The following is a 60948-nucleotide window of genomic DNA, read 5'->3' as shown; positions in this document are numbered from 1 at the left end:
ATTTTTTTCTCAGCAAAGCTGTACTACATTCCAGCAGAACGTTCTGGGAGTCTGGAGAAAGATACATGGCATTCTTTGGCATAACGTTTTGAAATGTTACACTAAAATCAGTATCAAACTTCCCTAATGTCTTCAGAATTTCACGCATATTTCCTTGATTGAAATTTCTTCACTTTCATCATGGCCTCTTTGTGCTATGTACTGCCTACCTGTGAGCAATAACACTTCAACAACGCGATGAAGATAAGAACGGCGTTTTTTTTATTTCATTCACACTGGCATTTGTCAAACGATTAACTACTGTCCCCAACGAAACGATTCTTTCCCAGAATATGTATCTAGAGGTATGTTCCTGTATTAACAATTGTTCAAATATGTTTTCTCGAAATACTGAATGCAATAATAGCTAAAAATGGGGGGGGGGGCTTATCGAGGGATTGGGGGTCTGAAGCCCCCCCCAAAAAGGGCCTAGCGACGCCACTGGATGAGCCTGTCGTAGTGCCTCGCACCAGAAATGCAACAGGGGGTCCAAAGATCCACGGATGTGATAGACCCGCACGGATAACCGTAATCGGTCTTCAAATTGGAGGCCTAGTCCCATCAGCAGCATTAATTTGCTTCGTCAAACACGTACATTTTGTGCTACGTCAAAAGTTCTTTACATGCTATCAATCCAGTTTCGGAACGAGGACATCGTCTTCAGAATTTATTTTGTAGTTCCATCCCTCGAGCGAGTTGTTGGTTCTGTGGCGCCGCTGGTAACAACTCCACACATCTATCGGCACAAATTGGTTTTCGAGCCACTGCTCCACGAAGTAATTGAAAAATTTCATTAATTTTTCGTCTGCTGGAGCCTGTCCGTAGACATGAAGCCACCCTTCCTCTACGTCGGCCGGTTTCAGAAAAGCGAGTGCTGCGCACATAAGGACAGAAAGTCTGATGCCCTCGCTTTCTTTGTACAGAGAGCTCAGACCAACTTCCTGTACCTTCCGCCAGAGGCTTTGCGACATGTGGAAGAAACAACCATGTAACTTCACCGCCGGAAACACCTCCCTCAAAGCTGCAATAGCAGACGCTTTGGAGTCTATGGTCACATTCTGAGGGTTCCAACCTTGTACCGCAGGTAGGATTGTCCGAAACAAACGTATACATATGTTTCCTTCTTCTTGTCTTTCAGTAAAGCAAAGACTACCGGCGCTATGTTGGACTCTGCTTCCGTGCTCCCCAAGTCCGCGTGTATCGTGTATAGCTGTGCAAACTGCTTGCTACAGCTTTTAAAAGTTCCGTCTATGAAAAGGGTCTTTTGCTGTTCCAAACTCTCCTTCCCTTTGGCTCCTGCGAAAATCAACATTCTGTCATGCCGATCTTCATCACACAAAAGAAAGCTGCTTCCGTCCGACATCTTCATCAATTCTTCATAAAGAACAATTTCCAGTTCTTTCTGAACTCTTTGCGCCTTATTTCTATTTGCGTACAGGGAACTCTTCACGTCAGAAAATTTTGGAACACGTGTGACAAAATTCGTAAATTGTATCATCCTTGGTCTTCATCGTACCTTTGCATTTCGTCTATTTCTCATTGACACAAAGCCACCTTACAACAGCAGATTTGTTTGCGCGAAATTTCCGGTACGAGTATCCGTTAAACATTGTACACGGTTTTTCTTTCCTGGTCTCTACGATCTCCACATTCTTAAATTTCGGAACTTACTTAACAGGAACGAACAGCTAGGTTAATCGCAAAAAAATGAAATAAGCTCACAGGAGACAGGACAGGACGTGTGAAGCTTCCCGGGGGGCAGGGTAGGTCAATGAACACGTGTCCGCTCCATGAACTGGTTGCTGCCTGCCAGCAGCGCGTCGGGGCGGCAGGTTTAGATTTTCTAACTGATTAGTTCGCTACATAACATGCCAATCAAGTTGGTGTCCGCTCCATGCCCTGTTCGCTCCATGAACTGTTCGCTAACAGGAGGACACGGTATCTAGGCGTGTATCTAGGAAACAGAGGTATTTGAAAACAAGTGTCTTCCAACCACCACCCCCAAATGCCCTCAATGAACTTAAGGTTCAAATAAATTCCTGTGGCATGCTGCGTAATGTGATGTGTAACCTACCCCCAAAAGACTGAGAGAGAGTTGGGAACGAAATGGAGGTCATCGTAGTAATCAAAATTTAAGATTTGTATTTTATTTTCGTATTCTTCTTCAATTAATAAAATAAGTTAATTTTGTCTTAATCATGTAGGTTTTTCCTGTATTTATCATTGTGTGTGTTAAGTGTGGAGTACATAAAATCATCCGATTCATTGCTGCACTCTGTATGTTGCTGCCTCAATAAATCCTCGGATACAGGACTTTACATATTATGGGATAACAGTTGCTGTAATTGCATTCATTTTTATAAATTTGAGAGTTTGGGCATAAGTTATTAACTCCCTACAAAAATGATATTGAATAAATTGAAAAAATCTGCATAAATGTACACGAAAATGCTATTAAAAATTTCTTATCGATATGATGTGAACATAAGATATATTGGTAAAATGAGAAATTGCAAAGAAGCTGATCAAAAACGTGAAAAATTACAAAGTTGATGGAAAACATATTTCCTACAATTAAACTTCCCCTACTCAAATAAAACAACTCCAAAAATTTGCTCTTCTTGAATCAAATGTACGTAAGACATTCATTCTGCCATCTGCTGACCTAAAGTAAAACTAAGCCTCTGTCAAACACGAGCGGCTAGCGACTGCCTAAGCAACTTAGAAATACATGCACCTGACCTACCTAAACTATCAACGTATGCATATGATAGCTTAATTAAATAAAATAAAACTTAACTTGCCTAACCTATTTACATACTTATTTCTGTTATTACTCGTACATGCCTAAGTGGCTAGATTAGGGAGGTCAGGTTTCGTGCTGCTAGCATGTATTACTAAGTTGCTAAGGCTGTCGCTAGCCGCTCGTCTGCTAAACTCACAGGTTCATGGAAAGTTTCCTAATTGATAAAGTAGCCACTTTTGGTAAATATATCCGTGTCCTATGTAATTGCATTCCTCACTGACGTATGCTGAGGGGAACTGATGGTGCTACGGCCCCTCCCGAAATTTTGATAATATCCAGGTTTTCAAGTGAAAGCAGGAAAGAACTCGGAAAAAGGCAAAGTGGTAAATGCAAAATCCCTTTAAATGACCCCTGATTATCATTTTTGAATTTGAACAACTTTTAGAACGAAGGTGAAAAATGGTAATTTACGAAATCTTTTATTGCAGCTATGTAATATCTAACTTCGTAATACCACCACCTCCGATTAAAAATCCTGGATACACTAATGGTGTTCATTATTTCTAAGTACACAATTCTTCCTTTTTCGTTTGCGTTGTACCTTATGTTATGTCCACTGTGCAAATTACTTTAAGCTTTTTGCTTTGGAGGGGTGGGGGATGCTCACTCAGTGGCGTATTTGTGATTTCATTTCGGGAGTTAGGTTTTTTTGGATATGCAAATTTGTGTACCATGTTACCAGTCAGTAAACTAACTATTGCCTTGCGGTTCTAAGTACCCTAGAACATTGATTCTAACCTAGATCATTAAACCTTATGATAATAATTACAGGCAACTTAGAAACAGTGTATTTATATTCTAAGAAAACCCAAGCTCATACACAAAAAGAGCTATCGATTTAGGAACACCGAAGACTTTACCAAATTTATATTGTCAAGTTCAAACTTAACGTTACCTAACCTACCTAAAAGTCTCTTGTGAACACTTTAATGCCTGTAAAATATAAGCACAGTGCCATGTGGAAAACGGCCTGTTGTCTCTGCTAAGTGAGGTAGGTCAGTTGCACAAAGATGTCCTTTTATTCAAAAGTGATATATACTACTATAAAATGCATTGTTGTACATGGTAAACTGGCAGCTATGGCCAATGTAATAGTCTGTGCATAGTGACTATGATGCACCTTGTTTATGTATCCTGATGTATTTTTGAAGTGTTTAAAAAATGTATTCCACCTTGTTATAAGTTTGAACATACTTATTCATCAAGGTACCTTTATTAGGTATGCCATTCCCGAGGTTCCGAGATTTATTCCCATGATTCTGTGCGCGCTATGATGTCATTAAGAGGACAGATTCGAACTTACTTCGTTAGCGTTTACGGAAGCTTGCCATAAATGGATCCATTTTTATGTGTACGTGCCTTTTCTTGAAGTGCCCGTATAATGAGTACAAATCACCTTGTCTGTTCTGTTGCCACGTGCAAAAATAATGGAAGGAAATCGTCTGGAATAAAATACCATTGCTTCCCAAAAACTAAGTTGCTGCAGCAGGAATGAGTGAATCGTTGCAAACGAAGAGAGAAGTTTAATGTTAACAATTCACGTGTATGTTCGGTTCACTTTTTACCTGAAGATTACAAAAGAGACCTGAAAAATGAATTATTAGGATTGCCTTTGAAAAAAGAACTTCGAGCCGAAGCAGTTCCAAGTGCTAGTGTCGTAGAGGCTTGAGCATTTTACATTATACTCAGTAAATAACTGTTCTACTTCACAGCAAATTATGAAATAACAATAATGTATATAGTTCAAAATCACAACACTGTTCTCTGATGAGTATACTTATTATTTGCACTGAATAAATACATTAATTATGCACCAATTACTATGATTCGAACTATATGCAAAAACGTTCTTGTTATCTCTTTCAATTGTTTCTTACAACTGGTTGCTACGCAACAAAACAGTATGCTATGACATTTCTTTCTTTTTCTTTTACACAAGAAGTGATTATATATTTTACAATTTGCAAACAGTCACAACATTCTCCCTCCTTCGGAGAAAAATTTTAGAACATCGGTTTTAAAATTTTTAGATAACATGAAAAACTACAAAGAAAACAAACTTTCTCATGACATACATATTGTCATTAATTAACACAGAAAATATTTAAAACATATCATAATTATTTAAAACATATTAACATTTCTTATTAAAAGGTTGTTGAGATCTTTTGAAATTACTTAAGTTTACATAATTCGTCCTTTCTTTCCTGACTACAATTAAATTTCTTTAAATTGGATACATTATGTGTTTGTACAGTTCTCTTTCCATCCAACGATAACAATTCACAACAGTTACCATTAATTTCTTTAACTAAATATGGACCAAGCCACAAGTCCATAAATTTGTGTATTCGTTTACACTCAGCACTGCTTTGTCCATGGTTTTTGACTAATACTATATCATTTGTCTCTATCCTTGTGTATCTATCACTAGTTTCCTTAGGCTTGATTTTATATTTTTCCTTCAAACGAGATTTGGCAATTAAACATTTATATTTCCAAGGAACTGCTTTCAATGTCTCAGGCCAATCAATTTGATTTAAAACAGGATCTCTTATTTCATGATGCAAGAATAATTCATTTGGAGTGTATCCCGTTACTTCAGATACGGAGTTATTTAATAGTCCTAAAACAAAACTTAAATATTTTGACCAATGTTCATGATTTTTGCTTATGTAGAGTCTTAATAATCTAATTAACTCCTTGTTGTATCGTTCAATAGGATTGGCAAACGGAGAATAAACTGAAGTTGTGATATGCCTTATTTTAAATTCTTCCACAAAGTTTTCCATTCTTGTGACTTGAATTGCGAACCATTATCAGACAGTAGACTATTACATACAGGATAATGATAAAAATATTGCAGTTTAAATTTATTAATTACTTCTCTAGATGTTGCTTTCCTTAAAGGATATGCCATAAGAAACTTAGACATTACATCTATTACAGTCAATATAAATGTGTAACCTTGAGATTTTGGAAGTGGTCCTATCAAATCAACTGAAATCAAATAATGTGGACTGGTAGAATAAACGTGTAAATCATCCTTTTCATTTTTCAAAACGGCTTGTTTAGTTCTGGCGCAAGTTAAACAATTATTCAAATACTGTTTAATACTGCAGTTCATCTTTGGCCAATAATATAATTTCTTACATTTACTGAAAACCTTTCTATATCCAAAATGTCCTTGCATATGATGAAGTTTATGTAAGATTTTCGGTATTAATGAAACTGGCACAACTAATCTCCAATTATCTTCAGAAACACATTTTAAAAATAAAATGCTATCTTGGAAAGCATACTGAGTCTTACAAGACTTGGAAAGATTTCCGTTCTCTATCTTCTGAATTAAAGCACTACAATATGCGTCACGATGTTGAGACTCCTTCCAGAATTCCAAAGTATCTTCTTCAATAATATCCCATTTTAAGTTATTAATAAACAACTCAGATAAAGAAATATTTCCTGTAGTAGTATCGGGATATCGACTTAATGTGTCAGCCGCTTGATTGTTTACTCCAGAAACATGGTGGATATCATAATCAAAACCTTGCAGTTTTAAACACCATCTATTTAAACGTGGATTTAAAGTTCTTGCTGACTCCAGCCAAGAAAGAGATTTATGATCTGTGAACAAATTAATTTTAGTTCCGGCTACATAAATATAAAATTTCTCAAAAGCAAAAATAATTGCTAAACATTCGATTTCATGTGTACTGTAAGACAACTCATTACCACGAAGAACTCTACTTGCATATTGAATAATCCTGGGATTATCTTCTGGTGTCTCTCCATTTTGCCATAAAACACCTCCAATACCTTTCTTTGAACCATCTACATTTATGTTAAAAGGTTTAGAAAAATTTGGCTGTGCTAAAGCTTCTGGAGATATAACCAAATCACGTAACCTTTCAAAAGCTTCTACATGCACTTCCTTCCACGTCCAGAGAATATTCGACTTTAGAAGTTCATAAAGCGGATGGGCAACTTCTGCAAATTTATTCACGAATTTTCTTCTCCAGTTAACTAAACCCAAGAATTTGCGAAGTGACCTTTTGTTATTTGGTGTTGGAAAATTTATTATAGCAGAATTCTTGCTACTATCTACCTTAATTTAATTTCCAGAAACAATATGTCCAAGGAAAGCAATTTCTTTAGAAGCAAATTTGCACTTTGAAAACTTGATGGACATATTAACATCTTTCAATTTTTGCAGAACAGCTTCCAGGTGTGTTAAATGCTCCTGCCAAGTTTTACTAAAGATCAAGAGATCATCTAAATAGCAAAGTACAAAGTTGTTGAATTCTCTCGTGAAAATTTTGTTCATCCTGTCTTGAAAAATGGACACAGCAGATCGTATGCCGAAGGGAAGATATCGAAATAAATATTGTCTACCACGATATGAGAAAGCAGTATAAAGATGTGATTCTGGAGTTAATGGGATCTGGAAATAGCCACACGATAAATCAATAGAAGAGAAATATTTTGATCCCAAAAATCGTTGTAACATTTCATGAATTGGTTCAACTCTAACTTGAGGACTGATGACATGCTTATTCAAATTTCTAAAATCCACTACTGGTCTCCATAAACCACCTTGTTTTGGCACAATGTGTAGAGGATTTAAATATGGGGAAGATTCTTGATATATGATACCCCAACTTTCCCATTTGGCGAGTTCTTCTTCTAAATTCTTTCTCCTAGAAATTGGTATAGGATAAGGTGCCGTGGCAATAGGTACGTCACTGTCTAACTGTATATTATATGGTTCTACCTTGGCATGTCTTGGTTTGTCAGAAAATTGTTCGTGATAATTCCATAAGAGTGAAAATAAATCACGTTTCTGTGAGTCACCGATATCTTCAATTGCAAATACTTTCTCGTGAATATCCCTCTGTGAAGGCATATAATTTGTTTCAATATCTAACATATGTACATATTTCAACATTCTACATGACTGGAATTTATTCTCAGTTATGTCAGTATCGTGCTTGACATCAGATACAAGCTTGTCAGATTCAACACTTATCGTACTAGAATTCTTATTATCTAATGTTGTACACACTTGCTTTCCTGATGAAGTTATTAAACTTATATTCTGATTCCTAAAATCCACAATTGCCTTGTACTTTCGTAAGAAAGGAACACCTAAAATAATGTCTGCATTAAGTTCTTTTAAAATGAAAAATTCCATTGGAAAGTATTCGCAGTCAATCTGAATATTTATCGTCTTACAACCGACAATTTTGCACTTTTTATTTCCAGCAAATCCACATAATCTAATGTCATCCACCTTGTCCAACGTAAGATTACCAATACATGATGATATCTTGCACCAAACCTCATAATTCATAACATTTGCTTGGCTACCACAATCTATTATACAAATGATAGGCAATTGACATATAATTCCATGTACAATTGGAACTTCTGTTAAAGGTACAGGAATATCTTCATCGTTAATAACCCAGTCTGGTTCTTCCTCAAACCATTCTAACAAAAAATTAATTTTCAAGTTACTTAATGCATTTTCATTGGAAAATTGCATAGCATCACAAACATTATATAAATCATTTGACTCTTCCTTGTGCCTCTTGTAGGTGGTGCAGAGGGAAAGAGGCTCTTCCGACTGCCACTTTAATTTAAAGTAGATTGCCTTTCCAACTGCTGTTGCCTAGCATCATTAAATTGTAAAGACTGAACACCAGAAGTTGGATTTTGAGTCAAATTAGGATTTACACCAGTATTAGATGTACTCGTCATTATATTACTTTGCATATTGCTGGGCTGATTCCTCATTGTATCACTCACCACTGGCACATCTCGATTTTGTGGTGGACAATTTTCATAAACAGAGGGAAACAAAGATCTGTTATTATTATAGTAACCATTCCTAGAAAATCTGTAATTAGGCTGCCTAAAATGAAGACCATTATCTTGTCTGGAATTCTCATTCGGGATATTTCTATTATTATTACGGTAAAACCTGCCAGTATTGTAAAAATTCCGAGGAAACATCTGATTTCTATTCCGTCGGAAATTTCCAAAATTAGTAGCATTACTTTCATTATATCTTGAACTCATAGATTGGTTTACATTGTCTGAACTATTTCCAACAGAGGCACCCAAATTATCAGAAGGCAGAGTTTGAGTAGAAGAAGAACTAGTACTTCTTGCTTGTCGAATATTTACTTGTCGTACATTTAATCTTTGATGTTCATTCTTCTTAAGACCTTTGTTAGACTTGTCGCAATCTAAATCTTCAGGTAAATGCATAAGTCCTTTCCTACTAGTTCTAATAACATCTAATTTACAAAGCATATTTGTAAGCTGATCCATCGTCTGAACACTATGACACGCGATATTGTTAGCAACATTATCAGGCAACTGGCTCATTATCAATTGTATAACATCAACATCATTCGGATTGTTCACTAAATTACAATATGTGGAATGTGTTTTTAGTGCAAAGGTTTCTAAACTACCATGTGCATTTTGGTCGTATTTTTGATTCCTTAAAACAGCTAACTGTGACTGTAACATTTCAGGCGAAGCAAACTGTTGAATAAACTTACTTTCGAAATCAGTGTAAGAACAGAAATATCTTTTGTGTGTTCTAAACCAATAAGCTGCTCGATTTGTAAAACAATTCTGAATGCTCTGCAATCGTTTATCAGCAGGCACTCCTATCAGATCTAATGTTGAGTTTAATTGTTCCAAGTATTCTCTTGCAGATTGCTTTTCAACTCGATCTGAGAACTTTGGTAATAAAGACAATTCATTTAACTTCAAATGTCTATCTTTCCTCATGTACAAGGGCAAAGAATCAGAGTTCGGTCTTGCATTACAATCTTCTTGAAAATTATATGCACCATTACAATTTTCTATTCCATTCACAAATGCACTATCATGAATGTTTGGTGACTGTTGATTACCAGCAAAATATGTGCAAGGGTAAGAACGATTAAACAGTTTCCTTCTAGACTCATCGTTATCATTATGAGAATTAAATGCTCTCTGTGTATTATTCATTCTTGAAGCTGTGTTATCAGACCTGTCTGGATGAATTTGAGTATAATTAGTAGAACCGGAACACCAAGTGCAAGGATAGTTTGTGTAATTCAAATTACAATATCCTCCATAACTGCGGAAGTCCTCTGGCCTACCTAACATATTTGATGTTGTTTCAGGAAATGCGTTATTCGAGGAAACATCAATGTTATTCTCAGTTTCTACTCTGTGTTTAAAATACAGCTAGATCTATTCATACAAGAGCAATTAGAATTTTCTTGCGTCTTTCTAGCATTATGTAAACTAGATTGTTTGCGATTTTGCTTGCAACTTACATGCTTAAGATGTGGTTCCCTTACATAAAACGTCTTTACTTTAGTAGTATCCGCAGAGTTAATAGAACTTCCATCTGAATCACTCAAACCAGAATCATGATTATGACCAGTTCCAGAATGATGCCTTACATTTAATCTTCTCGATTGGCGATTTGCAACATTATCAATACCATGAACTTGAGTGTTCGTATTAGAATATTTGTTATGAGAAGTACCTGTAACAGTACAATCAGCACCACCATAATTTACATTAACTGGTTTCTGCATATTATTCTCAATGACATCAACACGCAATGCAAGCTGTTTCAAATTATTATCGTACTGATTAACAATTTCGAAACACTGTGAAACCTTGGAATCGAATGTTTCAACTTGCGAACAACAATCATCAAATCCACATTTGAGTTTACCTATATCGTCTTTTGCACCTTGCAAAGAACCTTCAATTTCATTTATTTGTTTCTCACGAAGATCTTGTATACTAAGAATGTCTGATATTTTACAGTCATAATTTCGCAAGCTTTCTTGCAACTTCTGGTTTAATTCTGCATTTGAACTTACACATGTTTCTGCTAAAGATTCGATTCTTATTGCTACATCAGAAGCCAACACGTCTATACGGTTATTAACCTGCTTAAAATCAAAATTCATAGATTCAATTTTAGACTGTAACTCGACATTGGAAGCTTCAATTTTGGATTTCAACTCTTCGTTGGAAGCTTCAAGCTGAGATTTTAAATCTTTGTTGGAATCTTCAAGCTGAGCTTTTAATTCTTCGCTGGAAGATTTCAATTCTCTATTGGAGGCTTCAAGCTGAGATTTTAATTCTTTGTTTGAATCCTCAAGCTGAGATTTTAATTCTTTGTTTGAATCCTCAAGCTGAGATTTTAATTCTTTGCTTGAATCCTCAAGCTGAGATTTTAATTCTTTGTTTGAATCCTCAAGCTGAGATTTTAATTCTTTACTAGAATTAACTACCACAAACTGAATGCTCTTGATTGTTTCTAGCAGATCGTTAAAATTAGGACTAATACTCTCTTTGTAAGCTGACAATTCATATGGATTATAGCTAGGTTCACAAGATTTACAAAAGTAATTCTCTACCGTAGTAGAATAAATAGACCAATGAACAAGTGACAACTTAAGACAAGAAAAGTGAAACCATGAAAGACATTTATAGCACTGAACAAATCTGATGTCAGCTTTCGTATCACCACAACATTCCACCTTGCGAGTACTGGTATCAGTCTTATCATCAGAATTAACTTCTTGACCTTCAACGTTTGTAAACGTTGCTAGATGTGTGCCCTCGTATTGCATAGCAGTTTTCTTTCTGCTACGAGATTTAGATGAATCTCTGGAAGACATTTTTCATTAACGAAAATAAACTTACACACACTTAAATACTTGAATATCAATCAAATGTAGTTAGAATTCGCTTCAATCCCAGACCTACTGAGATTATATTTCACATCATTTATCCGAAGAACTACTTAACTTCAGAGTCCTGTTTCTTACAACTGGTTGCTACGCAACAAAACAGTATGCTATGACATTTCTTTCTTTTTCTTTTACACAAGAAGTGATTATATATTTTACAATTTGCAAACAGTCACACAAGTCAGCACGTTCCTAATTGGCACGGAACGTCAAGCACATCACAAGAATCGGTAAGTAATGCATTTCTGTAAATCAACTCAATGTAAAGTTAAGTTTAGATTGTGTAATGGTTCTTTGCCCTTACCCTTGTGAGATAGGTCAAGAATGGTGCTCGTGTCATTACAATTTTATTGTTAATATACTTAGTATTGGTCTTAATACTGGGTTGGAAATGTTACGTTTAACAGCCTTATTATTATCCACGCTTTTAAAATGCCTTAGACAGTAGCAACTTACGAGTTGCACAACTAACTTTTCACGACATAATTTTTCATAAATTATTGAAATTAAAGAGGTTCAATTTGTTTCTCCAAACTTCAGACTTACTTACACATTACTCTAAACGCCCTCCACATCATCACATGTGTAACTTTTAAAAACCACTACACGATCAAAACTCAGTTTCTAGTTATTTCTTTACTAAATATTGAGAGTAATATAGACCCTTTCAGCTTTGAAGCTCAAACATCACCGAGAAATAAATACTTTGAATATCCCGTGGATAGCCAACACTAATTTTAATTTACACTTGTATTCACTTCGTGTTCGTTTGTAGACAAATTTGTATTAGACAAATAGTTGAGAAAATGTAATATACGACTTATGAAACAGACGTTTTGCCCTTGCACATCCTTTAAACATTGTCATCAAACATTGAGGTTGGGTAGATAATAGCTAAAGAAGCGAATCATTGTAATGCATACGTATCAAAAAGAATAAAATTCTATCAATGATATTTTTATTATAATATTATAACACAATTTATTGTCATGGGAAGGCGAAGAAGCACCAAAAGCTTAAAGAGTCAGTCATATTACAATATATATTTATCATAGCATAAATGAATATCTAATTTAAAGACACCATACAAAATCTAATACTTTGTGTTGCTGGATTTAATTTAATTTATTTTATATGAACTCAAATGAGCCACGGTGGTCCAGTCGGTTAGGTGTCTGACTGCCACGCTGAAGACCTGATTTTTTCATCTTTCTACCGAAGTTCAAGTTCCAACGTGGGTATGGTGTTCTTCGTGAGTGTCCCTTCTTCAATTTAATGTAATCACCACTTATCCTCATCCTTAGCCAAAATGGAAGGAAAGAGATGCTAAATAACAAATACACAAATACATCCTAATCGCAATCAACTTGGAGAATCTGAAGTAATGTAAAATAGCTAACATACAAAAACATACCATCTGTAAATTTGAACGTTTTAATAAACTACAGAGTGGGTGAAAAATAACTCGCTATTAGAGATATTTAATAACCTTAATATTAATTGATCGATGTTAATGGAACTAGTTATACATCGCACAGTAGAATGGTACAACTTTACAAGTGTTAGAAGTTCACATAGGCACGATTGTTAAAATTCCACATGTGCCAGAACATGCCGAATGCAATTCTCCAACTGATCCAAAGTCTTTGGCTTTGTTCTATAAACTTCTTCCTTCGCCCACTTCAACACGTAAAAGTCACGTAGGGTGAGGTCAGGGCTTCTTGCTGGCCATTCATGTGGACCGCGACAACCCAGCCAACGTCCCGGTAATTTGATGTCGAGTCAGTCACGAACAGTGCATGCAAAATACAAAAGGGCACCACCTTGCATGAATATGAGGCCATTAAAGTTTTAATAGTGAGTTATTTCTCACCCACCATGAACTTAGTAATTATTGTGATACTTACAATATTGTCTTTTTTTAGGTTGAAGCAAGAAGACAGCGCCTTCAGTCAAGAGATATAAGAAGCAGGGCAATGTCGAAGCTAAAGGGACTCTCACCAATGAAACTACAATGCAGTCAAATGACTAATACTAAACCTATCATCAAGTTACACGAAGTTATTGAAGCTCGTGAGGAAATTAACAAATTAAAATCTGAAATCTAACGTTTAAAGAAGATTAATGCAGCGAAAGACACGGCGTTAAAGAAACACGATGCAGCTTTAAAGAAAGCAAAATATTTAGGTTCTGTGAAGAATGCACGGAAAGTGCTATTGACAAAGACTTATAAAAACAAGGTGGTGAATAAGGAAGTATACAAAATATTGTCCAGGTGTTTTACGAAAGATCAAGTTAAGTGCTTGTTAAGTGAAGGGAAACGAGTGAGGTGGAATTCAGAAGACATTGCAAATGCATTAGCTTTGAGGACTCTCTCAACAAAATCATATGCATTTTTGAGAAAACGTAACGTTCCACTTCCTGGACGTTCAACACTTCAAAAGTGGACCAAATCATTTAAATGCAGACCTGGAGTTTTAAATGAAGTATTATGTTTATTGAAAGCTAAAACAAGTTATTTTAGCGATATGAACGCTTTATTGTTCTTTCGTTTGACGAAATGAATATTGACAGTCGCATCTGCTACGATTCGTGTGATGATAAAATATTTGGACCATATAATAATGTCCAAGCAGCCATGCTTAGAGGTTTGTGCGTTCAGTGGAAGCAACCTGTGTATTATGATTTTGATGTAACCATGACAAGTAAATTGCTTCAAAATATTATCGAAGAATGTGAGAAATCAGGATTGAAAATTGTAGCAGTCACGTGTGGTATGGGGGGAAAGAATGCCAAGGTGGTGAAGGAATTGTGTATTGATATATCGAAGTCAAAGCATTCAACGTACCATATATTCTTACCTCCCATCTGAACCAGGACTGTTTGGAAAATTTGTTTTCACGAATCCGAGGTCTTGGTATTTTTCATAATTGCCCGTCACCTTTCGAGGTGCACAATAGAATTCGGTTGCTCATTATGACAGGAAATGCTTACGACATTCCCCTCTCTACAAGTGCTCCAGTTTCTGCTTCTGAACAACGCCAGGAATGTGCAGAAACTACTGAAGATCAAGAAGGAAACTTAAAAGATTTTATAACTAATAAACTTTTCCTAGGAATTGTTGATGAGAAAAATGTAACACCTTTTCAGAACACGTCACAGATTACAGTAGATCTAGACTTACTTTCACATGAGACCTTACATGCAGACTTGACAACTTTACAATGTGATCAAGACGTTAATTTGGATGCATTGCGTTATCTTGGTGGATATATCGCATACAAGTGTCGCCATATCAACAAACATTTGGGAAAGTCAGGCACAACACTTCCAGTTCCTGACGAAAGTTCCAGTGATTGGATAGCCATTATATCTCGTGGAGGGCTTACAGTTCAATCAGATCAAAGGATGGACACCATAAAACAGTTTGAGATTGCATTTTCACTTTTCCACGGAGAAAGATATGCAAATGCTCCCAGCGTTATGACTTCGTTGTTCAAGATATTAAAAAAATCCAGGATATTCACGAAAAGTTATATCAGAATATGTCCAGAGAAGAACTTTCATTAGAATTAGACATTTAAATAAGTCTCTCCGAACAGATGCAATAAATAGGTCAGCAGCAAAGAAAGGTCGGCAGTGGACTACATCGACAAGAAATCACGCAAAATAATGTATGATGAAATAAAAACTATGCATTGTTTTGGAATAAATGTATTCTCCTATCGCGTATTTCATCTCTTGTTATCAAATTAAATTAACAGTTTTGGTCAGGCACGTATTTAGAAATTTATTTCGGGGGTCCGAATCAAGTGTCTCAGAAATAATAATAATAATATAAACGTTTAAATTAAAATAGTTATATTATTATTATATTAAATTAAAATAAAATTATTTAATAAATATTAAATTTATATTGTAGGTAAAAATCGGTGTAAGAATAGAGATATAAAAGCATGTATTAATTATCTAGCCTACGTGTAATTAAGATCGCTAAAATTTGTATAAAAGCAAATGCCCTGCAAGGAAATCAGTGCCAAATAGATAAAGAATTGAATATTTATTAAATAACAAGATAGAATGTTAGATCAAGTTGACGAAAATTAAAGTTTCACATTAATATATTTGGTACTGCTATTCAAAGTTCAGCGGAAATATCCCTCGATTATACAGCAAATGCTAAATATGTATATTTTAATTGTTTAGTGTTAGTACTTGGTAAGTCTTGCGGCGGGGGCTTCGCCCATAAATATGTCATTGTCAGTGCGGTAGGATAGTTTAGTGTCAAGCGTCTCCCAGCAAAATAATTATGTTGTTGTTATGCAACAAAAGAGTCATTGTACTGCGTTGGCTTTTGTTTAGATACACAAACACATCAAATTAATGTTAAATAAAGGAATTGTAAAAACTAAATATTTACTGCCTTCAAATAAATTGAAACAAATAACCCTCGATTATACAAGAAATGTTAAACACAGCATATTTTCATTATTTAATTTTTGTACTTGGTAAGTCTTTCGGGGGGTCCGGCCCCCCTGGACCCCCCCTAAATACGTCCTTGGTTTTGGTGTATAATATCAAATGATGTATGAAAACACAGACTTTCATGGGCCATCTACTACATTCTACGCATAGCTTTCTTCCGCTCGTGTCCTCTTGGTGACGTCACAAGCTGTAGCCAATAACGTGCAAGTCGCGGAGTGGCCCCCTCTGTTTATTTATGAAGTTCCACTCTTGAGATGTATAATTCTGTTTATGTCAGTAAGAATTGGGCATAACAAAAAGGCTACATACTTTTCGACAAGAAAATCTTTGATGACTGGATCATTAATGGAAAGGAATGATTTTTCAGTTTTACTTGGTACATAATTTAAAGATGTTATACTATTTGCTTCCAATTCTATTTTCTTTGAGGAGGATAAAAACATCCCTGGCAGGGATAAAAAAAAATCTTTGCCGGGGATAAAAAAAATGTGAGCGTGTGCGGGAATCCCTGGCATGCCTCCCGTTAATTCGCACACTTGTTATGTTAGATGATATTCCATATTTTTATGTAATTATGGCACTTACATTTATATATTTTAATATTTGCAGTCTCAAAATGGAGTCATTGTGCTGTATTACAAGATGTGGCTGTGTACATGAAAGCGAGATCTTGTTAGATACACAGATGCAATCAACATGTTATGTGGGCCGCTTGCAGTTCGTTCTCCGGCGCAAGGCTGTAAGGTACAAAAGTCCCTCATCCAACTGAAAAAAAAGGTCCTCACAGTTGGTAGAGACTTTGATGCAGTTGTGAGGCTTTGAACTGACATCTACCTGTACCAATTCAAGCCAAAATCAGCTTTTGGACAAGAAGAAGACAAAAAACAAAATTTCCTTTGCCTGTTACTCGGAGAAACGTTTGTGTTCGTGTGCGCCAAAACTACAGTTGCGTGTGTGTCCTTAAGATTGAAGACTAAATCGGGGTGTTCCAGCATGAGTGTATCCCCAAATAGTGTATTTTCCTATATAGAGCCTCCCCGATGGCGTAATGGTAACGTCGTCGCCTTGCAATCAAGGAGTCCCGGGCACGATCCCGGTGGAGGCACAAGTGGTTCGGATTCCACTTTAAAAAATGTAGGTCCATTACCGATTAGCCTTTCTGTGCATAAAGTGGACTTAAAACCAAAACTCACTGTATTTTCCTGTATGAAAATACACTATACTTTGTTCATGAAATCTCTGAAGCGAGCGAACGAACACGTGCGAGGGAACGGGATTGCGTGGAGGGGGAAAAGCGACTACAGCTACCATCCTTTGCAGAAGCGTTACGCGCGGCATTTCTGCAGAGATTTCCTAGATAGAGTACAGGAAGCTTTAATGATTTAAAACAACTATTTCCACTTAATAAGTATACATTTTATATGCTTCTGCATCTTATAGAGAAGCGTGCTGAAATTGATATTTTCCCATTCTTCCTTTCTTCTTCTAGCCTACACGTGCCGCTTCAGGGAAGGGACTCCGATAAAGAAAATCGTTCCTCCAAATATTTCCAACGGGGCGAGTCACCTTCTTAATTTGTTGACAGCCAACACATTCTCCAACCCTTTTGTGATGTTAAGCGACGTGGAGCATGTCCCATGGATGTAATTTAAGATGCAAATGAAAAGAAGCCTGCATCTCGTGCTTTGTTCCTCATTTGTAGAGACTTTTATTGAGACACAGTTCTTTACATCTTAATTACCAATAAAAAAGAGAAGATCACGACGCATGCGCCGATTAAAACGAACTGTGAGGTTATTTCAAACCACAGTGTCGCCGACCTCCGTGGCAGAGTGGTTAGCATAATGCACTACGGCGCTGTACTCTGTCCCAGGAATCTGTAGAGCAAGGCCGCACATAACAGTAGAGAAGGGGGGAGAGAGATAGTGGACGAAGCGAAGCAGTGCGCGCTGATGCAAATGGCTGGCAGCTGCAATCGCGTTGCCCCCTACATGCCTCACCTCTAACGTGTTCATTGGTCGAGCCCTCTCGAGTCACTACTTGCGCAGAGACTTGTTTTCGTTCGCTTGCTCCACAGACTCCTTGGACAGAGAGTATAGGGGTCCCGGTTTCGAATCCCGGCCTGGACATTGCTGTTCTATCTCATTGTCCCTTCATCAATTTAATCATACCATCATTCATCCTCATCTTCGCGATTAGCCAAAAGTGGCAGAATTGCGATGTAAAATAAACCAAATCAATCAATCAAACCACAGTTTTACATTAGGTGTAAAAAAAAATAGAAACGATTCTTACAGTATGTACGAGAGAAGAAATAAAAAAAAAGATAAAGTGCTCCCCTGTGCATAGCACCACGCCATGAAGGCGTATAGGGGGTGTGGGGGTAACGCCCCACACTTTCTTGATCCGGTCGTGAGTGGGGGTGATGTGATCAGCATCACGCCCCTGACCGTCTTTACCCCCCAGGGTTTCCCCCAGGTACCCATGTTATTCGACGCTGGGTGGGCGCCGGGGCCGCTTCCTACGTTAGAAACGTTTCCGGATTTGAACCGGCCGGTGATCGCACCCGGGACCTTTAGCATGGTAGTCAGACGCGTTACCGACTGAGCCACCGCTTCCCTTTGACGCTTGTTTTGTTTTAGTGTGGGTCTATGTTACACATGTAACAGTCATTTCTTTCTTCATCTGTAACGCAATCAGCAGAGAATTTGTCCATTACGTTTACATACAAGTCTACACTAAAATCAACATAAAGTAGGAATTGAAGCTTTCCTGGTGACGTGATTGGAACATGCGTTCTTCGGTTACCAGCCAGGTTAAATCGACGTTAGCGTGGGAAGCTTCTAAGGACACTAACTTTGGTCAAAGGTTTGATTCAAGTCCACTTTATGCACAGACAGGTTAATCGGGACTGTACCTATAGCTTAAAATGGGATCCGGATCACTGTACAATGTGCCTCCACCGAGATTAGAACCCAAAACTCCTCGATTACAAGATGACAGAGACCTGATTTACGGATTAAAGAGGTGAGAGATTGTTTCTTACTGGAGATCGCGATTTCTGAATTCACTTTCCAGATTCCGAAAATTAAAACAGGAAAATTTCGAAATCCGAAAATTAATAAGTCAGACTTGTGCCTTAGTTGCATGATTTATTATATTTTTTAGACTTATATAATTCAGGTCCTGGAGTTTCCGAGTGATGAACAAATCATGTCGATTTAATTTGTGACGGTTATGGTATGGGGTTGTCATGAATACTTCAGCACTTTACAGGACCAGGCTTTAAACACTCACTTTATTATATTAATACGGGCAATGTAACTTTAACAAATAACGGAAAACATTAACGTGCGCGTGGTTAGATGTCTCGTTGTCTACTGAACATTGAGTCCTTTACTATCCACACAGAAAGCGACGATGTACTCGTAAATTTGATACGTGTACTCAGCGCCGAATTGGCAAACTGGTACCAGAAGAGCCAATACTGTCCAAGCAAATTTCGGCTGGTCTTGTACTGATAAATTTATCAGACATATGCAGAAACATTTACTTCATGAACTGCATTGTTTTGGAATACATTTTTGTTAATGTGGTGTCATACGTCACTGCAGAATTCAGACAGACAAGTGGTCAACAAGCAAGCTATTCTCGGTACGCTGCCCATCCAGTCGGACATGTCGTTTGAAATTTGCATTGAAGCTGATGAAGGTTTAAGTTCATTTTATGCTCAGTCAGACAGACCAGGACTGGACCCAGTGTTTATAGTGAAACCCCAAATACTGTGCAATGTGTTTCTGCAGGGGATCGAACCCGGGACCCCTTGATTACAAGGCGACGGCGTAAATATTAAGCCATCAGGAGACCGTAAAAAGCTGGAGAAATCAACTTGAACTAATTTGAGGGGAGTTACAGTTTCTTTAAATTTGTCACGTTTGGGGAAGGTATCGATTTCAAAATTTTGTAGTATTTGTTAGTAACGTTTGGCTGCCCCTTTGTGTCAAAACTTGGGACACTCATATTAAGAAGACAGAGAATATAGAGCTGATAGTATACAATAGAAATAGCATGAAATTCATAAAGTCATCGTTCATAGATACAAAGGACTACTCTATATCTACTGCACTCAGTAAAACTGAAATTCATTACTTGGTGCAGGACAAGTCACCGCTCCATTACCTCATCGATTTATTCAATTTCAACACTTAATAAAAACATAATATCACAGATTAGTCTGAGAATTACCTAGTAGGTAAGTAAGTGTGCTCCCCTGTGCCTTGCACCACGCCATGAAGACGTATAGGGGGTGTGGAGTTCGGACCCCACACTTTCTTCATCACGACCGAAGGTGGGGATGATGTGATCAGCACCACGCCCCTGGCCGCCTTAACCCCTCCATCCAGAGTTTCCTCCATGTACACATTTTGTACGACGCTGGGTGGGCGGCGGAGCCGCTTGAACAGGTGGAACAAATACCGGTTCTCCCCCGCCGGGGATCGAACCCGGATCTCTCGCATGGTAGAGCTGAGCCACCGCGGCTCTCCTAGTAGGTAAAACATATTTCAATACTGGTCGGTGGCGTTGAAACGGGAACGACCACGTTTTGGACTACCCTTAGCAGACAGTGACGGAAGCTAGAAAACGTGACGTCTCTTCACACGGATGTAAGATAACCTTTCAAGCATTATGTCAAAATGTAACTTAAAACTAGAAGAATCACTGCTGTAAATTGAATGTTCAAAGGTGGTTTGATAGGGCCTAGCACAGTAAGAGGCAAAATCGAGAACTTGAAAACTTAGTAGAAAAAATAAGGTCGGGTTCCCGCTTTCACGATTCGATAAAAGCTGGCATATAGACAGCCAGGAACGGTAGTACCGCGTTGGGTTCCAGGTAACAGCATTAACCAGTGAGAAACCGACCGTCCCCATTTGACCCGCCGTCCCCGTTTTGGACAACTCTTCCCAATCATTTCACCACGAAAAAAGAGAAAACTGCAACTTCCCAAAATAATACGTCGAAACGAAAATAAAATGAGCGAAATAAAGTGTTCGGATCAAATTAAGATTATTTTGTTGCCATAAATTTCCGGGCCTACTGGGCATTGATTGAAGTTACAACGTCACTGCTTTCGCGATAGAATGGGTTCCGTCACCATCGTTAGAAAGAACCAATTATGACGTCAAACCAGAAGAAATTTTCCAGAATAATTGAACACAGAACCTTACAGCACCTGATGATCTCTCCACACAATAGCCCAGTTGGGCGAGCTCGACAGGCGGGTGGAACTCATATGGCTAAGGCCATTTAGGAATTAAGTCAAAATGCTGAAAGCTACACCAAATGATTCATCATCGTCTTCTTCTTCAGTAGAATTAGCAGTGTTATTACTAGAAACAGTAGAAACATTTTATTAAATATTTTTGCAGAGGTCTTTTTTAAAATAACAATATTACATTAGAAATCTAGGGTGTTCGTGAAAAAGCACTTAAGTCAAAAACTGCGATTTTCTGTTCTTTTCATCTAAATCACACTGAATCAATTAAAGATAATTTTATAGGTATAATTTTATATTGGGCATGTGTAAAGATTGTAAACAGTGATTTTCCAACATATACTATATCAAGTCTGTAATGTTTGCTATTAAAATTATAAAAATAAATTACTGCCTGCTGTAAAAATTGCATTTATTGGCTTAAGTCCTTTTTTCAGAATACGCTACAATTATTCTCCTTCTTTAGTAGCATTTCACTCCAAACCTACAAACAAACAGAAAATTAAATGTAACTTCTGAAACCAAAAGATGCTTAAAGTCTGTAGCCCATACCAAATGTTTAAGTTCATCGTCGAGAGATATTCAGGATGGCACATAGAAAGAAACGCATCAGTTGATGCATTAAAGTACACATCGATGTGAAAAGAAATACTCACTGAAATTAATTTTAAGATGATTATATTTTAACGAAGGGTTATAGGACCATATCTCACAAAAATGTATTTTCGAGGTGTGAGATATTTAATATTAAAGTAAGGAGACTATGGAAATTAATGTCTGCGAGGAAAAGGATGGTAGAAATTAGTGTATAAAAATAAAAGGATAGTGGGGAAAGCGAAACCAACTATGATTGTGAAAATTATGGTTTGAAAATACCGAGAAGATTGTAATTGGCATTTAAAATTATGGAACTGACTGGAATTAGTAAATTGAAATTAATCGCCTTGGAAATGAATATATTAAAATAAGCTGGTGCTTAAAATAAATGTAATGAACTAAAGGAGCGTTGGGGATTACAATATTGAATCAGTGGATTAGTGTTCCGAAAGAGTTTGGGACAGCTGCTATAAAAGAACATTCATTTAATTAATTATGTAAATTTTGTGATATGAACTTAAGAAGTGACTGTCATCTCGCAATCAGTTGATTCTACATCGCTTTTCTACTTCTCCTGTTTAACAACAACGTTGAGCGTAAATACTTTGCTTAAGTGTCGAACGTCGAACGAACTGGCTTCCTAGCACATTACGATAACCACTCTGCCACCCACGTGGAACTTTCTACCAAGTTTTGAATACTAAAAAGAAATAAAAAAAACATTGTGATAAAAGAAATGAGTAGCTTCGAGCAAGGAAATTGCTTAGACATTAGTTCTTGAAAAATCTAGACTTTGAATTCTTAACCTGCTATTTATCTCTTCCTTACTCTTCACGTGTCAAAGGAAACAGATCATTAAATACTGTAGTTCACTTATCGTAAAAGAAGAACAATTACACATTCATTCTACAGTTCCTAAATTCCTAGCTTCCATACATTTACGTATGTTTATTTTCAGTTTCTAGTTAAAAGTGTTTCTGTATTGTCAGTGTTTGGGTGAAATAAAATCTAGGTTTCAAATGTGTACACCATAATTTAAACTGATATAATCTCAATAGTATATATATTTGCACGTGAAAACATTTGTTTGTGTCAGTTTTGTTATTTTCCAGAACGATTAACTTGCAATATGAAACAGCCGACACAACAAATTAGGATACTCTACTCCAGAATATTGATGTTTCGCTGAATCTGCTATCTTGTAGTGAGATGTGTATGTGTACATGAGATATTCAGATACTATTTCCAAGACATATTACAAACGCATAAATTGCTTCTCAATGCTTGGAAGCATGTTTTAAACATCAATTGCAATATTTTCTTCTGTTGAACGTGTTTGGTAAGAATCAACCATTATACAGAAGCTGTGTCTGTAAGTTTTTAAATAGCACAATACTTGTACTTTTGATATTATACGTTTTCTTTTGTGCCACTTTTGACCAGGGCGACCTAGCCAACCCGGACACCGGGAAATCCCCGTATGATCTCTCAGGGCCCTTCCGAAAACAGACATTAGGCTCCCTTTTCCCCCGCAACTGCTCACAATTGGGCTTCCTGTTAAGAAAAATTGTCACTGTCCTCTTGGCGGTCACAGTCTGGCCCTGATTGTGACTAATCGCGACGAGTGATGATTAGATGGTATTGATGAAGGGACTTGAACAAGCACCCTCTTGCCCAGGCCAGAACTGAAATCCGGGACTTCGGTGGGGAGATCGAAATCACGCACGTAACCCATGGCTATAGTACAATACTTAAATATTTCTGAATATTCTTTACGAAATTTGAATATTTTAAAATTCATATTAACCTTTAAGATGTTTTGAAAAATAAAGGAGAATATGCTCAATGTCGGATCGGTTTCTTTGTAATTTTCCTAGTATATATTTTTTATATTTCCTGTAATATTTGAAATATTTTTGAATAAGAAAGCAATTACTCGAAATAATGAAAAGAAAAATTCAATTTAAAAAACGTTTACACGGTTGTGTAGTACGTTACGTAAAATTCAGAAAATGTTTTATGGGTGAAAAGTTCTGTAATGAGAACGCTACAATGTATTACTAAGTAACAACGGTCAGTCTCACTATACTAATGCATGAAATTTCATTTTTAGGCTTATGTACGAGTAATAATCCATAGATATCCAATGATTCAATTCCTGGCTCAACATCAAGTCATCAATCGAATCTAACATTTGCATTTTTATTTACGTATGAGAGACACCTGAAACTTGATGCATAAATATTATAATACAGAAATTGAACTATAATGTTAAAACCACAGAACATGTACACAGATCATCCACTCTCACTCATGTAATAATATATATGTACACGCAAAATGTTAACCAGTTGACAATAGAAATAAGGATTTTGTTAAATGTGGTAAGGTGAGGAGTTCTCCTTGATTTGTATTTTGGTATGCCTGAAAAAAAGTATGGATAATATACTTCGCCATTTCGCGTCTTGTGTTCATAACATAAGTTCATAACATAACATGGAATCTACTGTTTCTTATAGGGACTTAACCTTAAAGTTAGGTAGAATATCTTTATATCCCTAAATAAAGTGAAAAATTCTAAATTTTAAATATACAAATCTTATAAATATTTCTGAATATTTTTAACCTTAATAAAATCCGATGTTGCGTCCAGAATTCATAGTGGAATTTAATTCGTGTATTATAACCTCTTACAAGGGAAATCGACGTGAATTAAATTGAACTGAACGTGGTGTTAATTATCATAGCCGGCATAAAAACACCGTGCACTAGCCGTAGAGACTTGTTTTCGAAAGAGTGAATCAGTTATTACTGTCCAAAGCATATTTTGCTGCCATTTCATGGAAAAGCCTCAGACCATCGGATGATTGTAAAGTGGATCTGTGATACTGCATCCGGTAGCAGTAGCAGCAGCAGCAGCAGCAGCAGCAGAAAAAAAAGAGATGGAAGGTGGTCATCCAAAGTCTTTGGTGGACACCTACACGAGTGAAAGATGTCAAAGCACTACTCCGAAGCCCTCGCGATCAACTGTCACACACGTCTCTTCAATGGGAATGTTTCGGGCACTGAGTTTTGATTTTTATTATACTGTAAACGGAATACTTTTCTCTACATACCAGCGTTATTTTCCAATAAATTCCTCTGTTTCTTGCATCATATTGACTCTTTCAAATCCAACCATATATTGTGCCCTACAATGCATACAGGAATTGCATTAGCCATATAAAAATTATCTCTGAAGCAAATAATGCTACAAACGTATCAATTCATGATCCGAATATTTTCATTTGGAACGCCCGTTAGGCCTTTAGAGTTAACAACCAAAACATTTTACTTTTATGAATCCTATGAAAATATAAAATTTATTGAACTAAAAAACTTATCAAGTATTTTGAACATCATAACTACAATATTTACACATGTATTTTACGTATACCCCTTGAGTAGAATCGTACGCTAGCTAAGCTATCTGCGAAGCCTAAAGAAAAAATCGATTTAAAATTGTGAATGAAATTGTTCATTTCAATAAGGTTATGATATTTCTGGAGTTGGCAACCTGACTTCTTGGGAGTTTGAAACCTGGCTCTTGACATGGTAACGTGGCTTCCTTGGAGACGCCGAGAACGAGCAAAATGCGTGTGTTTAACCACTCTTGCACGGCGTTTACTTGAGCCTACTCTCTGTCCAGGGAATTTCTGGAGCGAGCGAACGAAAACAGGTCCTCTGCGAAAGTAGTGGCTCGAGAGAGTTCGACTCAGGGGGTGCTCGTTCGGCGGCGCAGATCGTATGCGCAGTTGTCCGTGGATGTATTACGTCATCGTCGAAACGCTCGGCACGGAAAAGGCTGGTTCCTTATGCAAATATTGAGATATTTGACAAGGAATATCTTCTAAAATATAGTAGCAGGGGAAAAGTTACAACTTTTACTGTTAAGATTCATCCTTTCTAATCAATTTATCACAAAGTTGATTCAAATGCGTAAAATGGTTTTCAAGAAATCGTGTTACGAAGGAACCCCTGTTTTGTTCTCTCCAGGCTTCCAATGTAAGGGAGTTTTAACTTAAGCGCGTTGGATTTCTTTTTGCTCTATGTTTTGAAATAAGATTATTTTATTCTTGTCAACTGAAATCATGCCTAAATGCTATGGAAAGCTGTGAAAACTATTATCAGAAAACTAACGGAAGAAATTTAAAATATCACAGCTTGATTGATATAAAAAGTGCGAGATTGGCCATTTTTGTGAAAAAGACATTGTGCGAGATCTAAAAGCAGAACATTTTAATATTGTATGTAAATGTAAGGGTGTAATAAACGTGACTGCTTCCCGTAAAATATCACTGCACTCTCCACGTTTCGCTTCTGTCTTTTCTTTGGCGCCGTCAATAGCTTCAACACGTTGTTTATATATATATATATATATATATATATATATATATATATATATATATATTTGTCACATATTTGTTTCAATTAGTATTCTGCTCGTTCCGCCACCTGAACGCAGCAGCTAGGGCTCAAAGGGCAGTGCAGTTACACCGGAAGAAGGCTCGGAAATGGCAGGATTCAGAAGTTAACTCATCCAAATTAAATTAAACAAGTATGTGCTCTCTCTAAATTTAAATCATAGTTCACAAATAATTTGATTAAAAGTTTTAAAAAGTATCTGTTTTATTTAATAGCGTATTAATTGGTGCATTCTTCTCCAGCATAGCTTTAGGCAGTGACCACACTACAGGGGGGCAGGAACGCCCCCTATTCTCGTTCGACAATTTCTCTCTCTCTCTCTCTCTCTCTCTCTCTCTCTCTCTCTCTCTCTTATCTGCCCCCAGTAAAACGACAAAAATAATTAAATGAATTAATGCTTTTTTAGCCAAAATATGCATTTTTGTGTCGTATGTAACGGAATAATAAACTTTAATGATTGCCCCGGGAAAATATGATTTACCCCTCCATCTTTACTATTGCGCCGTCACCAACTACAACATATTTTGATTTCTATTGTTTCCACATATTTATTTTAATTTTAGTATTGTGAATCATATTTCACTGTTACCTCACGTAGCCCCCCCCGCCCCACACACGTACGATTTCAGTTGTAAGTTTTAGACTAAGCTTGTCAAATGTCCACTTATATCTTTGTATTCTTGAGCCATTTAAAAAAAAAAATAATAATTTCGCCCCTTCTTCTGGACTATTTCGTAGCAATGTTTTACCACTGGAAGCCCTTTGTAGATCGAGATCCGGGACTATAGCCTTCCCAAGCCATCGTCCCATCCAAATACTCTCTTGACCTCATGAAAGAAAAATATATGTATTTCTACGAAATATTAATTTGACTTGGCAGTTTCTCTTTTCGAACAGGAATAAGTTTTAAATTTTAATAGCTTATAAATTTACACTAGCAATTTTGAGTAAAGGTTTTGCGTAACCCTAAAAGTACATTTAGAGACTTCAAGGTCAACTCTCGATATTTCAGATATATTAATAATTTTCATCACAGCGTCTTGTAATAATTATTTGTTACTTCAATAACCTCTTCAGAAATGTTTCTCGCATATTAAAACATAGATGTCATTTTCTGATGCTGACCTCCGTGGCGAAGTGGTTAGCACAACGCTTTACGATGTCAAGGGCCCCCAGGTTCGAATCCCCGCCCGGGCATGGGTCTACTTTCCTTTCTTCAATTTCAACATATCATCACGCATCGTCATCTTTACGATTAGCCATATGTGACAGATAAGCGAAGTAAAATAAACTAAGTCTATTAATCAATTATTTTTTTTAACTCTTTAATTCTTCTTTAACATGCCACGTTTTTGTTAAAATTATATTACGATTTGTGAAATGACGAAATTCTAAAGGAGAACACGCAACTTCTTTGTAGCGCATCGGCCGGAAAGTTTCAGGAATATGGATTTTCAAAATACATTTTTTCACATGTATTTTGCCCCCTTTTAAAAGTAGCAAGTTTTCAATGATGTTACTAATCATTCAAAGGATGCCTTAATACCATCTTGGAGGATGACAATTATTATTTTCCCCCTCCTAAAAGTAATAATATACTTTCGCTCTCTGAATCTCCCATATAAATGCTAGGGGCCGTCTGCTTCAGCCGAGCTCACTGCTTCTCCTGTGACGTCACGCGTTCGTGCAAGATCGGCAATCTTCGGATGACTTTACCTAATCTCTATGTACGTACCTTGAGTTCGACTCATGAACGCATGAGAAGGGAAGTGAGTGCATGGAGGGGAAACGCGGCTGCCTTGTAACGTGTAGCAGTGTTCACATTACAAATATGTATATAAACTTAAAAAAAATTCTTTGTTTTGATTTTGTACTCATAATTATATATTAATGGTTAATTACCAAGGAATGTGGAACACACCTCGTATAAAAAAACCATACATCCTGGTGTTAGTTATAAGTTCCAAGAGTTTGTTTCTTTCTGCCAGCAAGCTGAGCTGGAAGTTTTTTATCGGTGACAACAATGCAAGAAAGCTAACGCTATTGTGTAAGAGCCAGGCAGACTCTACCTTATGAAAACGTTGTCACAGAGAAAAGACGAAAGATTAGGCTGTTTTTCCCACTCTGTATCTGTCGTGTCCCTTGGCGGACAATAATTAGATTTATATCATAATAATCCCTGATTCTTTAACTGCAAGACAGTAGTTTCAGAATTTAGTTACGTTAACGTAAAAGAAAATTATGCCCGCGCAAGACAAAACCTGTATATAAATATTTTTTGCTTAACATTTTGACGTTGTAAATTTTTTCTCTTTCTTTGTTGTCATATCGCGTGGCCGTTGCAGGGAGAGAGGGGAGTTGAAAGAAGCCATAGTCCCTGGTCAAATTAAACATTGAGTGTAACAATTAAAATTCCATTACATTTTTATTATTCACAAATGGGTAAAAATAGTAATTCTTACATGTAACTAATTATGTTCCTCATTGATATTTAATTAATTTGTATTTTATTGTGATGTAAAATTGATGTTAAGATAAAAGTTTGTAAATCCATCACTGCACCGAGAAATGCTATATAACCAGCGAAGTTCGGTGGCCCGTGGCCTTTGTATTCGAACTTCTGATAAATATGGAACTCTTATAACCGTCTTTTCTTTCAACGTTCGAACTTCTGCGTTTACATCCACTTCGATATTAGGAATTAGTTCATTCTGGGATTACCTTAGGACAGTTACTTAGCTCTTCTGGTCAGAAGGCTTATGTTCTCTCTGTTCTATGCTCCTGGTCAGGAGATATAATTGAGAGGGTTGTGATTGTCTTGAGATATACCGGAATTCGGGATCGGCCCATAGACTGTTGGTAGTCAACGTTTGTAACCCTGGTCAGGGTACACCTTTTCTTATTCTGTGGTCACGGATTAATTTTCGGTTCTCTGGTCAGAGGCTGAAGTGAGAAAAGGAAGTTGGATACTTAACTGGATATCGACAGAACCTAGTGGGAAGAAGGATTGTCGATTGCTTGTAGAATCTTGGTCAAGGTCTATAAGTAGATTGAGAACCTTTGACCCAGAATTACGAGGGACCTTACATCGAGGACTGAAGCAGCCGGATTAACCCGAACTTTGAGCTGAGGAGACTCAAGCCCCGAAGAGATACTGAGCGTGAAGCCGAGGCTTAATAGACCCAATAAACCAAGTACGATCCAGGGTGGATCTTACAGCCTTCCTCTATAGCCTAGGACCACATGTCATCGTGAAATACATAGTTCTGACCTTGAGTTAATCTTGAGATGATGTTGAATGGTAAATTGGTAAAATATATCTATTTAAAACTCTCACTTTGGATGTGAGTAATTTGTGAAGAGTACAGGTGAAATTACTCTATAAATCTTCGTACGTTTAAGTCCTTACTGCTTCAAAATGTAATGTTATAAATGTTTAGAAATATTTATACTAATCAATTTGTGTACATCTGTTCCCAACAGCCACATACTGTGTTAGTAGGTAACACAATTGAATAAATTGTTAACCTTGAAGAAAATGAAGAACCAGAGAAATATAAGGGATAACTTCAGGCGATATATATATAGTTACTGTGAAAGTACTACCTTGCACGGTCTGAAATATGTAACTAAAAATCGCACAAAGAGAGGAAGGTACGTACAAAATACGATGAAATTGTTTCAAAAGTGTTAAGCCAAAAATGCAATACTGTGTATTGTTGTTTAGTATTTATCAGTACATTTTTGAAATTTTCAGTATTAATTACGTGATTTATTTATTTAGCAAGTTGCATGGTTAAAGCATCTTTCTGCACCATTGTACGTTCAATATTTTTCCTTTATGGATATCTATCATTTCAAATTCCATACCTAACTCCTCTAAACTCTAGAACGGAATCAAAATAGTTATTTGGGAAAACAGCAGTAACCCGTGGCGACTGTAAAGCAGGGTTAGAGGAACGAACCCTTTGAAAACCAATGCATGCAGAGTGGGGTAAAGGTATGCATGAGAACTTTGACCCGTACCTTCATTCTAGACGACACTCCTGTTGTCTCATTCTTCTTTGAAGCAAATCAGCCAATGAAAAGCCAGTGGATTTACATATCAAGGGTGCATTGTGTCTGAGCATACAAGTAAAAGTGTTAATACCGTGCGTTCATTTCGATCTGCAGCCGAGAGATCGGGAGAAGCGTGGCGGGCGGCGCTGACGGAGATGCCGACATTTGCGGCCTGTAATGCCCGCTTATTTTTATAGACATATGCAGACATTTATATAAATATTGCAAAACGATCACTAACCTGTGTTATAACACGCAAAAGTTCTTCTGTAATTCATCCAAGTTCTGCTCTTATATACACAAAAAAATACGCTTTAGAAACGATGTTAAGAGCCACAGATAATAAAACATTTTAATCATAGTTTTGACCAGTAACGTCCTGCTTAAGTTTATATCCTTGAAAGAGTTTTGTGCCGATGGGGATCGTTTGGAGGTTTCGAATGTGCAACACTGTATCAAGATTACGCTGTAGAAGAAACCGTTAAAAGTCAATAGTGTTCGAGAGCTTCCTTGCAATCCGAAATCTCCGAGCTCGAGTTTTTTTGTTCCTTCGCGACTAGATGAACACAGAGTTGTAAATATAGTGGCGAGCAATGTAAACCAAGAGCGTGTTAATTTCGTACTGTGCGCAAGAGTGTTATTCTTGGTTACTTGCAGTTACTTGTTTGTGTTATTGTAGTGTGTATGTGTGACGTGTCAGTGAGACGATTGGAATCCCAGCCGCAAGATTCACGTTAGAACAAAGATTTTTTTATGTATGACACGTACCTACGTGAAAACAAACTCGTGTCGAGATGTGTGTAGGTAATTTGTACAGAAATTCCCATGCGTTTCAACTCCACACAGAGATACGGTTAGACATCTTGTCCTTAAATTACGAGAAACTGTATCGTTAAATTTTAAAACACCTAAGCAAAAACGACGGATTCTAACCGAAGCAAAACTCGATGATATTGGTGCAGCGTTAGAACGTTCTCCAAACAAACCTCTACGCCGTGTTTCACAAGAGGTGGGCGTGTCAAAATCATCGGCACATACAGTCACTAAGCTACTAAAATTAAAACCGTACTCTTATAACACAGGTTAGTGCTCGTTTTGCAATATTTATATAAATGTCTGCATATGTCCATAAAAATAAGCGGGCATTTCAGGCCGCAAATGTCGGCATCTCCGTCAGTGCCGCCCGCCACGCTTCTCCCGATCTCTCGGCTGCAGATCGAAATGGACGCACGGTAGAGAATATGGTCATTTAATATACTGAAAAGGCAAAATAAAATCAGAAAGAAAAAGAAAAATACCTCGTTATGTGAAAACTTATTCGCCAGACGAAGCGGAAGTTCGTCTACAGCTTATTCGTCTTGACGTTTCAGCAATGAACTCTCATGAAACCACACGAAATTCACCGTACTCAAGAAAAATATCAATAGAAATATTGTCCTTTGCGTACCATAAGCCCAGACTACCCCATAATCTAACAGATTTCAGAATGAATCTGCGTTAAATAGCTATTAATTTATAAAATAATCTTTTTATGAAGCTATAAATACATTTTCACCTATTTTCGTATTTGTAGGTTGTTCTGGATTACAACTTTTGCACTGTGCGTTGCGATGTGCGCTTATTTAATATCAGACACCATGAACAAATGGCTCACTCAACTAGTTATTGTGAGCTTTGCTCCTCACACAAGCAGAATCTCGGAAATTCCTTTCCCTGCGGTGACCATCTGCAGCGAAGACCAGTTACGGAAGGACATGGAGGTGCCTACGATAGAGGATAATAACCCCGACGTGTAAGAAAATTCAAAATTCAAGACATACTTGATCTTCTTTAATGAATCATTTAAGATGGTCGCTACTAAACAAGTTACCATCTTCTGTAGATGAGCAGAGAATCGCATTAGAACACGCATGCTGTAAATTAGATTTAAAGAAAGGGAGAAATGCATATTTAGGTTAGATGTCGTCCTTATATCAGTACGGAGAAAATTTTGTCGCTCCACTGTCAAGAGGTCAACGGAAGACAATCAGAAAGGGAGTTGGCTCATTCAGTTCTTCCTCTAATTATAATTCTTGACTGACATGATCATATTTAAAAACAATGATTAGATTGTTTTTTTTAGTTTTAGCTATGAAGGAGGTATGTTTAGAAATATATGAGGCTAAAATAAATACGATAAATTAATTTGATATTTACAAAGATAGTTTTCGTGTTTTTGTTTAGCGCCAGCATCTAAGTTTAACTATTAGATCTACAATTGAAATATCATAAGATATGACAGACGGAATCTACTCACGAGGCTAATGTGGGATCTATATCTTTTTTGGAATCAATGCCTTGCCTACGAAGCTCTTGTTGATATAAAAGTAGGCTGTAGCTTACTCTACTAATATCATATTATTGTAATATGTAATACTAATATCATTGTTACAAAATAGTTTTATCTTGGCCTTTTATATGAAATAATATTTTAACCATTTTTCCACATTTTACCGCCGCAGTAGCTCCACCCCCAGTTAGGTATAAAAGTCTAAACTTTTCCTAACCTTACGCTACCATACAGTATTGCACTGTAGCAAAACATGACACATTTATTAGTATGTTCCAATGTTAAGACCCAATTGAGTGACGACCTTGGCGGTTGTGCAGCTCTCTCCTCAGTCTTGCATAGTTTCGGCATTTGGAGTCATTAGTTGAGTCACTTAACCAAATACTGAGTATGTATTACTTGCAGAACAATTCCATATTTTTATCCTTTTGCTTGAATGCATCTTTGGTACAACGACTAACAATTTATTATATTTCCTTTGTTTTTCACAGATACGCAGAATATCTAATGTTGTTGATGTCTACTGTTTGCCCATATAGATTACACTTGCCGTATAATATTTCTTTGAATGAAGAATTGCTGTATTATTTTTTACGATATGTAAGTCATGGTTAATCTATAACATATTTGTTTTAATTTACACTATAAGTTGTACTTTTGGAAATGTATTTAATGTGTATCAACTGAAATGAAGCAAATCCGGGTTAAATCTACTTTTAAAAATGTACTAAAACTATTTTGTGCAGTAAAGTTTGAGGAGAAAAGTATGTAAGTGTTGTTGAAGGTGTTTATTTGTAAGTTTATATAATTTTTTAAAACGGTTACGGGGAAATAGTGACTTCTCTTAACCCTTGACTAACGTCTCATGTGTTGTTTGGTGAAATATCGCTATGTTATATCATGCTACTTGCTTGACCATCATTCAGGATATTGTCTTATTTTCAACATTTAAAGTTAAGATACGTCTTCCATATACAAATCGAACACAAATTTTCCAATTTAGTACATATTATAGTCTACACTGTGATGACAATTCCAAGGAATCTACATAAGAAAATAACGTTAACGGATTTAAACTTCTATTTGAACTTTTGATTGATTGAATTAAAAGTTTTGGGTGCGTCGGTACTTTAAGCCATTTGCACTCTTCAAAGCATGCGGGGAAATATCCCCTTATCTAAAATTCTGACTCAAGAAAGTTAAAACATAAGGTGTAAATAGCCCCATGGAGAAATTTAAAAGTTCAAGGTTGTGAAGAGGCCTACACAAGACAAACACAAAGCATTAAAAACTCAGAACATACTAATTGATTGATTGAGTCGGTGTTTTAAGTCCACCTTAAGCACAGCAAGGCTAATCGGGACTGGACCTACAGTTTAAAGTGGAATCCGAACCACTATGTGCCTCCACCGGGTATCGAACCCGGGATCCCTTGATTACAAGGCGACGACGCAACCCCTGCGCCATCGGGGAGGCCTCAGAACATCTAAAAGCGTCCTCACAGACAGTGGAAGGTACCAGCTCTTCTCAAAAAGATAAAAACACGTAATAAAACACCGTTGCCATCGCCCAACACGGATGACAAGCAGCTGGGAAGATTAAAAGTCTGTCGGAGGAAAGCAAGATCGGCACATTTAACAAGAATATGCCGAATACTTAAAACGACGTTACAAAAACGACACACCGGAGGATCTAGCCCTTGCAGCAAGCGACCATGGACGTCCACATGATTATTTCCAGGGAGGGGCAAGGAAGGATTTTTTTCAGGGGGTGGCAAACAAGGTTAATTTTCCCCAATAATAGTGTTGTTCCCTCAAAAAGCATTGCTTAAATCTGAATTTACCATGTTCGTGCAATAATTAATACATATTATTGTGGCTGAAATGAAATTAGATGTGTGAAATATATAATTTTTAGTTGACTTTTACTTTCCAGGGGGGCTACTCCCACCCTTGCCCCCCTTCCGGACGCCCATGCAAGCGACCATGAGTTAGACGGCTGTGTCCAATACGCAGTCAGGTAAGAAGAACCTCCTCTCGACGAGAGGGACGGGACGAGGAACGCCGTGCACCAATGGTAGGCTTATTAGCGTGAATGTTGTTCCCCGTTACCGCATCCCACTCTTCCTGCCAAGTGCCAAGAAGGCAGCAACGAAACACATTCTGCAGGTCGCTAACTGGCAGTAGGTTGACGAGAACGTCGCCATCTGCATCAGCAGACTTGTCGGCAGCATCGACTGCTTCGTTCCCCTGTACGCCCAAGTGCTAGGGACTCAACAGAAGCGGACATCAGCACTGGCAGATAAGAACACGTTCCGTCGGAAATTGCGCTGCACGACCGGGTACCGGGAATTCGGCGATTCCAGTGTGTGAAGCACGCTGGTAGAATCACTGCAGGCAAGAACTTTCTTCAGACCATTCACGTTAGCAAAATACAGAGCCTTAATTATGGCGTAAAACTCTGCCGTATGGTGGAACAGGCAGGATGTAACGAGTAACTTGAACTTTGAGAGTCTAGGGCAAAAGCGCAACCAACTGCTGGTATTCGACCATTGGTGTCCCTGTCTTTGGGAGGGCAGATAGAGATGAGTAAATCGAAGGTGCAGGAAACTCCCAAGAGGTGGTAAAAGAAAATCACTGACAACACCAAGTACTGACAGGATCTCGTCTGCACGAACACCAAATGGTCTACTGACACGAGGGTGTAGTTGGTATCTAGCCAGCTTACTCTCGTCTGAGACTGTGATATGAAGAATGCGAGGGCATCGAGCAAAAATGGAGGTAGTAGTTCATTATAAGCCAGCAACGGCTCAGATGTCTTTACATACAAACTGGCAATAGGATTGATATGGAAAGCACCGGAACACAAACGAATACCGGTGTCGTGAGTTCGGAGCCGAGATGGTCGGGCGGACGAATAAACAACACATCCATGATCGAGCTTCGACCTGATACGTGAACTACGGAGCAGTACCTTCCTATCAGCAACAACAAGAGGTGAAGGTTGAGATCCCTTAGAGAATTTTAGCTGGCGAAGGATAGATTACCCCGTCAATTTCTTTTCGAAATCGAGGCCGACAAATCGGTCCTCATTCACAAAATACAGGGGCGATCTACCCATGTACTGGTCAGTATCAAGATAGCAGCTAATTGAACTTTAAAAAGACAACTTATTAACCGAACCTAAGTAAAGAATAACGTGGTATATTAAATAATTGTACTTTAGAAGCAAGTGTGGTGTTATTGTCGGTTATTGAAATTCGTTTCATCACTATCTGACGTAATGTAGAACCATACAATCTGCTTGCACCAAGTTTATTACCAAATAACGACTAAGTCATGTCATATACATGTATATTTAACTAGTAAACTGGACTTTGAGGTCAAGGTTTCGCTCGTTTTTGACACATACACTTCACCACGAGGAAAGTAAATTCAAACCATGTTTTAAGCTTATGCAAATATCTTCCTTTTGATTCACAGCACGATATATTCTGAAAAAAGCTAACTTCCATATTTTTCCAAAATATTTACTTTGAGATTTCCGAAAACCAAAAAAATAAATAAAAAATTATATAGTTGCACAAGTTTTCTAAGAATAGAATGCAAATTTTAAAGCGAAACCTTAATGTAAAACATAATTACTCAACTTCATTCCTAAATTGGCACGTACAGTCTTAGAAATAAAGTAAAGTAAAATTTGAAATTGTGAAAAATAAAGTGTTGTGCTTTTATCGTAATTGAAACATTGAAAAATAAATTAATGTACAATACTTCGATTTACGTTCTGTACTTTATTACGAAATGTTAAAGTTATTTAAAGAAAATAGTCCAAAGTATCAATTTGGAGCACTAGCATATATTGTGTTTAGCGTACAAATACCATTACAGACAGAAAAATAAAGAACAAGAAAAAGCCAACATTGTTGCAGTCGAGACTGTTCACACAGAATACTCCGTGATTCACCAGACATACTACTCACCAACAGTCATATGTTCTACACTCATTCACCAGGTGGCAGCAAAAATCAAATACACATTATACAATGATGTGTTTCTGTAATTCTTAACACTTCCTTCAAATCACTGCATTGACAAAATCAACACAAAAAAATATCAGTTACATACACCAATTGCTTTTCTTAACAGATTAAAGTGAACACGTTCTAATGGTCTTGTTCGCAGGTCAGTTAACTGTTCTCTTCCACTGACATGCTCTAGCTTAATGTCACAATTTAACACTCGTTCCCGTACATATAAATGTCTGACTTCTATGTGTTTTGAACTTTTATGATATTCTGGATTTATAGCTTTCATTTCACTGGCATTGTCAACGTAGAGAGATGGAGGAGGATCCAGTTCCGAAAGCTGTGACAGTTCTAACAAAAGTTGCTTCAACCACACCAATTATTTTGCTCCTTCACTTGCAGCAACTATTTCAGCTTCAGTTGTAGAAAGTGCTACTACCTTCTGCAATTGACTTGTCCAAGAAACTGCTCCACCAGCAAATGCAGCAACAATACCTGTTGTTGAGGGTCTTGTCCTCTTGTCACCAGCGAAATCAGCATCACTGAAGACCTTCAGTTGTGAATTTCCTCTTTTGTATGTTATGCTAAAATCCATTGTTCCTTTCAAATATCTGAAAATACGCTTCACATTGCTACAATCCCCAAAAGAAGGTTTTTCCAGAACTCTTGCTGCCTTATTAACTGCGAATGCGATATCAGGACGAGTTGCAGCAGCTAAATAAGTAAGGCATCCTACTGATTCACGATACGGAACCTTCCTGGTAACATCTTCAGCAATTTTTACTTCTTCACGGCCTACTGGAGTTGACACAGTATTAGACTCAGCCATCTGGAATTGTGCCAGAATCCTTTTTGTGTAAGCCTCCTGGTTTAAGGTAATTGAGCCATCTTCATTGAATTGCATTATCATTCCTAAGAAATTTTCCAGTGATCCCACGGATATCTTAAATTCTTGTTGCAAATCATTTATGAAAGTTTCAACTTCATTTTCATTGCTTCCAACAAACAGTCCATCATAAACATAAATTGCTACATACAGTACATTCTCACTGTGTTTTCGATAAAAGAGACATGGATCAGCTGAACTGTTTTTGAGACCAGTTTTCTTCATAAATTGCATGAATCGCTTATTTCAATAACGTGGAGCTTGTTTTAAGCCATACAAACTTCGTTTTAAACAACAAACACGCCCACTTCCATCATCAAATCCTTTTCTTTTTTATTGTTCCATATACAAATTTTCCTCAAGTATACGATTTAAAAATGCAGTCTTTACATCAAACTATTTTAATTTCATTTGTTATGAAGCAGCCAAAGCTAACATCATTCGAATGGTATCATAGAGAGCTACAGGACTGAAGGTTTCACTGTAGTCAATTCCTTGTTTCTGTACAAAACTTTTAGCCACTGATCTAGCTTTGAAACGAAGAGAACCTTCACTTGAAGTAATAACACGAAAAACCCAACGATTTTTCAGTACTTGAACATTAGAAGAACGATCAACAAGATCCCAAGTTTCATTTTCTTTCAATGAATCTAATTCTTCATGCATAGCTTCCATCCATTTCTTGTGATTGTTTGATTCAACAGATTCGGAATATGAATTTGGGTTTGTACCACTGTCATTTTTAGTATTAGCCATACATACAAATTCATCACCTTCCATCCAAGCCGGTTTCCTATTACTGCGTTCTCTTCTTCTTTCATCAGCGTGTACTGGTTGAACTTCACTTCCTTCGGATGTCAATAAGGTATATTCTTCTTCTGAAGATCTGTTGTCGAATGGTACTTCCTCCCTTCCTTCCACGCATTCAGTCACAGTAGCGTTAATGTTCTTGTTACAATTTTGAAGTTCCTTATCTTCTGATATGGTAGTTTCATGGTGCAATTTACAGGTAATTTCAGCCTTGAATTTTACATCATGACTAAGTACTACTTTCCTTTGCGAAGAAATCCAAACCCAGTAACCATCTTTGTCATTAACATAACCAACAAGAAACAAAAAAAATAGCCTTATTGTAAAATTTGGAACGGAAATTCTTGTTCACATTTATGTAACACTAAAAAAAATACGCAAATGCTCAAGCTTTCCAACTTCTCGTCTATGCCATAGTTCGTAAGGTGCTTTACCATAGACTGGCGATTTTCCTGTACGATTCAAGATATACACTGCAGTATTACAAGCTTCAGCCCATATAGCCTTTGGTAGTTTTGTAGGATTTAGCATTGAATGAGCTGCCTCAACATTAGTGCGGTTTTCTCGTTCAGCAGCACCATTTTGCTCAGGAGTATATGGAGAAGTAATACAGTATGGAATACCACGACTGGCTAACAATTCTGCAATTTTCTTGTTATCAAATTCTTTTCCACCATCACACCTGAAAGTTTTATCACAAGACCATTAGTGTTTGCTTCATTGAAAAAAGTGTCAAGAACTGCTAAAACTGCATCCTTATGTTTTAAGAAAAACTCACTGAGAAATTTACTATAGTCATCCTTAAAACAAACATAATAACGAGCACTTCCTAGAGATGTAACACTTATGGGTTCATTCACATCGGCATGAATTACTTCACCAATTTCTTTAGGTCGATTCAAACGTTTCTTAAATGGTAACCTATGTATTTTTCCCTAAAGCACACCCATCACAAAACTGTTCATCTCCATCTTTTACATCAATGTTCATTTGTTTCATCACTTGTTTCACATGCTGTTTATTTTGGTGAGCAAAACGTTCATGATATAACTGCAATGTATTACTAGCACTATTCAAACTTACTTGTACAGCATGCTTCGGCTTTACAACATCCATGTTTATAGCATACAGGCCATTACTAACAAACACATTCATAACTATATTACCAGTTTTTGAATTACGAATGGTAATACCCCTATTGTTCATTGTAATGTTATGACCGTTCTGTGCGGCTGCTTTTACTGAAAATAAATGTGCACTTGCATCAGGCACATAGAGCACGTTTCTCATTTCAGCATCATGCGAAGCACCGTCACGACGAACCTGAATCTTAATTGTACTTCGTTCTTGTGCCTACATCATTATATTTGCTTTCCTAATAAAATTATTTCAGGAGCTGCAAATTTTGTAAATGAAGTAAGGTACTATTTGTTTCGAGTAATGTGTTTTGATGCACCACTATCACAATACCACCTATCTGCACTAATGTTTTACCAATTGATGCCCCATTACACATGAAAAAAATGCTTCACCACTAACTGCTAGTTTTCCTTTGATGGCTGTTCTTTTCTGTGGGCATTCTGCTGCCCAACGACCTACCTGCTTGCATTTATTACAGGGATACTTTTTCTTAGCATGATCAACACTACTTTTTCCAAATTTTCTGGAACTGTACTTTTTGTACTCACACGATTTAGTTTTACTTTTACTTTCACCATGTACATAAAGTGATGTAGCTTCAGACGTAGTTTTTTCACTTTGGATGTCACGCAGTTCAATGACACATAACTTCTGAATAAGTAAGTTCAAAGTTTGGTTTTCTACTGGAATAGTGTCCCACAGATCCTTGAAATGATCATATTCCTTACCTAAAGTTGACAAAATTCGACCATTCAACATACGTTCAGATAACGTATTTTCATCGTGCTTCTTTAGTTCATAATTTAAGTCCACAAATAGCTCTTGCAAGTTTGCCTCATGTGCACTGATGTCTTCTTTTTCATCACGCTGGATTCGGAAAAAAGTCTCTATTAGCATGTACAGGCGCTCAGACCTGATATACAATTTATCCCACAGTTCTTTTGCATGATTACACGTTAGCACGAGTTCCGCAATCGGTTTGCTTAATGCACTGGCTATTATACTTGCCGCTTCTGCATCGTCTTTTGCCATTCTACGAATGTTGCTTTTTGTTCGCTTGTTGGTTCTACCGGCAATTCAACAAATTTTCGCGAACCGTCCACAATTGTTTCAAGTCCATATGCACGCAACACCATGTTCATATGTCACTTCCATTTTGCCAATCATCAGGAGCTTCAAGTTTGTCGATGGATACTTTGTATTCACTGCATGCAGCCATTTTTACGTGTGCATTCACGACGAAACAGATTTCAAATATTTACGCACAACGTGTCCTGGTGCCCATAAGCTGTTAAAGTTATTTGAAGAAAATAGTCCAAAGTATCAATTTCTAACACTAGTATATATTGTGTTTAGCGTACAAATACCATTACAGGCAGAAAAAGAACGAACAAGAAAAAGTCAACATCGTTGCAGTCGAGACTGTTCACACAGAATACTCCGTGGTTCACCACACATACTATTCACCAACAGTCAAAAGTTCTACACTCAGCCACCAGGTGGCAGCACCAATCAAATACAGATTATACAATGCAGTGTTTCTGTAATTCTTAACACGAGAGATTCTAGAACTGCCACGAATTCCTTCTAAACTTATATATTTATGAAATTGAGACTTGGGAATCGTAGTTTTCAATAAAGTGAAACTGCAGGTCAATTTATATTAAAGGAAAGGAAGACGTGAAAATAGCAATTCAGAGAGATACAAAGCATTGTGTTGCTTTAGGCAATAGCATTGGCAAGGCAGTTTCTCAGTTATTGTGCTAATGAAACTTAAAATATTCTTTAGAGTAGTATTATGCAGATCACTGTCGTTTTTAACGTTTTTCTTTGCAGATCACAATCGATTATGATTACGCAGTGCTGAGTCCAGTATTTCTTGGCACCAATGTCAATATTTCTACTAGAATTCTCACAGATGATGGAATTTGTTTTACCTTCAACATGTTGCCTCTTGGAGACATATATTCTGAAGAAACGTAAGTAAGATAGTAAAGAGTAGTGTTTTGAAGTAACACTTTCGCTGTTGGCTAGATATTACCAATAGATTTCGTGGCTACCTAAATCTAACACACTATTAATATTATCTCGAAATGAACTGAAGCAAACTACACGAAGAACAACATTAATATTCTATTCCCCGGGACAGGATAAGTTTGGTTTATGTACGAGGGGAAGTCAAAATTATCCGCAGATTCACCATAACTTCCTTTAGGTTGGCCACACTGCCTTCAGCGCTCGCGTGTTGAAAGGTGGAACCATTGTAAGTAGCTCATTCTAGAAAGCTTTAGTTTCATTCGTTATACAGGCGTAGTGGAAGAATTCTTAGGAATTTAAATTATACAATATATCAACATAAAAGTTTTGATACCAGGTGGTTATAATTAAAGTGACGGTGTTCAGAGTGGTACAGTACGGACTGTAATGAGTGTAGCAGTCTGAAACTTTGTAGATATGCTAATGAAGCAATGCGCTCGCGAATTATGCAAAAAATAATTAGTTCCAATTCTCGCCACTAGGGTAAAAATGGCGCTGTAAGCAGTCAAAACTTGGTATAGTTACAGGAAAAACACTATAAATCGCAGAAAACAATACTCTTTGTAATAAAATATCGCTACAATTTCACTATTCGAATTACATGAACATTACTAAAGGAAAAAGCAACAAGCGTCACCAACAACAACCAGGGAGCTCACACAATGGTTAGGCAATGTCACCGACTTTGACGTCAGAGTTACGGAAATTTCCACGTTTTGACTGCTTACAGCGCCATTTTTTACCCTGGTGGCGAGAATTGGAACTAATTATTTTTTTGCATAATTCGCGAGCGCATTGCTTCATTAGCATATCTACGAAGTTTCAGACTCCTACTCTCATTACAGCCCGTGCTGTACCACTCTGAACACCGTCACTTTAATTATAACCACCTGGTATGTATGAAATAGTCATCGTTGTCGGTAAGAGTTGTCGGGCTGAGTAGCTCTTGATTATGAGACTGTCCTATTCTCAAACTGTCATGTTCAAAGTTAATATTATTTATGTTATTGATGTTGTTTTTAACTTATGCATGTTTGTTTTATAGATATTGTTATAATCATCTTATCACGCTGTATAAAATACAAGAAATGAAATTGATGTAACCATAGCAACGAAAAATAATAAGTACTAAAAATGGTGATGAAAGTTGTGAGATTTTCTGCGCCTGTATTGTATTTATTTTAAATATAACGGTTATCGTTAATTACGCAATTTTATTTGCATTGACAATCGTTCTGCAAGTTTAAGCGCAGCGACGGTTATCAAGAGTGGCGACCCAGAAGCCAGGATTGTTCAAAAAGTGTGCAATCTTCTGATAGTGGTAAGAATGTCTGTTGTAATGGAACAGAATTTTTGTCATATGCTGAATTAAGACTTATGTCACAATCTTCAGTGTGCTTGTATAACGTAATTTCTTAAGTGAATCGTCATATGTGTAAAGATCACAATGGCTGATAAGTTAAAACAAAGTAAATCTAAATCGTCGCGTAAAGAAATAAACATTCAGGCTAATACAATGACTACTTACTTTGATGCTGGTAATCCCGTAGTCACTTCCAGTAATGCGAATACTACAGAACATGATGTTTGTTCTACAAAACCCGACAAATTATCTTGTTGTAATGATCCTGACAATGATTTGAGGTATGTTCAGTGTACACAGTGCTCGTCATGACATCACATATCTTGTCTCAAACTTACAGTCACTCACTGGACAATTTATTCGACTACAATAGAAAATTATTATTGTAAAGGTTGCAAACCAGATTATGATCCTTTTAGTTTGCCAGCTTATCTAGAAACTCTTAACCCGAATTTTGGTGATTTGTTAAGTACTGTTAAGAGTATTCAATTGCTAATGGTCGCTTCTAATGAAGACCTCAAGACGAAACCAGAACAGTCTAATGCTGAAATGAAATCGCAGTTAGAACAGTCTATGAAATCGCAGTTAGAACAGTCTAATGCTGAAATGAAATCGCAGTTAGAACAGTCTAATGCTAAAATGAAATCTCAGTTAGAAAATTCTATGAAATCACAGTTAGAACAGTCTAATGCTGAAATGAAATTGCAGTTAGAACACTCTAATGAAGAACTAAAAACCCGAATGGATCTTGCTAACCAAGATATGAAATTACAGTTACAGGAATCTAATCAAGAATTTGCAGAGTTTAATGAGAATATTAAGTCTGAGTTTGAACAATTGGAATTGGATATTTATAGTAACCTAACTTCAAAATTTGAATTGGTTCATCAAGAAATTAATACTGTTAATCAAAGATTAGACAACTTGACTTCCGATGTTAAAACACAACTTGATTCAATAGCTTCTGAATGTGTCGAGAAAAATGAACATTTGGGAAGTATTTTAAATAGCAATATTTCTCAAATCCGAACAGAACAAGACGTTCAAGGACAACAAATTTTAATAAATAAAGATTTGATTAGTGAATACGATAAATCTATTACAGTATGTTCATCCAAAATAACTGATATTAATAATAGATTATCATCGTTGGAAGTTGCTGGTAAGGAAAATGTACATTTTGGAACGTATCGTATTGATTGTAATAACAGGTTTCAACATATAGAATCTGTATTGATGTTTTGCAAACTAATTATGCAAATTTTCAACGCAATACAAAGGGAAATTTGAAACCTACCCTTGCACAAAATAGTTCTCAAACTAAGACATCACGTGAAAGGGCTAGAAATGCAGTTGACTCGGGGGTGAAGAATCTTTAACAACCCATGTGAAAACAACGTTCGATGAACCGCATGTTCGAAACCGTGTTCGCTGGAAGCGAAACAAAAGATTTATTCCAACCTGCAATGAGGAACATTATCGAAATAATATGTCACCTAATTGTGTACAGTTTAAGGATACAAGTAATTATGCGATTAACAATATGCAGACAACTTCTAGATTGAATTCTACCGTTACAAATATTGATAAACATTCCAATGTTCAACAATGTTGTTCTGCTGATGGTGAAAATAGTTACATAAATCAAATGTTTACATACTCGCAAGAACCTAACCTCCCTGTCGTTCATCATAGTAATGTCCCTGGTGAAACGTGTGGGTTTCGTCATATTTCTTCCTTGCAGAATGAAGCTTGCAGACCATGGTTTTAAGGTGAAAGGCGTAATGCAAATTTAATGACTGGCACAAGTTGTCAAAATGCGGAAATTGGTGTTAATGAGTCAAATGCAAATAACAATTACTGTGATAATCCACAAAGTCAGTTTGATCGTTGTATTTCTCCAACGTCTTTACCTGTAATTACTGTTGGGGATAGAGGAAACAGATTTGTAAAGATAAATGATCTGTCTCATTTACCCAAATTTTCTGGGAAAATAGAAGACCAATCGGCTCGAGAATATCTAGAACATCTTAATTCTATGCTTGATCTTATGGGCATTCCAATTAACAAAAGGCTACAGAGTATTCAGCAGTGTTTCACCAACAGAGCTGTGTACTGGTATAGAACTCACAAACGTATGTTTTCTTCATATGATCATTTTCAAAGGGAATTCATGAAACAATTTGCAAGTCCGGAAGTAATACAGTCTCAGTTATCAGTATTAAGGAACAGGAAGTATGATCCTACAGTACTTGGTGATTTAGAAAGCTTTGCGTTGAAAACATATTCAAATTATTGCAATTTAGTTGAGAACCCAAACGAATTGGATGTTATTCAATTAGTTATTAGCCAGTTACCAAATAATATAGCTAATAACATAACTTGTCATGAGATACGTTCTATGGACCAGTTAACAACTATGTTAAGGAAATTAGATGTTGTCCGAACTTGTAGAAGAGGACTTATTTTCCTACCGGAAGAAACCGATAATAGTAGTAAGGTTCAACCTAACAAGAATCCTGACAGTATGAAATCAAAATTTAGTGTCAAGCAAATTAATGTTAAACACACCAACAACACTTGCTCATCTTCTACTCACACTTCGTCGATGGATGCTCAAGTACCTTTTACTAATGAATTTGGCAATGCTAATTCAAGATATGGACAGTTTAGAGATAGCAATGGTAGTTTTAGAGGACGTAGAAATAATCGTGGCTATTCAGGATTTACATATAATAACAGAAATAATTTCAGATTCCAAAGAAATAATGTATACTCTGGTATTTCTGGTGACATTACAAATAGGCATTATAAGCAGGATGCTATAAGTTCTCAGTTACCTAACAGTAGTCAGAAGGGAAGGATTTTCTACAATAGGCAAGCGCAGTATACACGTGAGCCTGCTCTCACTCCTACTTACAGTCAACCTGTTAATGTGACTTCATTACAACCAGAAGATGCATCTACAACTTCTGGAATATCAAATTCTCCTTCTGGAAATGTATCAAGGACCTTTACACGACAATCTGGTATTGGAACATCTTACCAATCAACAACAAATTTAAATTAAAGGAGCGGATGGAAGTGCCTCGTTCACTCTGCTTTCTTTCAGAGAGGCCAAATTTGAACAAACGAAATTCATTTCAAACACAGGAAATTATGAATGTACGTGATGATAAAGATTTAATATCGGAACCACTACAAGTGAATTTTTTATTGGAATGGTTTGAAGAAGAACCTGAATGGACTGTTAGTGATTATGATATTCCGGTTCCATTAACTGAAGTTCCAATTATTCATGGAATTATTTGTCAAATACCTGTAGTTTGTATTATAGATTCTGGAAGTCAGGCAAATGTTCTAAATTTTTACGTTTGCTGTAAACTATCATCTTTGATTGGCAACATTAAACTGGATAACGTGGAAGATGTAAAACTCACCGATTTCGCTGGATCCAAGAAGTGTAAAGTTGTTGGCAGTAAAATTATTAATCTGCAGATAAAGAACGAATACTTTTCTATGGAACTTTTTGTTCTTAAAGAGTTGAATGCCGATGTCATTTTTGGAGTTCCATTTTTGAGGAAATATAAAGCTGTAATTGATTTTAAAGAAGGGAATGTAAGTTTGCTAAATAATAAAGGAAAGGAAATTTCCTCTGTTTTAACTCGGCAATGTTTTTCTACAGAAGATTTGAAGTATTGTACAAAGTCTAACTTTTGTTCCGAAGATACATTAAATGATAATGAAAGTTATTCATGTAGATTGTTACGTGATGCGTCAACTTTGAATGATGATGTAGAATATATGCCAGCTAAGAAGTCCATTTATGAGTCTGTTTTTAGAAATGATAATTTAGACAATTTGCAGAAAGCTGATTTATTCAAACTTCTGTCGTATTATCACGTACAATTTTCAGATACACCTAGAAAAGCAATTGTTGAACCTTACAAGATTCAATTAGATACTGTAACACCTATTACAAGCACGCCTTATCCCATACCAATATCTAGGAGACTACCTTTAGAAGAAGAGCTTTCCAAGTGGGAGAAATGGGGAATTATTTACCAAGATTCTTCACCATATCTTAACCCTCTACATATAGTGCCAAAGCAAGGAGGTCTTTGGAGACCTGTGATCGATTTTAGGAAACTTAATCAACATGTTATTTCTCCACAAGTGAGAGTAGAAGCAATTAACGAAATGTTACAGAGGTTCCTAAGATGTGTTTACTTTTCTTCAATTGATTTATCATGCGGTTATTTTCAAATACCGTTTACTGAAGATTCATATCCTTACACAGCTTTTTCTTATAGAGGCAGACAATATCTTTTCCGCTATCTTCCGTTTGGGATTCGATCAGCAGTCTCAGTGTTCCAGGACAGGATGAATAAAACATTCTCCACCGATTGCAGAAATTTTGTTGTTTGTTATTTGGATGATATTCTAATATTCAGCAAAGATTGGTCTCAACATATGCAACATTTAGAACTAGTTTTACAAAAGATAAAGGGTGCCAATATGTCTATTAAATTTTCCAAATGTAAGTTTGCTTACAAAGAAATCTGCTTCCTTGGACACATAATGTCCGGTGATAAAATTATGGTTGATCCTGCAAAGAATTCAGCAATTATTAATTTTCCAATTCCAACAAACAAACGCTCCTTGAGAAGGTTCTTAGGATTAGCTAATTGGAGGCGAAAGTTTATTGAAGGATTTGCTGAAATGGCACAACCTTTGTATGATCTGTTGAAAAAGGAATAAAAATGGCAATGGAATGATGTTCATGCTTCAGTTTTTGAAAACCTCCGCAAGTCACTGATATCTCCAAAGGCTTTGTATCAACCAGATTTCACGAAGCCTTTCAATGTCAACACAGACGGTTCGAAGAAAGGAATAGGAGCTGTTCTATGGAAAGACTCAACTGAAAATTCTGAAGAAGGACCACGTATAATTCAATACGTTAGCAGATCTCTTAAAGGCAATGAGTTATCATACAATACTCACGAGATTGAATGCTTAGCGATATTATTTGCTTTTGAAAAATTCTACATTTACATAGCTGGAACTAAGGTGAAATAGTTTACCGATCACCAATCTTTATCTTGGCTAGAATCTACTAAAACTTTGAATCCACGATTAAATCGTTGGAGTTTGAAATTACAATTGTTTGATTATTATAATGTATATCACGTGCCGGGAAAATCTAATGAAGCTGCAGATGCTTTAAGCAGATATCCTGATTTAAGTACAGGTTTTCCAACTCTTTCGGAACTATATGTAAATAACATAAGTCTTGATTTTCTTGACGAAGATAGTGTAACATTTTGGCAAGAAAGTCAAAATTCGGATTCTTATTGCAGTGCCATTGTACAAAAGTAACAAAATGGGAATTTGTCACAGAATATAAAAAGGCAATATTCGATTCAAGATAATATATTATTCCTGAAACATTTGAAAGAAGACAAGTGGAAACTTGTAGTACCTATTATTGTTGTACCCAAAATTCTTCATAAATTACATGACTTACAAGGTCATTTTGGATACTATAAACTATTTAATAAGTGCAGGAGTTTATATTATTGGACTAAAATGAAAGTTAGTATCAAGCAGTATTTGAACGACTGTCTAACATGCGCAAGAACTAAACAAGCTCACACAAAAATTAGTAAGGATGAATTGCATGTATATTCTACTACTCCACATGATATGTTATCAATAGATCTTGTTGGACCGTTACCCAAATCACAAGGATATAGTTACGTATTAACAATAGTTGACACGATGTCCAAATTTTTAATGGCTTATCTGTTAAGGAAGGCAACGTCACGTGAAATAATTAACAAATTCAAGCTCCAGTATTTTTACCACTATCCAGCATGTAAGGTAATATTATCAGATAACGGTTCCCAATTTAAATCACAGGAATGGAAGTTATATATGGATGACTGTAACATAAAACATATCACCACGTCAGTTTATTCGCCTTTCGCAAATCCTGTGGAAAGGTACAACAAAGAGTTAATACGATTGTAACGATTATATACTTCGCAAAATCATCAGGACTGGGTAAAATATTTGACTCATGTAACAGGACTTCTAAATAATTCAGTTTCGGAAATAACAGGTTTCACACCTAGTGAACTTTTCCTTCATCACGAATTAAAAGATTCAATTCTCAATCAAATTAACTGGCCAGATGATTTAAAGTTTGTGCCCTGGAAACACAAGTGTTTTATCGCCAAAGCACATATTAAGGAAAGATATAAGTCCAAACCTATTGAGTGTGATGCAAATAAATTGAAGATAGTCCCAGGTGATATTGTTTTAGTGAAAAATCATGAACATAGTAGTGCAATTAACAAGAAAATTCATAAGTTTATGGAATTATGGCTTGGACCCTATATAGTTGATGCTGTGAAAAACAATTATACAATTTTGATGTATATGGACGGAAAGAAGATAACAACAAGGCAGAACTTGTCAAATATCAAGAAATTTAATTGTTCTGATGAGAAAGAAGAAGAATTGCTTAAACTAATGTAATTGTCATGAAGTGATGCATAAGTAGCTGTAAATTCGAACACTAAGATGACATTTTCAGAACTATAGTGAAAAGAATATTGTAAATTTGTGAATTGGTTCATTATGTCAAGTGAACTTTCTCATTATCCTGACGAGTGTATATTAAAAGCAGGACTCAAATCTTATATATTATGTAAAAAAAAATGTTATGTTCATTTTTTTTTCAGGAGAAGGGGAGAGATTGAGACTGTCCTATTCTCAAACTGTCATGTTCAAAGTTAATATTATTTATGTTATTGATGTTGTTTTTAACTTATGTTTGTTTTATAGATATTGTTATAATCACCTTATCACGCTGTATAATATACAAGAAATGAAATTGATGTAACCATAGCAACGAGAAATAATAAGTACTAAAAATGGTGATGGAAGTTGTGAGATTTTCTGCGCCTGTATTGTATTTATTTTAAATATAACGGTTAACGTTAATTACGGAATTTTATTTGCATTGATAATCGTTCTGCAAGTTTAAGCGCAGCGACGGTTATCAATTACAAGATCACTGCCATGTCATTGTGTACAGTCACGGATACTTCTGGGTTGTAATAATCTCATTGAAAGTTAATAAGATTGTTACAACCCAGAAATGTCCGTGACTGTACATGTCCCTCATCAATAAGTAATTGAAGACTAAAATTGGTAAACGCTGTAAGTGCCACAATAATTCAAACACCGTTTTCCACGTTAAACTGTGAAATGTGCTATGCTTTATAATGTGGTAAACGTGAAATGTGGCTGGTAGCCCTCTAAGTAGTTCAAAGGGCGTGTAAAGAGGCACTAGTGTGAACGTTCGTACGGGATAATGTGCGGAACGATGCTATTTCCCAACTCTTTCGCTTTTGGCACTTACAACGTTTACCACTTTTAGTCCTCAACTAACGATTTTGGACTTAAGCTTTTGTTCTATTTCAGACATTATTTTAGGCATGATAACGCAAGTAGAAAGGAAGATCTGTCGAGAGATTCTAAGAAGACTATTACTTGGTCCCCTGAAAAAGGTTATCCTCCAAATGAGAACTTTTTCACATCATATCCTCGCAGAATTATGAATACTGGTTCTACAACTACAAGTTCTTTTAACGCAATTTTCAGGACTGCTTTAAAAAAGGGGCCGCAATGCATTGGATCGAGCTATGGTGGAATCAAGGTAAGTCTTTGTCGGCCCCCGTGGCGAAGTGGTGTCGACCCCTGTGGCGGAGTGGTTAGCACATCGCGCTACGACGCCAGGGGTCCCGGGTTCGAATCCTGGCTCGGACGTGGATGTTTCCGATTGTCTGTCCTGAAAAGTCCTGAAATTGAAATATGAATGAAATGATATGAGTGAATGAAGTGTGATGGGGGAAGCTTCCGCATAAGGGTTTCCTTTAAAAAAATTTAAAAAAATAAGTGGTAAGCACATCACGCTAGGACGCCAGAGATCCCGGGTTCGAATCCCGGCCAGGGTATGGGTATTTGTGATTGTCGATTCATCAATTTCATCTCATCCCCATGTTTGCAATTAGCCAGAAGTGGCACAAAATCGGACACACCCACAATATATATTATACATATATATAATATATATCGGTGACGTTCCATTTCTTTTATTTTATCACATTAACTTGGATGTCCTTGTTCTCTTTGACTTTAGATACGATTTAATGCAGTTTCTTTGTAGATTCAGTTAATTCTTTGCGGAATTGTGAATTTGGAGTGCATACCCTCATTTTAACACTATTTTACGAGAAACGATAAGCAGACAATGCATGAGGAAGTGGTCCTACAAGACGTAAAGTTAGTGCAAATACTATTAAAATAGCATTAAACTGATACTTAGGCCTATAGCCTATATTTTGATGAACTAATGTAAAATTGTTTTAAATTTCCAATTATGCGTTAGTTTTAAGGAAGTTTTTAGTAACGCGCATCAAGGTGCTTTTATGCACCAAAAAGTGGTTAGTTGGAAACACTATCAGGAACAGTTCAACAGCTGTTACCAGCCACATCGACATAGTGGCAAGAAGCAGCTGATGTGAAATTTCATCTCTCTTTATTTTTTGCAAAATTCATTTTAGTAAACTTTGAATTAGCTCTCTTTGAAATGATTATTCTGTTTATTTCTCTTGAAATTTTATTTAAATGAAAACGAGTAATCAGTTTAACACCAAATTACATACGAATTAATTTAATAACTCCGCCAATATGACTCAAGGCCTATCCTTTCCTTGTAGTTAGTTTTAACTGTGATATAAGGATTCCGTAGTGTGACCAAAATGCACGGTTCCGGGTGTGACTCAGTTTTCATTAGGTTGATTCAATGGCTATACACACAAATAATTTAAACTGACAGTTATATTTTGACAGCAAGGCTAAGCACAAATATAGACTAGCCTGCATAATATTTTATTGTCCCCAGCTGAATCAAAGCTAGTTATCTAAGTTCTCAATGGAATTCTGCTTACAGTACTATTTAAGTAAACGTTTAACATTTTGTAGCATCAAATTACACGAAAATGACTTCTTTACCTTACTGTAAGCATTACTTTGGCATACGAGTATTTTATATTAACTACAGTACCATATGTCACTGAAACTGGTGTAATAGCTTATATCACCTTGACCAGAAAGAGAAATTAAAAGTATGAAAGCCTGCAGAGATTATCAAGTGTGATATGAACTAAATATACTATAAACTAGCCAGTCATAGAATACTTATGTCTGAGTCTTGGTTATTGCAGATACTTTTTTGTGATTCTGAGTAAGAGTCACATGCTGGTGAATCTTATTTCAGTCCCCATGTATTGAACAAGAAAGAGAGCTCTTGCAGGCAGGTGTCTATATGATCGTGGAATTGCTTAGTGACAAAACTAACAGGAAGAAGACATAAATTTGTATTTGTCAGTCAGGAATCTCTCCAAGAAAATGATGAAAGTGATATTTCTAGAACCATTTGGAAAATCTATGAAATACATTGCTGGGCAAAAGAAATGGAAAATTTCTGTGTGAGAGAAAAAACATAAATTCTCTTCCACCATTGGAATCAAAAGAAAGGGACTATTCAGAGTTGTGTATACTTCTAAGCAGATTTTCTTATAAATGTTGCAGTACTGATGAGCTACCCACCTGTGGCGCAACAGCCGTTGAGGGCCAGGGTCTACCTACTGACTGCCTGCCTCATTCCCACACGCCTCAGCAGAGGTGAGCGATCATCCAACCACTTTCGGGGTGAGGTTCAGTCAGAACGTTGAACCCCCATTCATTGATGTAAGTTCCCACGACCACGTTACGCTACTAATTCTTGTCTCTTAAATTTCCTCGCGATGCACAGTGGTCCAGATGCATGGAAAACTTGGTCAAAATTAATTTTTTGGTCTATGACCTAAGAATGCAGATTTTTTTCACATAGTCTATCATTTTAGGGAAGGAACACAATATTGGACAGTATTATGATGTTTTAATGCCAATTGAACTCACAATACTGTAAACCACGACTTATGCGTTGTTCAACGTATTTATAATTTCAATCTCGATCGATTTCAACATCAGCCAGTGGCTGGAGGGGACGTTTAAGGAAGTACAATACATCGTTTTGAAGTGTCTATCTCAGACTACTCTTTGGAGATGACTGGATTTAAGGAGTCGAAGGATTACATTCATCATCTTTTTTCCCTCCCGAGAATTGGTCCAAGTATGATGTTACGGACAATACGCATCTTGTGAATGGAAGCTGGCATGTTGATAGAGCGAGAAATGCAGCTCAATTTTTCTGCTTGGTTCCCATCTCAAATTCCACCACGTCTAGGCCCAGTTCATAAGATAGTGCCTATAGGATATAGGCTTATAAGATAGTGCTTAAGCCCATATAACACTTCTGTGAGAGCCATGGTTTCCTTTTTTAATTGAAGTCAGCAAAATTTGTCGTTGAAATTCAAAGATTTTTGTCAAATAGCAACTTTTCCTAGTTTCTTATATTCATAGTGTATCTTAAGCTGCACAAGGGATGTAAAGAAAATGTCTATGTCTTGAAATCCCTCTTCTTTTGCCCTCTGCTTGATTGAAATTTCCCAGATGTCCATCTCAACCCAACTTTAGAAGAGTTATGATCTCGCATATCCAATTGCATTTTACGACTTTTTTTTTAAAAGGTGTAAGAACGGGTAAAAACTACTTTTTGATCCTGAAACTAGAAACATTATTCTAACATAAGATGGTTGAATCTTAACTTGAGCTTGTTTGAGTTGAAGAAGAAATCTGTGGCTAACTTGAGTTCCGGCACATTAACAATTTAATACTTGATTAAACCAGATGACAAAAGTATCTCCTTATAATTAAAGCTTAAAACTCACAAGAAATAAGTTTCAAACCGCAATTGGAATCCCATAAATGTTTATAAAGACGTGGAGAGTCCTTTCTGCAACAAACAAACATCATAGCCGCACTTCAAGGGTTGCTAGCCAACTGACGGCGACACTTATTGTGTAACATCAGGTAGTTTTCAATAGAATGGAACTTTTACTCTAACAGGATGTATCAGAAGTCCCTTACCACCCCTTGTAAAATCCGTAGTGATGTATTTTCATGGAATTTGATATGGGCAATACATAATAGGCCTAGGGCGACACTTTGTGGAGTATGAAACACTCAATATGCTGACCAAGGCAGTAATTTATTTTATTATAAAACATAAACTCTTGGTGCAGAGTCTGAAGAAGACCTTGCTAGAAGGTTGAAACGTTACGTTTAGTTTATGTTTTATAATAAAATAAATTACTGACTTGGTCAGTATATTGAGTGTTTCATATCATGGAAACAAGGCCTAATGGTGTTATTTGTGGAGTATGTCACGCGGACGGCCGCCATCTTGGTTCCGCCATTTTGAATTCAACTTTTTTATTTAAAATGATAGGTGGGTCATGTGATACATGAAAATAGGCTAGGATGTCAAATCTGAAATCAGATGTCATGTAACTTTATTTGCTGAAAAGTTATTGGCAACTGAAAGTGATACTTACCTATTTGTTGCAGGTGCTGAATCATGCCGTTGACAACTGAGGAACGCATCCAGATCGTCAAACTGTGGGGTGGGAGTAGTACCCGTACAGTGGCTGCCGATTTCAACCTGCGTCATCCAGAACGTCGCCTTGGGTCACAAATTCGAGGAGACAGGCACGGTCTTGGACAGACCGAGTAGTGGACGACCGCGGACAGTCACGGATGAAGCACAAGCTACGGCAGTGTTGGTCTCCTTCTCGACGTCACCGCAGCGAAGCACACGTCGTATAGCAATGCAATGTGCTATGAGTCACGGTTCAGTGTACCTGGTGCTACAGAGGCACAAGTGGCATCCGTATAAGGTGCAAATGCAGCAACACCTCTCCCAGGACGATCCAGATCGCCGCGTGCAGTTTTGCGAGTGGGCTATCGAGCAATTACGGCTAAATCCAAACGTCGCTATGCAGATAATCCATTCCGATGAAGCGAACTTCTACGTAAATGGGGAGGTGAATAGGCAAAACATGCGCTATTGGTCGCCTGTCAACCTCGCATGGGTAGATCCCTCCAAAATGACCGGTGCAGGGAAGATTATGGTGTGGACAGGCATGTGGGGAACACGGAATTGGTCCTTTTTCATTCAAGGATATTTAAATGCGGAACGATATCTGGGGATGCTACATGAACAGATACTGCCAGCTCTGATGTCGGAAGATATTACTTTTCCCAGGTTTTTTCAACAAGATGGTGCGCCTCCCCATTATGGCGTCCCGGTGCGTCAGTACCTGGATGAACAATTTCCTGGGGCATGGATTGGTCGACGTGGGCCTGTTGAATGCCCTGCCCTATCACCAGACCTAACGCTAATGGACTTCTACCTTTGGGGCCACGTTAAGGCTATTGTGCATGGTGTGAAAATTCGTGATCTTCGTCATCTGGAACAACGTATCATGGCTGCCTTTGAGCAAATTTCACCAGATACCTTGCTCGGTGTCCAGACATTTGGAGAAGCGTCTGCACACATGCATTGCCCAACACGGACAACATGTCGAGCACATTCTGTACCAGGTAAACATCACTTTCAGTTGCCAATAACTTTCCACCAAATAAAGTTACATGAAATCTGATTTCAGATTTGACATCCTTATGAAATTCTAGCCTATGTATCACATGACCCACCTATCATTTTAAATAAAAAAGTTGAATTCAAAATGGGGGAACCAAGATGGCGACCGTCCGCGTGACATACTCCACAAGGTGTCCCCCTAGGCCTATTATGTATCGCCCATATCAAATTCCATGAAAATACATCACTGCGGATTTTACAAGTGGTTCTAGGGACTTCTGATGCACCCTGTAGAATTATAAGGGTACCAAACCTACTTTCGCAATTTCAATTTTGGGATTTTTTGCCAGATTTTGCAGTCACTTGGATCACTGTGCGATGGTGGGTGGCCACCGGTTCCATACACTGGCCAACATCTCTGGAAAAGTTATTATGCTGCCCTCAATTAGGCTCGAACCACAGTGCGGGACACTAAGGAGTTATTAATTTGATATTCATATTTCCTGGAATAGTTTAAGAATATAGATTAACAGCTAAGAGTAATGCAAGAGGTGATAAAGATTGTCTCTTTACATTAAGACTTGAGTGAATACATGTAATGCTCAATAAATTTGTAATTTTCAGAAATATAGTTTGTTGATATTAAAATTGAGGAGTTGGGGAGGTTGTTTTCTCCTTTGATATTGTTGAGTTAAAGTATTGGGTCACTAGCAATACACTTCACGCTTCACCCTGTTACGTTCCCCGGTTTAGTCTCAATGGATCTACTTACTTTTAATCCTCCACGGCGAGCATGAGACTTATCAGCCTACTTTGAAGCCCTCAGGTTGTGGGAAATCAGATAAGAATATGTTTACGTAAACCTTACTAACTCTCGCACACAAAAAATATATTTAGATGCCAGTTAATGTTAATACATTACACTTGCACTCGCAATTATTACAAACAAAATTGTGTTAAGATTATAATTGTTCTTGATACACAAATTAACACATTCACATTTCCATTATTCATTCAGTCATTCATTCATTCCTTTGTTTCGAACCTAACAGCTTTTATGCCGTTTTATGTCCATAACCATACACATATAAAATGTACACAATTGTTTCACATTAAAAGTATCAGTCCTTCCCCCTATTTTACAGATATTACATTTTTTTTTAAAAAAAAAGAACACCACTTTGCCTTTTAAAATTGTATGTTACACTTCCTTAAAAATGATAACAAACTATAACCAATCCGCACATCTGGATTAACAACTAAAGTTAACAAATTTGTTGGAAAGTGAACCTTTAGATTATTTAGTTTTATACACGATATTTCTCTCTCTATTATATTTTGAGCATTCCAATATCATATGTTGTGCATCTGCACTTTCTTAGCCACATTCACATTTCTTATTGTTCGTCATTCCAATTTTGGATAAATGCTGCCTAGTACACAAATGGCCCGTTCTCAGTCTATTAATTAATACAATTACATTTCTTGTAGCACTTACATGATGGGTTTTGTGTTTTGAATTCAGCAAATGGTCTGTATGATTCTCCAACTGTTGTAAGTTCATTTCGACACCAATCAAACCATTCATTAAGAACTTTCTTCTTTACTCTAGGGAGAAGATCTGTATAGTATAATGATAAGTTCGTAATATTTGGAAGACGCACTGCTTTCTTTGCACATTCATCTACATGAGAATTGCCTGTAATATTGCTATGAGCTTTAACCCAAGAAAACTCAATGGTTTTTCCAGATTTTTGTAATGTTTGAAAATACAATTTATAATATAAGGGGATAATTTGTAAAGACTCTTATAAGAAGATTTAAGAGTCTGTAATACACTTTACGAGTCAGTAAGTATTAAGAACTTTCATAAATTTATTTTTGGACATATATTAAAGCTTGGTAAATCGCGTAAGATTCTGCTGTAAATATTGAACAGTGTTGTGGAAGCCGAAATAATAGGCCTCTTTTATGTTGTGGATCGTACACTGCACATCCAACCCCTGACTCACTTTTAGATCCATCTGTGTATATGAAATAAAAACTTGGGCATTGAATAAAATATTCCGATATGTGCGAATAACGAGGGAAATTAATATTATCCAGAGACTGTTGAGGATAATCTAATGAAAAAACTGGCCGTGAACGCATCTGTAGAACATCCTGGTATTCTTGACAAAACGAATTATACAATTCTATCCACATAGCAGCTTTTCTATTTGTTATTTTTCCTGTTTCATGTAAGTGTATCATATTTGTTAGTACATTGTTGAAAGGGTGCTCACAATATGATTTCACTTTGAAGAGCATATTTGCTGCTAACATCTTCTTTCTACATGAAATGGAACATTCACCCGCTTCCATGTATACTACTACGTTTGGAGTGCTGTTCATAACGTCTAAACATCTTCTCAAGAATTTCCTTTGTATGACATCAATGGAATTCAATTTTACTTCTGTCAAGTTACACATTGTCAATAGAGAATAATCTATCATAGGCCGAAACTAATTCTTGTAAAATAAAAGCATAACTCGAGGATGACATCTCCACTGAGTATTTGCTATTGCCTTGAACAAATTAAACACTTTTTCTGATTTGACTTGTATTGCTTTAATTTGGTCCTTCCAAGTTAGTTTTTCATCCAAGATGACACCTAAATATTTTACTCTGGATGTAATGGGAATTCTTGTTTTTCGAGACATTGAGTGATCTATTGGAGGTGCTCCCTTTTTGCTAAAAAATGTAATATTAGATTTTTCCATTGAAATCGACAGTTTTTTACTTCCAAGCCACTTTTGCACTTCCAATATTTGTTCCTCTAAAAGAGGAAAATCCGTATGAATTTGTGTCGTGGACATATAGATACAGATATCATCTGCATATTGAAGATATTTGACTGTAGGAATCAATTTCCTTTTCATCCCAGTCATATATATGTTGAATAACAAAGGACTTAAAGGACTTCCTTGAGGTAACCCTTTGCAGACTGAATACGGTCCTCTACTTTCACTGAAAAAGTGGAAATATACAGATCTTTTACTCAGTAACTTCCATAATATAAAAACATAGTTGTGAGGTATTTTAAGCTGTTGTATTGTTTGGATTAGGATATTAATATCTACATTATCATAAGCTGCGCTTACATCTAAGAATGCAGCTAATACAATTCTGTTTCTTTTCAGTGAGTCGAAAATATACGAGGAAAGAGTGATTAATCCGTCTTGGCATCCTAATCCCTTTCTAAATCCTATTTGTTCGAACTGAAATATGTTTTGGCTTTCTAAAAACCATTCTATTATTTTTTGTATCAGTTTTTCAAATATCTTTCCTATAACTGACGTCAAAGCTATAGGTCTATATGATTTACCTACTTGGGGGTCCTTGCCTGTTTTTAAAATTGGAATAATCAACTGTTTGGACCAATCTTCTGGTACTTTTCCATTATTTAAGAATTTATTAGAAATTGTGTACATCGCCGTTAACGCTACATCTGGAAGATGATTAATCATCGAATAAGTAATTCCATCCATCCCTGGAGCAGTTTCTTTACTGTTGCCGATAATTTCATAAATTTCCTCTTTTGAAATTGGAGTTGCAAAACCTTTCGCCGAACGTAGATTTGATGTGTAACTACATAATTCATTTGGTGTTTCAATTACTCCGTCTGGCACTGTAGGTATGAGTTTCTGAATAAATTCAGTCTTCCAATGTGATTTCAAAGGGACTACATTTGTTGTACGAGGATTTTTGAGCGACCTAAACTTTTTCCACACATATCCTAATTTCATGCTTGGGTGTAAAGTTTCACAAAATAATTTCCATGATTTTCTTTTTGCTTTTATGCATAATCTCTTTGATTTGGCCGTAGAGCGTCTGAATACTATCTAGTTCTCCGGATTTGGTTGACGTGAGTATATTCTTGCTAATTTGACTCTATGTAGTTTTGCTACAGCACACTCTTCTGTCCACCAGTATATCTTTGGGAAGTGTTGCTGACTACTTTTTATCACCCTTTGACAACTCAAGTCCATCGCAGCCGAAATGATTTTTACAAACTCCTCATATGTAATATTATCAGGTTTTAATCCATCATCCTTTGAGAAATAAATATTTAAAAGTTTAGTATAATTAGACCAATTAGCTTTGAATACTTTCCATTTACGAATAGTTAATATTCTTTCGTAATAAGCCATATAAAAATAACATGGATAATGATCGCTTGTTCTCAAGTCCATATCGGCCTCCCATGTAAAGTCTGCACAATACTTTTCTGAAATTAATGTTAAATCTATAGATGACGGATTACTTCAATTTCTAGGCATATGAATAGGTGAACCATCATTTATTATAGTTAACTGCTCCGCCTCCATCCATTCAACAACATTTTGACCCAACTTATCTGCTGCCTGTCGACCCCACAATGGGTGGTGGCAATTGAAATCTCCAGTTATGATTAAAGGAGTCTTGAATGAACTAATCATAGACCTTAAATGCTTCTCTGAAAATTTTTGCGATGTATAGGAAGATGGTATATAGATCAAGATAACGGTATATATTTTATTCAAAATTTGCACTTGTATTCCCACTACTTCCACCCGGTATTCTCGAAGAATTACTAAATTGGGATTAAATGATATGGGTTGGAATGCCAGACTTTCATGAACAAATATACCCACTCCTTTTCCGCCTTTTTGATTAAGTACTGCGTGATAATTTTTTATTTCAATTGAAACTCTTCCATCCCCCCATACTTCACGCACACAAATAATGAGAAGATGATACTCTTGTATCAGTTCATGAGTTCAAGTTTTCTTGAAGGAAACGAGCATAAATTCCATTGCACAAACAAAAACATATTTTGCATGTGATAATTTACTGATTATTATATTTAATGTTGAGCATCTTCATATGATTCAAGCTCTTCAATTAGTTTCAATAACTGTGAAGTAATATTTCCACTAGAATATTTTTAATTTTCTGAAGATTATCATCCACAGTTATGTTCGACGTTAGTTTCGCCATAACGTGTAATAAACTAATCATTATTTGCTTTTGAGAGTCATGTTGTGGGATGCTAGTCCGTAATTTTCGTTTTTCCGTTGTTGGCACTGACGTTGGACTGCTTTTGAAATTTACTAAAATATAATCTGGTCTTTCTTGTTCGTTTTGGGTTTTAGGTTTGTCACACGACTTTAGATTTTGCATATCTTTATTTATCATAACCTCTT

General features: G+C 36.6%; 1 protein-coding gene across 1 annotated transcript; it reads right to left on the bottom strand.

Moving 5' to 3' along the window:
* Window positions 1–668: 668 nt before the first annotated feature.
* LOC145985562 (uncharacterized) lies at window positions 669–10458 on the bottom strand. The gene is made up of 4 exons (XM_083119632.1): window positions 10407–10458; window positions 7851–7918; window positions 1145–1300; window positions 669–1097 (listed from the first exon to the last, which is right to left on the bottom strand). The coding sequence occupies exons 1-4, from the start codon at window positions 10456–10458 to the stop codon at window positions 669–671; spliced, it is 705 nt and encodes a 234-aa protein (XP_082975758.1).
* Between the last annotated feature and the right edge of the window lie 50490 nt (window positions 10459–60948).

This window comes from Lepisma saccharinum, chromosome 3 (genome assembly GCF_977018435.1).
Source record: "Lepisma saccharinum chromosome 3, izLepSacc3.1, whole genome shotgun sequence".
Lineage (NCBI taxonomy): Eukaryota > Metazoa > Arthropoda > Insecta > Zygentoma > Lepismatidae > Lepisma > Lepisma saccharinum.
This window is presented reverse-complemented; position numbering and strand designations above follow the sequence as displayed.

What these genes read in the sequence shown, in the direction of transcription:
- LOC145985562 (XM_083119632.1), bottom strand. Translation starts at nt 10,458, where the DNA reads ATGCAGAAACCAGTTAATGTAAATTATGGTGGTGCTGATTGTACTGTT. An exon ending in TGCTGATTGTACTGTTACAG is followed by an intron (nt 7,919 to 10,406) that starts GTACTTCTCATA and finishes TAACTTCATCAG; the next exon opens with GAAAGCAAGTGTGTACAACA. An exon ending in GTGTTGAATCTGACAAGCTT is followed by an intron (nt 1,301 to 7,850) that starts GTATCTGATGTC and finishes GAACAGCAAAAG; the next exon opens with ACCCTTTTCATAGACGGAAC.